This window comes from Staurois parvus, unplaced genomic scaffold, assembly GCF_062004578.1.
Source record: "Staurois parvus isolate SC_StPar_1 unplaced genomic scaffold, SC_StPar_1.0 ptg000389l, whole genome shotgun sequence".
In the NCBI taxonomy this organism is placed as follows: Eukaryota; Metazoa; Chordata; class Amphibia; order Anura; family Ranidae; genus Staurois; species Staurois parvus.
This window is the reverse complement of record NW_028318185.1, coordinates 9830021-9902109: the sequence shown is the minus strand read 5'-3', so window position 1 is coordinate 9902109 and position 72089 is coordinate 9830021.

Genomic DNA, 72089 nt, shown 5'->3' with positions numbered 1-72089 from the left:
TGGTGTCGGCCTGCTCCTATCACCGCTGAGCACCTTCCAGGTCCTCCCTAACCCCCCCTCCCTAACCTTCTCCTCCTTCGAGGCTCACTGCATCCGGCTCTTCTCACCCACCCCCCTAAGGATCGCAGTGATCTACAGGCCCCCCGGATCCATAGCCCGCTTCCTGGATGACTTCGCCGCCTGGCTTCCCTTCTTCCTCTCCTCTGAGCTACCGACCATCATCCTCGGGGACTTCAACATCCCCATCAATGACAACACCCCAGCTACCTCCCAACTCCTCCACCTAACCTCCTCCTTCACACTCACACAATACACTCAATCCTCCACCCACATCAATGGGAACACCCTGGACCTCGTCTTCTCCCACCTCTGTACCCTCAACCACTTCACTAACACCCCCTTCCCTCTCTCCGACCACCACCTCCTCACGTTCTCCACCTCCCCTTCCCCTAACTCCCCCCCCCCAGTGCGCCAAACCATCACCAGCCGCAACCTCCGCAACCTGCACCCGGCCCCCCTCCACTCGGCTGCCGACCGCTTACACGACAGCATCCTTCCACTGTCATGTCCTGACCTAGCCACCTCCACGTACAACGACTCACTATCAGCTACCCTAGACTCTTTGGCACCCCTAACCACACGCAACATCAAACCCAGACCGCTCCAACCATGGCAGAACGACCACACTAAATGCCTCAAACGTCGCAGTCGTGCGCTGGAGAGACTATGGCGCAAAACCAGGTCCCCTCACGCATTCTCCCTCTACAAATCTGCCTTCCTCACCTACACCTCCTCCCTCCACGCCGCCAAGCAGGCCTACTTTGTTAACCTGATTAACACCCTCTCCACCTGCCCTCGCCGACTCTTCTCCACCTTCAACTCCCTGCTCTCTCCCCCCCCTCCTCCACTAAGTACCTCACTTACCGCCCACGAGATTGCCACTCATCTCCACAACAAGATTGACGCAATCCGCAAGGACATAGTCAACTTGCAATCTACCTCCCCATCTAGCCTCCCCCCTTCCATCACCCCCTCATCTCTCCCCTCCTCTGACCTCGCAACGGCACTGCCCCCCACCACACCCAAGGCCCTGCCTACCGTAACCCCCCCATCACTGCACTCCTTCAGCCCTACTACCACTGAGGAAGTCAGCAGAGTCTTCTCAGAAGCCCGCCTCACTACCTGCCCCCTGGACCCTATCCCCTCTCAACTCCTCCGGTCACCCCCCTCTTCCCTCATCCGCTCCCTTACCCACATCTTTAATCTCTCCCTCTCTACTGGCGTCTTCCCCTCCCCCCTAAAACATGCGCACATCACCCCCATACTCAAAAAGCCCTCCCTGGACCCCACTGACCTCAACAACCTCAGACCAATTTCCCTGCTGCCACTCACTTCCAAGCTCCTTGAGCGCTTGGTCTTCGATCGCCTAAGTGCCCACCTGACTGACAGCAACCTCCTTGACCCACTACAGTCCAGCTTCCGTCCCCTTCACTCCACCGAAACTGCCCTCCTCAAAATCACCAACGATCTACTAACCGCCAAAGCCAAAGGCGACTACTCTGTCCTCCTCCTCCTAGACCTCTCCGCGGCCTTTGACACAGTCGACCACCCCCTCCTCCTTAATAAACTACTCTCCCTTGGCATCAGAGACACCGCTCTCTCCTGGTTCTCGTCCTATCTATCCCAACGCTCCTTCAGCGTTTCCTACAACGGTGCCACCTCCTCCTTACTCCCCCTCTCTGTTGGGGTCCCCCAGGGCTCTGTCCTTGGACCCCTTCTCTTCTCCATCTACACCTCCTCCCTTGGCAAACTCATACACTCCCACGGCTTCAATTACCACCTCTATGCTGATGATACTCAAATCTACCTATCCACCCCTCAACTCACCCCCACATTCTCCGCCCGCATCACTCACCTCCTAAACGACATCTCTGACTGGATGTCGCTCCATTTCCTCATACTCAACCTCTCCAAAACCGAGCTTCTCATCTTCCCCCCAGCCCGCGCCCCCCCCCCCATCCTTTCTATCACTACCAACAACACCACCATCAATCCCGCCCAGCAAGCCAAGGTCCTTGGCGTCATTCTGGACTCAAACCTTTCCTTTCAACCTCATATCAAATCTCTCACAAACACATGCAGGCTCCACCTCCGGAACATCTCCAAGATACGCTCCTTCCTTACCCCAGACACCACTAAACTACTAGTACACTCCCTGATTATCTCACGCCTGGACTACTGCAACTCCCTCCTCACCGGCCTACCCCAGTGCAGGCTCTCCCCGCTTCAGACCATCCTGAACTCAGCGGCCAGACTCATCCACCTCACCAGCCGCTCCACCTCTGCCACCCCCCTTTGCCTCTCCCTCCACTGGCTCCCCATTGCCCAACGCATTAAATTCAAATTGCTCACCCTGACCTATAAGGCCATTCACAACACTGCCCCTAACTACCTCACCGACCTGATTCCCAGGTACCACCCTACCCGTACCCTTCGCTCTTCACAGGACCTCCTTCTATCTTGCTCCCTGGTCTCCTCCTCCGACGCACGACTGCAAGACTTCTCCAGGTCCTCCCCCATCCTCTGGAACTCACTACCCCAATCCATCAGACTGTCACCTTCCCTCCTCACCTTCAGGCGCTCCCTGAAAACCCACCTCTTCAGGAAAGCCTACCCCACCCTCACCTAACAGCCGCTGCCCTTCCCTCCTCCTACCACTCCATCCCCCACAGCCGTTTCCTCCTGTGCCTCTACCCCCTCCCTCCTAGATTGTAAGCTCGAAAGAGTAGGGCCCTCTTACCCCTTGTGTACTGTTTGATGTTACTGTTCTGTTTCATGTATTGTCCCCCCTCTATTGTACAGCGCTGAGCAAACCCTTTGGCGCTATATAAACTCGATAAATAAATAATAATAAATAAATTTACAAAAGGCTAAATACAAAGTACTGTACAGTGTTTACCCAAAATAAATAGGGCAGGAAAATATCAAAGAATAAAACCTAGCCATGTCCTGGCTTTCACTACACAGTAATGCAGGTCCTAACTACCAGACTAATCAAGCCTACCGCTTGTCAGCCACAACATACACAGCTAGTAAGTTTCCACCAACCTTTCAGCTCTCCAGACAGGACTTGTCTGATCCCCAGGCCAAGAGCTCTGGCTACAGGTCCCAGGTGGATTTAATTGCCCATGGAGAGAGAGATAAACCCTACACTGGACCTCATGTCAGAGATCCCTACAGGTATAGGTAAGGAACCTGGGAGATCAATAAACCCTGAACAGGACTTTCCCAGGGTTCTTTTTTTGAAAAAGTGACGAGCTTGAATGTCTCTATGAGGCCAAACATGGGATAAGAAGTTAGGTTCTAAACCTGGAGGCAAGGCAGGATTAAGATGTAAAGAAGTTAAAGGGCCAGGATGGCTAGTTGTGGCATATGTTTTACACGCACTTCTGTATGCTTCTAAAGTGGGGCCAATCAGAAGGTGAGTGTTTGCTTCTGATGGCATATGTTGAAGGAGAAGCCAAAGTATGTTCCATAAAGGGAGTTGCACACTGACTTGTTCTAGAGAAATCCAGCTCTTTAAGTCACTGTGAATATTCCAATCCACCAAACGAGTTAATAGACAAGACGTAAGGTAATGGGTAGGATCAGGGGCGGACTGACAACCCATGGGGCCCCCGGGCAATAGGGGATCATGGGACCCCTGTGTCCTTGCCCAAACTCAAAAAAGCCTATGCAAAAGGTACCAGGGACATCTTATGGAGCCCCCTACTGACCCCGAGCCCTCGGGCAATGCCTGAGTTTCCAAATGGTCAGTCCGCCCTTGGGTAGGATCGAGAAGGTCTATGCCTCTCTTTACCTTTGGTAAAGTTAACAGGGCATATTTAATTCTCGGGGATTTGTTTTGCCAGAAAAATTTGAGCAACAACATTTGTAGGCAGCAGAATAGGAAGTAGGGAGGTGAATGGGTACTGCCTGCATCAGATAGAGAAATTTGGGGAGCATTATCATTTTGAGCAGGGATGCCCTTCCAAACCAAGACACTTGCAAATTAGCCCAATGTTTAAGACTCTTACATGTAGTGGTCAGTACCGGGAGATAATTTCTAATGTACAATTTGTATAAGTTAGATGGGATTTGTGCACCCAAATATGTAATGGCATCTTCTGACGATTGAAAGGGAAAGTTAGATTTACAAAGTGATATCTGCTCAGATGTTAGTGAGATATTAAGGGCCTTTGACTTAGAGTAATTAATTTTCAGATTCAGCTCAAGGTCTCTTAAAAAATTAGGGAGGGTAATGTGTGGTTCTGTCGGAAGAATAACATGTCATCAGCAAAAGCTGCTATTTTGTAAACCTGATCTTTGACCTGAATGCCCCTTATATTTGGATTGTGTCTTAATCTGCACAAAAATGGTTCCAGAGACAAGACAAATAAAAGGGGGGAAAGGGGGCAGCCCTGCCTAGTTACATAGTTACATAGTTAGTCTGGCTGAAAAAAGACAAAAGTCCATCCAGTTCAACCATAGAAAACAAAAAGTTATAATCCTATACCCACAGTTGATCCAGAGGAAGGCAAAAAAACCCAGCAAAGCATGTTCCAGTTTGCTCCTGCTGGGAAAAAAATTCCTTCCTGTTCCCCTGAGAGGAAATCGGATATTCCCAGGATCAACTTTACCTATAAATGTTATATCCAGTTATATTCTGTGTATCCAAGAAACAATCCAGGCCTTTTTTGAAGCAATCCACTGAGCTGGCCAGAACCAACTCTTGGGGGAGTCTATAACATATTTTTACAGCTGTCACTGTGAAGAAATCTTTCCATGTTTGGAGATTAAAATTATTTTCCTCCAGACGTAAAGCGTGCCCCCTTGTCCTCCGTGATGACCTCAGGGTGAATAGCTCTACACCGAGTTCACTATATGAACCACTGATGTATTTATACATGGAGATCATATCTCCACCTTATGTATTATACATGGAGATCATATCCCCCCTTAATCTCCTCTTCTCAAGAGAGAATAAATTCAGTTCCTCTAATCTTTCCTCATAGCTGATCTCCCCCATGCCTCTTATCAGTTTAGTTGCCCTTTTCTGTACTTTCCCAAGTTCTCCAATGCTAAGCTCAAAGGCACTCGATACAGGCCATTCACCTGTAACCTCGCACTTGATTTATGTTAAAGTGCACGGATGAAGGCACTGATTTGTGGTAAAAGCCCAATGGTGTGAAGGACCACATCTAAATAATCCCAGGTCACTATCAAATGCCTTCTCGGCATCCAATGATAAAAAAAATCCTTTTTGGGATTGTTTTGTTAGCAGGTGGTGCAAGTTCAGAGCTTTAAGAGTGTTGTCTCTGCCCTCTCCACCTGGGACAAACTCAACCTGATCTAAAGAAATTAGTTCCAGGAGCAAGGGAAGAAGCATATTGTCAACAATTTTAGCATATATTTTGATGTCCACATTGAGAAGGGAAATAGGCCTGTAATTAGAAACAGACGTCTCATCTTTGGCAAACATCTACAATCTTGGGGGCCTCCCATCTTGGAAGGTCCAGCTGGTGACCCGTTGCACTTGAACGGCCAAGGTTGCACCGAGGCATTTCCTGCTTGACTATAAAAATAATACCAGACACAGACATAGTATAACTTATAAATATACACAATACATAGTGGGAAAGCAACTGCAAAATGCCATACATACAAGGGATACATTCAATGCGGGTGGACCAGGGAAGGCCAGGAAGAGACCCCACTAGGACATAGGCCAAGGTATCCAAAGTGCACACTACCATGTAACCCACCACGTGCGGGGAGCAAAAAGACAGAGAGACTCCACAAGGGGAGGAAGGGAGCAGGACCGCGGAAGCTAAATGTCTATCTGAGGAGCATATAAACACCACAAGATCCTAAATGTGCCAAAGGTTTCCTTTAGATTAACTAAATCAAATAGATAGGTAGCCAATAAATTATATCAAAGCTCAGTAACACTGATACCTGCTAGATTGATGTAGTCAATCCATCCATTAGGGGTGATCACTACTAGAGATGAGCGAATTATTCAAAAATTCGATTCGGCTGATTCGCAGAATTTTCGGAATAAATTCGATTTGATGCGAATTTATTCGCCGCGAATTTAACTTATTAAAAGGGTTTCTAGGCTTCAGAGAGCCTTTATATTAGTGCAGAACACTGTACCTTTAATTTAAATGCCCTTGGAGTCTGCTGGGGAAGAGAAATAATACTGTCAGTCAGTATGACATGCAGATGAGTGCCGTCGATCTTAGAATCACCGCACACTTCACTCATTTGGGCAGTCACTGGGCACGACGAAGAAGATGAAGAAGAAGATGAAGAAGAAGAAGAATGAAAAGAAGAAGAAGAAGAATGAAAAGAAGAAGAAGAAGAAGAAGAATGAAAAGAAGAAGAAGAAGAATGAAAAGAAGAAGAAGAAGAATGAAAAGAAGAATGAAAAGAAGAAGAAGAAGAATGAAAAGAAGAATGAAAAGAAGAAGAATGAAAAGAAGAAGACGAAGAATGAAAAGAAGAAGAAGAATGAAAAGAAGAATGAAAAGAAGAAGAAGAAGAATGAAAAGAAGAAGAAGAAGAATGAAAAGAAGAAGAATGAAAAGAAGAAGAAGAAGAATGAAAAGAAGAAGAAGAAGAATGAAAAGAAGAATGAAAAGAAGAAGAAGAAGAAGAATGAAAAGAAGAAGAAGAAGAATGAAAAGAAGAATGAAAAGAAGAAGAAGAAGAATGAAAAGAAGAAGAAGAAGAATGAAAAGAAGAAGAAGAATGAAAAGAAGAATGAGAAGAAGAAGAAGAATGAAAAGAAGAATGAAAAGAATGAAAAGAAGAAGAAGAAGAATGAAAAGAAGAATGAAAAGAAGAAGAAGAAGAATGAAAAGAAGAAGAATGAAAAGAAGAATGAAAAGAAGAAGAAGAAGAATGAAAAGAAGAAGAATGAAAAGAAGAATGAAAAGAAGAAGAAGAAGAAGAATGAAAAGAAGAAGAAGAAGAATGAAAAGAAGAATGAAAAGAAGAAGAAGAAGAATGAAAAGAAGAAGAAGAATGAAAAGAAGAAGAAGAAGAAGAAGTAGGATGAGGATGAAGAAGAAGAAGAAGTAGAAGAAGGAGAAGAAGAAGAAGAAGAAGTAGGATGAGGATGAAGAAGAAGAAGAAGTAGGATGAGGATGAAGAAGAAGAAGAAGAAGTAGGATGAGGATGAAGAAGAAGAAGTAGGATGAGGATGAAGAAGAAGAAGAAGAATGAGGATGAAGAAGAAGAAGAAGAAGTAGGATGAGGATGAAGAAGAAGAAGAAGAAGAAGAAGAAGAAGAAGAAGTAGGATGAAGAAGAAGAAGAAGAAGAAGAAGAAGTAGGATGAGGATGATGAAGAAGAAGAAGAAGAAGTAGGATGAGGATGAAGAAGAAGAAGAAGGATGAGGATGAAGAAGAAGAAGACGAAGAAGAAGAAGAAGAAGTAGGATGAGGATGAAGAAGAAGAAGAAGAAGAAGAAGAAGAAGTAGGATGAGGATGAAGAAGAATTCCATTCCAGCAAAAAGTGTATCTGCAGAGAGCTCCGCTATTTCTGACAGTTCTCTGACAGTTCCTTCACATTTACAGTGGTTGAAACATTGTATCTATTTGTTTCCGAATAAAAACATCTGTATCCTAAATGGAAACAAATAGATACAATGTTTCAACCACTGTAAATGTGAAGGAACTGTCAGAGAACTGTCAGAAATAGCGGAGCTCTCTGCAGGGACACTTTTTGCCGGCTGTAGAAGGGATGAAAATCGGCGGATCGGGGAAAATTCGATTCGTGCATCCGAAGTTTGCTAATATTCGGATTCGACGCGAATCGAATTTTTCCTAATATTCGAAACGAATTCCACTTCGCCAGGTTCAATTCGCTCATCTCTAATCACTACGATTGTTCATCAGGTCTATGTACTAATAGTAGGCAGCCTTCCTCATAGTCTCCCACGCTAGAGAGCTAGGATAAACAGAGTACAAGGAAAGGGGGGGGGGCAATAAATGCAAATAAAAAAAACATGGGAAATGTAAGTGTCTATACCCTTCAAAAGGTCTAATCAAATAAAGTCAAATATTTTTTAAATCCAATGTCAGTCTTTTAGGAAGTGAATTTCACTTTAAGGTTTTGCAGCATTCAAAGTGTTACTTGCTACAAACTTCAACTTTCTTAACATAATAAGAAAAACATGCAATACAATTAACCCAGAAATTGGACTTCTGTGCTTGAAATTGCACAAATACAAAAACTGATTTCCTGCCGCTAATCTATCATCTCTGTTCCTAATTAAGCAATTACACATGCATCCGTCACTCACCTTTTTTTGAACTTCCTTAAGAATCTCATATTTGGTTTTTGATTTGTCATTTCATAAAACATGTGCTGTATAAACTACAGAGCCAAGAGAGCGCAGAGAGAGTTCATATAGGCAAAATGTTTTTTACACTGAGGAAAAAGAAAATATATGTATACAAGTATTTTATATATTTTATATAAAATACAATATATATTTTTTATAACATACTATACATACAAAAGCTATACTGAAGGTATTGCAAAAGGGTGCATAACTTTTCTATTAACTTACATAGGTTGTTCAGTTTTCACATTTTGGTAGAGTAACTCTTCCTCTATTATTATTGTTATACAGTATTTATAGAGCGCCAAAAAGTTTGCTCAGCGCTGTACAATATAGTGGGTGTCAGGAATGGACTTGCCAGTGGTGGTGGGACTCACCTGCCTTGTGGGCTGCAGTACCAGGGCTGGCCAGCGGGTGCTCTCAGCAACCAGAGGCTCACTCCTGCACCTGTTGTCATCACCTGAGGCTGATTACAGCAGGTGTATTTAAGGAATGGCCAGGCCTGTGATCAGGGCCTTGGTGTATGTTTCCCAAGAGCCCCTGTACCTGCATCCTGTCTGATCCTGCTTAATCCCTGACTCTGATTGAACTCCACCTGTCCTGACCTCTGCTATTCCTGACCACGCTCTGCCTGCTCCTTTGTACCTTGCCTGCCCGTTTGCTACCGACCCGGCCTGCCCGACTATGCTTAGTATTGTTCTTTGTTATCTGTTGGGGGTTTTGGTTTGGTTTGTTTGCTCTGTGTTTATGTTTAGTCTTGCACTGCGTTTATGTATTGTTTAGTCTTAAATAAATTATATTGTTTATACTATATCTGAGGCCTGCGTTTCCCTGTGTCAGTCCACACACTTCTGGTCATACCTAGAATCCTGACAGTGGGGGACAGTACATGAGACAATACAATAACAAAACAATATACGAAAGGTTCGAGGGCCCTGCTCTTTCGAGCTTACAATCTAGGTATACTCTATAGTAACTCTTCTATTTCTTCTTTTTCACTGATGCAAATAAGGAATTCCAAGCAAAAGCATCATGCTTTTATTGAGTTCTTGATCAAGGAGGGGTGCAGGCTTTCCAATATCCACAGAAGGCTACAGCATATTTACAGAAATGACACCATTGATAATAACAATGCACACAGATCGATGAAGATTTTTAAAGAAGCCTGCACTGAAAAGAAACTGAACAGTGGGGGACCATCAACTGTGATTGCTGACGCAAATCTTAAGCAAGTGGATGAATTACTTGGACAGAAAAGTCACAATCCGTGAGCTTGCTGCACCGACTGGACTGTGCAATACAGAAGATGATGGAAGACTTAGGGTGAAAAGTATGTGCAAAGTGGTTACCTTGGCAGTTGACACTAGATTTGAAGGTGAAAAGCATGAAAGTCTGCTCTGGTCTGCTGGAAGCATTTGAAGTCAATGAAGACCTGGGCGTATCTTTATGATCTAATAAAAAAGAATCAGTCCATGGAATAGCTTCACACCTTTTCCCCAAGGCCTACGAAGTTCAATAGCCAATGATCTGGACAAAGTCATGGTGACTGTTTTTTTGGGATGACAAGGGCTTCATTCCCCTTGATTTTCTTGATATTTCGATACTGTGACCATCAAGCAGTACACCGAGACACTTAAGAAGCTTAGAGAAGCCATGAAGAAGAATAGACTGAGCAAGAATCTGAGATCGATCCATGTTCACTATGACACAAATCAACAAATCAGGCGATTGTCAAATTCAGCTGGTCAGTGGTCCCCCATCCACAGTACAGACATGGTGCCCTCTAACTTCCACTTGGTTGGACAGTCTTCTGGGATGATGATTTGATGACATAGACATGGTGAAAGTGGTTCTGGAGAAGTGGGTACAACAGTTCACACATGAATTTTGAGAATTGGATTCAGCATGGCTCAAAGGCATCGCTTGTGGTGGAGACTATGTTGAGTAGTATCTTTGTATAGAAGAAGAGTTACTCTACCAATATGTGAAATCTGAACAATCTATTATAGCTGGGCATCACACCCCAGACTAGACAACACTAGCTTAGGTGCAAAAACTTTAACTATTTTATAGAAGAGAAATACAGGGTTTTATGCACTTCAAAAATAGAGGCAGTCCCCACATAAACAATAAAACAAATATTACACATTGGGATAAACATCTCACATTGATTAGGTAGGAGCTTGATCACATTGCCCTTCGGGGAGTGATTGGGGTCGATAAAAACCCAGTTTATCCATGGGGTTTTACCACCACTAGAGTGAAGAAACCCTTCCTGGGCCAGGGCTGAGTGTTAATGCCACCCCAGGGGTGGCTGGGCATTTTTTTTATTTTTTATGGTGTACTGCTTTAAAAGAAAAATCATTTGCTATAAACATTTTTCATTGCTGTACAGGCATAGACATCAGAACTGCAGCTACACCAAGCAGGAAAGTTAATGTCACAATCTTGTTTTTCTAAAAGAACAAATATGTCATTATAATGACAGACTTCTGCTAAAATGGAGACAGACCGTCAGAGAAATTCACAGATGTGGACTGAGACATCAAGCTAGGCTTGTTACATTAATTTCTATCACTCTTGGACAGCATCGGTGGATAGATGTGGCAGTTAATGCAGAATATATGGATGGTGCTCTCTGCATAGTATGGGAACGTCATACGTATGAGTAAGTATGAGAAGACACATGTTCAGCGGGAACTTTACTACTCAGTATGTGTTCAGTATAAAGACATAGAAATCAATTTTCTTTCCTGTGCCCCTATTCCTCCCCTCGCTGTTTCCTTTTTAAAAATAAACCTAAAAGCCTTAGCGTTCTCTCTCTGAGTCCCACTAGGCAGTTGCTTCCAGCCGTGGTAAGGCACTTTCTGTAAGAAACAGAGACATTCCTTTTTAAGGTTGAACTCCAGCTTGTGACCCCCTTCGGAGCAGCACCATGCTGTTGAAATGGTGTACGAGTAGAGGGAAGGCTGAATTTCAGTTTTAAAAATTAACTCCAGGCATAAAAAAGACAAATTATTGCAATGACGTGTTGATTAATGTGTTGTTATTATTATTCAAATAAATGAGTGTAAATTAAAGTAATACATTATTAGAGTAATAATAATAATATTAATAATTATACAAATAATACAAAAATAAAATGATTATTATTAATCTTATTATATTTTTCTAATAAACACAAATTTGCATTAATATGTTATTTTGTCTTTTATAAGTGCCTGGAGTAAATTTTTAAAAATGGACTCCAGGCTTTGTCTCCAGCCTTGAACCATTACAACGGTGCAAGACTGAATGTACATTTATCATGAGTAGAAAAAATAACTTACATAGGCTGAGGCTGCAGTCACTCTAAGGCAGGGGTGGGCAAACTTTTTGACTTGAGGGCCGCAATGGGTTCATATATTGGACCCGGGGGCCGGACCAAGAGTAGATGAATGATGTGTATGTGTCATCCATAGTAAGTATAGTAATATTCCCCCATAGTAAGCATAGTAATTAATCCCCCATATAGTAATTCATCCCCCATAATAATTCATCCCCCATATAGTAATTCATCCCCCATATAGAAATTCATCCCCCATAGTAATTCATCCCCCATATAGTAATTCATCCCCCATAGTAATTCATCCCCCATATAGTAATTCATCCCCCCTATAGTAATTCATTCCCCATATTAATTCATCCCCCATATTAAGTCCCCAAGTCCCCCTGTGTCAATTCACTTACCTTTGCTCCGCGCGTTCCTCTCGCCGAGTTCCCGCTCCGTTCCGGTCTTCAGGGCGGACTGTGAGAGGAGCCTAGCTCCCCTCCCCTCACGTTCCTCACGCTGCCCCGCCTACGCACATTCTGACAGCCGATGTTTGCCACGCTCCGCGGGCCTGATTAAAAGGTCCGCCGGGCCGTAGTTTGCCCATTGCTGCTCTAAGGGGTGGAGATATGCAACCTTCTGTGTGCATAGGTGGAGAAAACCCTATCTCCACAATGTATAATTATGGTTGCTCTAAATACCACTGGGGTCCCAATCCTGGACCCTCTACAGCAGGAGTGTCAAACTGAGGGTCCTCCAGTTATTGTAAAACTACAAGTTCCATCATGCGTCTGTCTTTGGGAGTCATGCTTGTAACTGTCAATCTTACAATGCCTTATGGGACTTGTAGTTTGGCAACAGCTGGAGGGCCGCCAGTTTGACGTCAATGCTCTACAGGGTTCTCAAGATGGTGTATGTTTTATCCTTTAGACCTTTCACTATTTTTGTTGCTGTCCCTGAACTTGTTCTATCATATCAGTATCTTTTTGTAAGTGAGGTCTCTAAATTGGACATTTTATTCTAAATGAGGTCTAACTAAAGATCTGTATAGAGGAATCAGGACCTCCTTCCTTTTGAAATCATCTAAAGTAAGTACTCCCATATCTTTTTCTGCTGAAGTGCTGCTAACACTGTACCCCCCATATTTTACTCTGTCAAGTGATGATGTTTTCCCTAGGTGCCTTATCTTATATTTAGAAACACTGAACTGTAGTTTTCACTGGCAATGCCAATTTATGTTGCATATTACAGAAACCTCCAGGGATGGCAGTCCTATTGAACACCTTTGTGTCATTTGCAAAAAGACATACAGTATATTGCCAAAAGTATCAGGACACCCCTCCAAATCAATGGATTCAGGTGTTCCAATTACCTCCATGGTCAAAGGTGTATAAAATCAGGCCCCTAGGCATCCAGACTGCTTCTATAAACATTTGTGAAAGAATGGGTCGCTCTCAGGAGCTCAGTGACTCCAAGCGTGGTCCCGTGATAGGTTGCCACCTGTGCAATAAGTCCATCCGTGACATTTCCTGGCTACTAAATATTCCACGCTCAACTGTTAGTGAGATTATAACAAAGTGGAAACAACTGGGAACAACAGCAACTCAGCCACCAAGTGGTAGGCTGCGTAAAATGACAAAGCGGGGTCAGCACATGCTGAAGCGCACAGTGCGCAGAAGTCACCAACTGTCTGCAGAGACAATAGCTAAAGACCTCCAAACGTCATGTGGCCTTCAGATTAGCACAACAGTGCATAGAGAGCTTCATGGAATGAGTTTCCATGGTCGAGCAGCTGCATCCAAGCCTTACATCACCAAGTGCAATGCAAAGCATCGGAGGCAGTGGTGTAAAGCACACCGCCACTGGACTCTAGAGCAATAGAGACATGTTCTCTGGAGTGATGAATCATGCTTCTCTGTCTGGCAAGCCCATGAATGTATCTGGGTTTGGCGGTTGCCAGGAGAACAGTATTTGCCTGACTGCATTGTGCCAAGTGTAAAGTTTGGTGGAGGGGGGATTATGGTGTGGGGTTGTTTTTTAGGGGTTGGGTTTGGCTCCTTAGTTCCGGTGAAGGGAAATCTTAAGGTATCAGCATACCAAGACATTTTGGACAATTTCATGCTCCCAACTTTGTGGGAAGAGTTTGGGGATTGCCCCTTCCTGTTCCAACATGACTGTGCACCAGTGCACAGATCAAGGTCCATAAAGACATGGATGAGAGAGTTTGGGGTGGAGGAACTTGATTGGCCTGCACAGAGTCCTGACCTCAACCTCATAGAACACCTTTGGGATGAATTAGAGCGTAGACTGCTAGCTAAACCTTCGCGTCTGACATCAGTGCCTGACCTCACAAATGCACTTCTGGAAGAATGGTCCAACCTTCCCATAGACACCCTCCTAAAGCTTGTGGACGGCCTTCCCAGAAGAGTTGAAGCTGTTATAGCTGCAAAGGGCGGGGCCAACTCAATATTGAACCCTACGGACTAAGACTGGGATGCCATTAAAGTTCATGTGCGTGTAAAGGCAGGCTGACCAATACTTTTAGCAATATAGTGTACTTTACCATTCAGCTATATTATTATTATTATTAAATCGAGTATAGCGCCAAAGGGTTTGCTCAGCGCTGTACAATAGAGGGGGGGACAATACATGAAACAGTACAACAACAACAAACAGCACACAAGGGGTTAGAGGGCCCTACTCTTTCGAGCTTACAATCTATCACTGGCATATATGCTCATTTGAATAATGAACTTTGAAAAGCTGACTTTGTCCTATTCTTAGACATGTTACAACAGGTACCTCAATGAATCAGGCCGCTTCCGGGGTTTTTTAACCTCTTTCAACTCATCGGGCCAATATTGTATTAAATATTTTATAACTAAACTCCTAAATTGTTAATTCCAGATTCCTTTTTTTTCATGCACTGCTTTCCTTTAAGCTGAGAATTTTAACACTCATAGCTGAAAAAAAAGAGATTAAAATTTCATGTTAAATTCACTTTTTTGTTTTTGTTTTTGCATTTGTGATGGAAGTCATGATATATATACACCAGCTGTTTTAGAAAGTCGGTTCTGTACAGCGGTCATAAAATAAAACCTGCAATGCAACCGAAATACACTCTTTCCTTCAAATAATAAAAGAAATCATTAAAATTCTGGCTATAAGTGCCCACCGTCTCCCATCCCCCCTTCTCCTATGTGTTCAATTACATTTTTGTTAGAGTGCAACACTGTGCTGCTTTTATTGGTTATTAACCTGTGTCAACCATTGGAAAGACAATAAATTTAATAAGCCAAAATAAAAATAGGCCGTTTCTTTTTCCCTGATGGTAGCTGTAATTTATCGGGCTCGAAGCCCTCATGCTCATTTGAATAATTGACATCATTATCTGTCAGGTCTCTTGGCGTAGACGGGCAGTCATTATGAGATCATTAGACAGAGGGTTGTAATAAGGTTAAAAGGGCAAGTGGGGCTGCATTTTAATCACTGGAGAAGAGACTAGCGATACGGGCCTCGGGGAGAAACTATTGAGGCAGCTAGAGGATTTTTTAATGACCAAATCAAGTTAGGAATATCACCACCTGTGCCTGGATGAACAGTGTAATTTCAGTCTAGAATGAGAAGTAGCTTGGAACAGTGGCGTAATCAGTCTTTCTATTTTGGCTATAGAGAGAGAGAGAGCAGAAAATGGACGAGGAACAGTTCAATTTCATTTCAAGGAAATTAAAAGAAAAGTAATTATTTAAAAAAAAAATATATATATATATATGTGTGTATATATACTATTTCTGTATATATACTGTATATTACTTAATTGTACATACTTGCGCTGAATATTTATTTTTAACCACTTCCAGACCGGACACTTTTACCCCCTTCCTGACCAGGGCAATTTTCAGCTTTCAGCGCTATCACACTTTAAATGACACTTGCGCGGTCAGGCAACACTGTACCCAAATGAATTTTTTACCATTTTTTTGAGACAGATAAAGCTTTATTTTGGTGGTATTTATTCACTGCTGGGATATTTATTTTTTTTGCTATGTAAATGGGAAGTCCCAAAATTTTGAAAAAAAGTGTTTTTTTATAACATTTTGCAAATAAATAATATTTCATCATAAATCTTGGCCAAAATGTATTCCGTTATCTTTTTAGTAAAAAAAAAAAATCCAAATTAGTTTATAACCAAAAATTATAATTTTTAAACATTTTTTTTTACATTTTTATTTTATTTTTTTATATTATTATTTTTTATTTATTTATTTATTTTTTTACATACTGTCACCCTAGCAGTACAGTGTCACCATGGTGACACTGTACTACCTGTGGGGGGTGATGAAGATTTTTTTTTTCTTTTTTTTACACTGATTGCTTTTACACCCATATAGGATGTAAAAGCAATCATTTCTCTTTCTCTCTGTGTGCATTCTTGCACTCATTGAGAAGTACTGAGTGAGCTGTGATTGGTCACAGCTTGTCACATGGTACAAGGCTGTTGTGAATAGCCTTGTACCATGTGACCTCTGTGATCATTCACAGATTTCACACATAGTAAGCAATGATGTCAGAAGTGACATCTTGCTTACTACTTTGCATGTGATCACTGATTGGCCAATCAGTGATCACATGATCAGGACGTCGTACAGAGGTTCCATCCGACGATTGGTGTTTCACTGTGTCCGGAGGACACAGCGGGCACCGGATGGCGGTGCTGCGCGCTCCCAGGGAGCGCGCACAAGCAGGGTGCAGGGAGGCAGTTTATAAATGGCCACCCGCCCCTGCACTGCCACCTTCCGGCCGTTTATATGCAACGGCCGGTCGGGAAGTGGTTAAAACTAGAGTTTGGTATATCTAATGAAAAAGAAAGAAACGTTATTATAAAAGAACTAAAGTACCCCATCAAGACTATATATATTGTTCCCTCAGGTGTCCCCTTTATGTGTTCGGGCCTGTGGTCTCACAGGTACTTTGGTTCATATATTCTGGGATTGCCCGACCATATCTTGGATTTGGCGTAAGATATCTGAGGTTGCTGCCTCACTGGCGATTATCCATGCAGGCCTGCCTATTGGGGGCTCATGTCCCGGGGATCCCTGTTGCCATTATGAGACTGATACATACTATTTGTGTTGCTATTGCCTTACACTGGAAGTCCAATACTGTACCATTGGCCTCCGTTTTACACAGGGTTGATGCCGTGATGCTCATGGAACAAATTCATTATACTTTACTGGATGGGATGCACTTATTTGATAAAAAATGGGAATCATGGAGGGATTGTAGACATTTATTGCATGATTAACAACATTCCAAGTGAAGGTTGACTGGCATATACTGTTGACAGGTGTATCATTCAGCCTACTTTATTGTCTACATATTTCATATATTTGCAATCTATTCTTTTCTATTTCCTCTTTTTTTTATGTTAATATACTTTTCTACATTGTATCTTTCAAAAGTGCTTTGTTTTTGCTGTGAGAATCATTTGAAAATGTACCGTTGTTTTACAGTTTACTTTTGCAAAATAGAACCGTTTGTAAACAAAAAAAAAAGAACTAAAGTGACACTAAACTCTGGTTTTAAACAAATATTCTATTAAAGTATGTATTCTTAACCCAAAAAAGTACCTTTTATTGCAGGGGTGGGCAACTGTGGCCCTCCATCTGTTGGATAACTACAAGTCCCATCATGCTTCTGCCTTTGGGAACCATGCTTGTAACTTTCAGTTTTACAATGCCTCATGGGAGTTGTAGTTCTACAACAGCTGGAGGGCCACAGTGGCCCACCCCTGTTCTATTGCCCTCAGCCTCCAAAAATTTCCAAATTCCTCTTTTGTTGTGATCCGATATCCTTTTAAAGGATGGCTACGTTCATTCCCCAATGTGTGTAGGAACATAGCCTCCAGTGATGAGCTCAGGAGTTTTTAGACATACAGTCAGGTCCATAAATATTGGGACCTGAGGCCTTGCAAGACTCTGACACCACAGGCAAGATTCCCAGAGGAAGATGCATAATGGGACTTGTAGTACTTCAACAGCTGGAGGGCCATAGTTTGGAGTCCCCTGACTTAGGAGAGAGCAAGAGAGGTTGGCTACTAGCGATGAGCTCAGGTGTGTTCAGACACAAGTCCAAACCCCCCTGAGCTATTCTGTCAGGGAGCTGTCAAAGCCAACAGCCAACCATATGAGGAATTCCCCACCCCACAGCCGCACATATGCAAGTGACAGGTATATGTGTGGCTGAAGGGTGGGAAATACTGTCCCTGCCGTTGACTAGATGTCTACTTTGACATCTTCCCAACAGGATAGCCCAGGGAGTTCAGACTTGTATCTGAACATGCCTGAGCTCATCCCAAGTAGTCACCTTCTCTTGCTCGCTCCCAAGCAAAAGAGTCAGATTTCCACTTGGATAGCTCGGGATGGGGGGGGGGGTAGGTTCAGACCTACAGTCAGGTCCATAAATATTGGGACATCGACACAATTCTAACATTTTTGGATCTATACACCACCACAATGGATTTGAAATGAAACAAACAAGATGTGCTTTAACTGCAGACTGTCAGCTTTAGTTTGAGGGTATTTACATCCAAATCAGGTGAACGGTGTAGGAATTACAACAATTTGCATATGTGCCTCCCACTTGTTAAGGGACCAAAAGTAATGGGACAATTGGCTTCTCAGCTGTTCCATGGCCAGGTGTGTGTTACTCCCTCATTATCCCAATTAAAATGAGCAGATAAAAGGGCCAGAGTTCATTTCAAGTGTGCTATTTGCATTTGGAATCTGTTGCTGTCAACTCTCAAGATCCGATCCAAAGAGCTGTCACTGTCAGTGAAGCAAGCCATCATTAGGCTGAAAAAACAAAACAAACCCATCAAAGAGATAGCAAAAGCATTAGCGTGGCCAAAACAACTGTTTGGAACATTCTTAAAAAGAAGGAACGCACCGGTGAGCTCAGCAACACCAAAAGACCCGGAAGACCACGGAAAACAACTGTGGTGGATGACTGAAGAATTCTTTCCCTGGTGAAGAAAACACCCTTCACAACAGTTGGCCAGATCAAGAACACTCTCCAGGAGGTAGGTGTATGTGTGTCAAAGTCAACAATCAAGAGAAGACTTCACCAGAGTGAATACAGAGGGTTCAACACAAGATGTAAACCATTGGTGAGCCTCAAAAACAGGAAGGCCAGATTAGAGTTTGCCAAACGACATCTAAAAAAGCCTTCACAGTTCTGGAACAACATCCTATGGACAGATGAGACCAAGATCAACTTGTACCAGAGTGATGGGAAGAAAAGAGTATGGAGAAGGAAAGGAACTGCTCATGATCCTAAGCATACCACCTCATCAGTGAAGCATGGTGGTGGTAGTGTCATGGCGTGGGCATGTATGGCTGCCAATGGAACTGGTTCTCTTGTATTTATTGATGATGTGACTGCTGACAAAGCAGCAGGATGAATTCTGAAGTGTTTCGGGAATATTATCTGCTCATATTCAGCCAAATGCTTCACAACTCATTGGACGCCGCTTCACAGTGCAGATGGACAATGACCCAAAGCATACTGCAAAAGCAACCAAAGAGTTTTTTAAGGGAAAGAAGTGGAATGTTATGCAATGGCCAAGTCAATCACCTGACCTGAATCCGATTGAGCATGCATTTCACTTGCTGAAGACAAAACTCAAGGGAAAATGCTCCAAGAACAAGCAGGAACTGAAGACAGTTGCAGTAGAGGCCTGGCAGAGCATTAGCAGGGATGAATCCCAGCGTCTGGTGATGTCTATGCGTTTCAGACTTCAGGCTGTAATTGACTGCAAAGGATTTGCAACCAAGTATTAAAAAGTGAAAGTTTGATTTATCATTATTATTCTGTCCCATTAACAAGTGGGAGGCAGATATGCAAACTGTTGTAATTCCTACACTGTTCACCTGATTTGGACATAAATACCCTCAAATTAAAGCTGACAGTCAGCAGTTAAAGCACATCTTGTTCGTTTCATTTCAAATCCATTGTGGTGGTGTATAGAGACAAAAATGTTAGAATTGTGTCGATGTCCCAATATTTATGGACCTGACTGTAGGTCTGAACCTACCTCCCCCCCATCCCAAACTATCCCAGTGGAAATCTGACTCTTTTGCTTGGGAGCGAGCAAGAGAAGGGGACTACGTGGGATGAGCTCAGGCATGTTCAGATACAAGTCTGAACTCCCTGGGCTATCCTGTTGGGAAGATGTCAAAGTGGACATCTAGTCAAGGGCAGGGACAGTATATCTCACCCTTCAGCCACACATATACCTGTCACTTGCATATGTGCGGCTGCGGGATGGGGAATGCCTCATATGGTTGGCTGTTGGCTTTGACAGCTCCCTGGCAGGATAGCTCAGGGGGGTTTGGACTTGTGTCTGAACACACCTGAGCTCATCGCTAGTAGCTAACCTCTCTTGCTCTCTCCTAAGTCAGGGGTTTCCAAACTATGGCCCTCCAGCTGTTGAAGTACTACAAGTCCCATTATGCATCTTCCTCTGGGAATCTTGCCTGTGGTGTCAGAGTCTTGCAAGGCCTCATGGAACTTGCAGTTCCTCAACACCTTGAGGGCCATAGTTTGAAGATCCCTGTCCTAAGCCACTGACTATGGGCTATGAAATTGTTAGAAATGTGTTAGTTTGCTGAACCCTGTCCAAACTGAACCCAGGGCAGTTTGATTCATCTCTAGTTTTGAATGGAGTGGTGAACGGTGTTCCTATCAAGTTTTTGTCACTTATACTGCAGCAGACTGATAAGATGAGCACAAACAGAGTCAGAAGGAAGATGGAGAAACAGAAGACTGACCTATGTTCAGAGTTAACCTATGTTCTCGGGTTCTCTTGTGTTGAATGAGTTACATCTGAAAGGAGGTTTGTGGTGTTCTCAGTTATTGTCTTATGTTAATTACTATGTTGGCTTAAACCATACTTGGCTACTATACAAGGACAAATTAATCTCTAGGTGCCAAGGTTGGTAGACAATGTTATCTAAGATAGTCAGGAATTTCCCTGTGCTTGGAGTTGTGCCCAAGATATGGATTTATGCTGAAGATGATGTACAAAATCCCCCTGCTCTTCTTTGTATTTATCTCATCACCATTATCCAGCTTTGTGATCCAATGCACAGTGTTATTCAGTAAACCAAACATAGACGATTGAAACTATCCTGGTTGATGTCCTTCCTTTCAAGACTCTACTTCCCAATACACTTGAAGGGGATTCCTTTCTTACATTGACACAAATAATCTCATGAGTTTAATTTATGAATTTAATTAATTTAATTTAAGGGTGTATGAAAGTTTATTGAGTGTGCTCTGTGAAGCCTTTTTGCTGGCACCAGTTATTGATTGATGTCCCCCAACAACTCTCTGGAAGGCTGGAAGGGACGTGGTAGAAAATTTTGTCTCACCACACTGCCATTGATATCTAAAGAAGTTGAGACACAGCAGGCAATTAGCTCTGATGAAGAGGGGTAGCCTCGAAATGCTTTAGAGTCTGCTACACATCATCAGGTGTCATATATGTCTAGGGGCACAGGCTGTGGCTACAGTTGAAGTTTCTTCTGTTCCATATTAAGAGTCTAACAGTTATCTGCATTTGTGAGTTTAATTATTTGTTACTTTCATTTTAATAAATGGTGCCATTGATAATGCCCTAGGCTAGTGCACCCTTTTTGTTTTTCCTAATATATAATTCTTACATTTTATTGAAATCGGTGTAGAGCAGTGGTTCTCAACCTTTCTAATGCCGCGACCCTTTAATACAGTTCCTCATGTTGTGGTGACCCCCAACCAGGGGGCAATAGGGGATCATGGGGCCCCTGTGTCTTTGCCCAAACTCAAAAAAGCCTATGAAAAAGGTATCAGGGGCATCTCATGGGGCCCCCCACTGACCCCGGGCCCTCGGGCAGTGCCCGAGTTTCCAAATGGTCAGTCCGCCCCTGCCTCCAACCATAAAATTATTTACCCAGTAATTATAATTCATGAAGTGTCGTTTTACCTCCAATACTACTGCTTTCTACACAGTAGCTGCTTTCTACACAGTAGCTGCTTTTAACAGAGTAGCTGCTTTCAACACAGCAGCTGCTTTCTACACAGTAGCTGCTCTTACACATTGGAAATATGTGTTTTCCGATGGTCTTAGGTGACCCCTGTGAAAGGGTTGTTCGACCCCCAAAGGGGTCGCAACCCACAGGTTGAGAACCACTGGTGTAGAGCTATTCACCCTGAGGTCATCACAGAGGACAAGGGGGCACTCTTTATGTCTGGAGGAAAAGAAATTTAATCTCCAAACATGAAAAGGTTTCTTCATAGTGAGAGCTGTGAAAATGTGGAATAGACTCCCTCAAGAGTTGGTTCTGGCCAGCTCAGTGGATTGCTTTAACCACTTCTAGACCGGACACTTTTATCCCCTTCCTGACCAGGGCAATTTTCAGCTTTTAGCGCTATCACACTTTGAATGACAATTGCGCGGTCATGCAACATTGTACCCAAATGAATTTTTTACCATTTTGTTGAGACAGATAAAGGTTTATTTTGGTGGTATTTATTCACCACTGGGATTTTTATTTTTTTTGCTATGTAAATGAAATGTCCAAATATTTTGAAAAAAAGTGTTTTTTTTATAAAATTTTGCAAATAAATAATATTTCATCATAAATCTTAGGCAAAATTTATTCTGTTATCTTTTTTTGTAAAAAAAATTAGTTTATAACCAAAAATTATAATTTTTTTTTTTTTTTTTTTTTACATACTGTCACCCTAGCAGTACAGTGTCACCATGGTGACAGTGGGGGGTGATGAAGATTTTTTTTTACACTGATGGCTTTTACACCCATATAGGATGTAAAAGCAATCATTTCTCTTTCTCTCTGTCTGCATTCTTGCACTCATTGAGAAGTACTGAGTGAGCTGTGATTGGTCACACCTTGTCACATGGTACAAGGCTGTTGTGAATAGCCTTGTACCATGTGACCTCTGTGATCATTCACAGATTTCACACGTAGTAAGCAATGATGTCACAAGTGACATCTTGCTTACTACTTTGCATGTGATCACTGATTGGCCAATCAGTGATCACATGATCAGGACCTCGTACAGAGGTCCCGTCTGACGATCGGTGTTTCACTGTGTCCGGAGGACACAGCGGGCACCGGATCGCGGTGCTGCGCGCTCCCAGGGAGCCCGCACAAGCAGGGTGCCGGGAGGCCGTTTATAAACAGCCACCCGACCCTGCAGTGCCACCGTCCGGCCGTTTATATGCAACGGCCGGTCGGGAAGTGGTTAAAAAAGGCCTGGATTATTTCTTGGATACACAGAATATAACTGGATACTAACATTTATAGGTAAAGTTGATCCAGGGAATATCCGATTGCCTCTTGGAGAGTAAAGAAGGATTTTTTTTCTCCTGCAGGAGCATATTGGATAATGCTTTGCTAGTTTTGTTTGCCTTCCTCTGGATCAACTGTGGGTGTAGGATTATAACTTTTTTTTTTTAATGGTTGAACTGGATGGACTTTTGTCTTTTTTCAGCCAGACTAACAATGTAACTATGTATTGACCACATTCCACTTAAATCAACACCCCTAATGAAACATTTTCAAAGCATACCAGCAGGGCATTGCAAAACTCTTTTGCAGTGTGTTATGTTAATCTTATCTAGTAATGTGTGTGGGCGGGGAACATTCCCATTTCCAGTTGGGGAAGCTGAATGTAGAGAATGAACTCTAATGCCAAAACTATAGGCTGAGGCTGCCAGTCATACTGGTACAGCATTAAAGCAGCGCTCCCTCTTAGAAGTGACTCTGGCTCAACATGTTGATTTAAATCTTTAGACTCTGCCAATTTCTGTGTGCACTAGAAGGAACCTGCTGCATGTGCACAGATGCTCCGCCAGTCTCTGCCAGGTCCTTGAAGACACCAGTGGTGCATATGTGCCTGTGCCAGAGTTTGTAAAAAAACTGACATGGAAGAGGGACTGATAGGGGGGCATTCATTCAGCAGTTTAGTTCCGCTTTAAAACTGGTAATGTATGGATCACATGACCGCTGTGATTGATTTTCACAGTGGTCACACGATCGGGAGCCCATCCCACTGGCTCCAGACCACATTTAGAGACTGAGAGCTATCGATGACTGGAGGCATGCAATAAGCACACTTTCAGCACACAACATTGGACCCCCATGGACACATATGTTCTGCACCTGGAAGCTAAGGTGAACCTGCCTTGCCACCACATACATTATATTGCCAAAAGTATTGGGATGCCTGCCTTTACACGCACATTAACTTTTATGACATCCCAGTCTTAGTCCGCAGGGTTCAATATTGAGTTGGCCCACCCATTGCAGCTATAACAGCTTCAACTCTTCTGGAAAGGCTGTCCACAAGGTTTAGGAGTGTTTGACCATCCTTCCAGAAGCACATTTGTGAGGTCAAGCACTGATGTCGGACAAGACGGCTTGGCTTGTAGTCTCCACTCAAATTCATCCCAAAGGTCTTCTATCAGTGTGAGGTCAGGACTCTGTGCAGGCCATTCAAGTTCCTCCACCCCAAAAGCGCTCATCCATGTCTTTATGAACCTTGCTTTGTGCACCGGTGAGTAGCCATAATGGAACAGAAAGGGGCCATCCCCAAACTGTTCCCACAAAGTTGGGAGCATGAAATTGTCCAAAATATCTTGGGATGCTGACGCCTTAAGAGTTCCCTTCAGTGGAACTAGGGGGCCAAGCCCAACCCCTGAAAAACAACTCAACACCATAATCTTCCCTCCACCAAACTTTATACTTGGCACAATGCAGTCAGGCAAGTACCATTCTCCTGGCAACTGCCAAAACCAGACACATCCATTGGATTGCCAGACAGAAAAGCATGTTTCATCACTCCAGAGAACACATCCCCACTGCTCTAGAGTCCAGTGGCAGCATGCTTTACACCAATACATCCGATACTTTGCATTGCACTTGGTGATGTAAGGCTTGGTTGCAGCTGCTCGGCCATGGAAACCCATTCCATGAAGCTCTCTACGCACTGTTGTTTTGTTAATCTGAAGGTCACATGAAGTTTGGAGGTCTTTAGCTATTGACTCTGCAGACAGTTGGTGACTTCTTCACACTGTGCGCTTCAGCATGCACTGACCCCGCTCTGTAATTTTACATGGCCTACCACTTTGTGGCTGAGTTGCTGTTGTTCCCAGTTGCTTCTATTTTGTTTTAATACCACTAACAGATGACTGTGGAATATTTAGTAGCCAGGAAATTTCTCAAATGGACTTATTACACAGGTTACAACCTATCACGGGACCACGCTTGAATTCACTGAGCTCCGTAGACCAATTCTTTCACAAATGTTTGCAGAAGCAGTCTGCATGCCTAGGGGCTTTATTTTATACACCTGTGTCTATGGAGGTGATTGGAACACCTGAATTCAATGGTTTGGAGAGGCGTCCCAATACTTTTGGGAATATAGGAATATAGTGTATATGTATTACAGCAGTGGGAAGAGGTTAGTATTTGATCAATTAGACCTGTGGTTGTCAACATATGAGCTAAAGGGGGCCTCAAATGCAGCTGTGAATAATGTTCAATATATGTAATGCTCGAGAGAACTGTCAGAAACTGCATATCTAATAGAGAAAATAAGGGTCAAAGAGTGTGGACATGCTACATTGATAGCTGCATAAGAAGATATGAAGCTGGGAACATGTTACATGAGGCTAGTAGAGATCAATGCTATTACCCTAATCAATGTTCTCACTACAGATTGCTGAGGTCCATGGGGTTCATATCCTATACCAAGGGCCCCATATAGCCCTTGGGCGGAAGGTTGAGCACATGGGAATTAGGGGCACTACAAGCCATCTTTGTAGCCTTCCTTTTTATAGGTTTTTATTGCTGTCTTTGTCCCCACTGGGAAGATCCAACCCTATATTTCCCTAGCTGACCATTGTCACCAAAACAAAAAAGTTATGGGAAATCTAAAATTTTACAGTTGTCACTGAGAAACAAAGTAAAAGAAAAATCTCACATCGCAACGTTTGCAACCTCTTATGTTAATGATCATTGCCTCATAGGAATATCCAATATACCGTATTTTCCGGCGTATAAGACAACTGGGCGTATAAGACGACCCCCTACTTTTCCTGTTAAAATGTAGTGTTTGGGCTATACTTGCTGTATAAGACTACCCCTCTTCCAATGCACACCAGTGGGAGGAATAGTGCCCCATCATTGGTGTCAGTGGGAGGAATAGTGCCCCATCATTGGTATTAGTGGGAGGAATATTGCCCCATCATTGGTATCAGTGGGAGGAATAGTGCCCCATCATTGGTATCAATAGGAGGAATAGTGCCCCATCATTGGTATCAGTGGGAGGAATAGTGCCTCATCATTGGTATCAGTGGGAGGAATAGTGTCCCATCATTGGTATTAGTGGGAGGAATAGTGCCTCATCATTGGTGTCAATAGGGGAATAGTGCCCCATCATTGGTGTCATTGGGGGAATAGTGCCCCATCATTGGTATCAGTGGGAGGAATAGTGCCCCATCATTGGTTTTAGTGGGAGGAATAGTGCCCCATCATTGGTATTAGTGGGAGGAATAGTGCCCCATCATTGGTTTTAGTGGGAGGAATAGTGCCCCATCATTGGTGTCAGAGCGACGAATCGTTCCCCATCATTGGTGTCAGTGGGAGGAATAGCACCCCATCATTGGTGTCAATGGGAGAAATAGTGTCTCATCATTGGTATTAGTAGGAGGAATAGTGCCCCATCATTGGTTTTAGTGGGAGGAATAGTGCCCCATCATTGGTGTCAGAGCGACAAATCATGCCCCATCATTGGTGTCAGTGGGAGGAATAGCACTCCATCATTGGTGTCAGTGGGAGGAATAGCACCCCATCATTGGTGTCAGTGGGAGGAATAGCACCCCATCATTAGTATCAGTGGGAGGAATCGTGCCCCATCATTAGTATCAGTGGGAGGAATCGTGCCCCATCATTAGTATCAGTGGGAGGAATCGTGCCCCATCATTGGTGTCAGTGGGAGGAATAGTGTCCCAACTTTGTTGTCAGTGGGAGGAATAGTGTCCCAACATTGGTGTCAGTGGGGGGTGGAATAGTGCCCCATCATTGGTGTCAGTGGGGGGAGGAATAGTGCCCCATCGTTGGTGTCAGTGGGGGGAGGAATAGTGCCCCATCGTTGGTGTCAGTGGGAGGAATAATGCCCCATCATTGGTATCAGTGACACCAATGATGGGGCACTATTCCTCCCACTGACACCAATGACACTTGCTGACCCCTGTTCCAGTATGGTGCTGCTGCAGCCAGCATATGTGGTTGCAGCAGCACCTCTGCACAGCACACTTACCGGCCGCTCCTTCACTCGATTTTCGCGGGGCCGCTCAGCTCCGCTTCCTCGCCGGTGATTGGCCACCTGTGTGCCTTTCCTGAGCTACAGTTCTGGCGGCCAATCACCGGTGAGGAAGCGGAGCCAAGCAGCCGTGCGAACATCCAGTGGCCGAACTGAATGAAGGAGCAGCCGCGCTTCCTTGACCGGATCGTCGTGGGACCGGAGCCAGGTAAGAAACAGCAGCCCCTGCCCACCCCTGTACTTAGTGTCCCTTCCGTTGGAAGGGGGGGGCGGCGGCAGCACCACGTCACCCCCCTAAAAAGTGTCAGTATGCCGTATACCAGCGTATAAGATGACCCCCGACTTTTGAGAAGATTTTCAAGGGGTAAAAAGTCGTCTTACACGCCGGAAAATCCGGTACTGTATGAAGATCCTTGAGACTGTAGCGAATAATGAGTAAAAGTGACCACAAGCAGGCTCTGTCATTTAATTCTGTTGAAATGCAAAATGTTCACATTTGATTAGAGTACTTTAAATGCACAAATGAGCAAAATAAGAATTTCTTCTTTATATCAGAAATGTATGATAGACGCAAATATTAACAGATCTTTAGTATATTGCATCCTGCTACTCAAATATGTTTTAACATGGCACTTCCAGAAAGAATGCTATTACCATAACCTAATGTGATTGTGTCATTTATAAGGTGACAAGTATTGCTATTAATAAGATGAGCATTTAAATGATAGCCAGAGTTAGATCTGTTATACAGTAATGCCCATTTAAAGATTATCCAAAAACTTGAGTAGGGTTGGCATAACACTGAGTGTCATCCATGTCTACCTAATAATCACTGAATTACTAGAACAGGAGACATCGTAGACATGAGCTCAATGTTCTTTATTTAATTAGCAGTAATACAGAATTTGATGATGAGCAATTTTCTGCCAAAAGTCAGCAGATACTTTTTTGTAAGGCTAAACTTTTCTTTTCTGCAGTTAATCCACAAACTTTTAGATGAATTAGTATTTGTAATATGTGAAGGGAGAGCCTGTCCAGTTTTCAAGTTTTTCTTTTGCCTTTCTGTCCCATTTAGTCTTCCTTCCTTTCCTTTCTTTTCTTCCTACCTTTCCTCTTCCTTCCTTCCTACCTTTCCTCTTCCTTCCTTCCTTTCCTCTTCCTTCCTTCCTTCCTTCCTTCCTTCCTTCCTTCCTTCCTTCCTTCCTTCCTTCCCCCTCTCTTTCTTCCTTCCTTTCCCTCTGCCTTTCCTCTCCCTTCCTTCCTTTTTCCTCATTCTATTCCCACTCCCTCCCTCCCTCCCTCCCTTCCTTTCGCATTTCCTCTTTCCATGCTCTTTCTTTCTTTCTTTCCATTCTCTCTCTCTCTCTCTCTCTCTCTCTCTCTCTCTCCCTTCCTTCCTTCCTTCCTCATTTCCTCTTTCTTTTCCCTCTTCCTTCCTTCCTTCCTTCCTTCCGTTCTCATTTTCTCTTTCCTTTACCTCTCTTTTTCTTCCTTCCTTTCTCATTTCCTCTTACTTTTCCCTCTTCCTTCCTTCCTTCCTTCCTTCCTTCCTTCCTTCCTTTCTTCTTTCCCTCCTCATTTCCTCTTCCTTTCCTTCTCATTTTCTCTTTCCTTTACCTCTCTTTTTCTTCCTTCCCTTCTCATTTCCTCTTTTCTTTCCCTCTCTCTTTCTTCCTTCCCTTCTCATTTTTTTAGATTCATTAGCATTTGTAAGACACTAAGTTCCGGTGAGGGCCCACCAAGCTTTTCATTTTTTTTTTTAATACTCTATCCCATTTAGTCTTCTTTCCTTCCTTGCTTCCTCCTCTCTTTCCTACTCATCCCTGTTTTCCTTCCCCCTCCATTTGTTCCTTCCGTCTTTTTTTCCTTCTTTCATTCTTTCTTCCTTCCTTCCTTTCTTCCTTCCTTTCTCATTTCCTCTCTCTTTTCCCTCTTCCTTCCTTCCCATTTCCTCTTCCTTCCGTTCTCATTTTCTCTTTCCTTTACCTCTCTTTTTCTTCCTTCCTTTCTCATTTCCTCTTCTTTTCCCTCTCCCTTTCTTTTTTCCTTCCTTTCTCATTTCCTCTTTCTTTTCCCTCTCCCTTCCTTCCTTCCTTTCTTTCTCATTTCCTCTTACTTTCCTTCTCATTTTCTCTTTCCTTTACCTCTCTTTTTCTTCCTTCCCATCTCATTTCCTCTTTTCTTTCCCTCTCTCTTTCTTCCTTCCCTTCTCATTTTTTTAGATTCATTAGCATTTGTAAGACACTAAGCTCCGGTGAGGGCCCACCAAGCTTTTCATTTTTTTTTTAATACTCTATCCCATTTAGTCTTCTTTCCTTCTTTCCTTTCTTGCTTCCTCCTCTCTTTCCTTTTTCCTACTCATCCCTGTTTTCCTTCCCCCTCCATTTGTTCCCTCCGTCTTTTTTTCCTTCTTTCATTCATTCTTCTTTCCTATCCCCTCCTTTAAACTCATGAATGCTCTATGAAATCTGAAGATGCAAAAAGTTGAGCTTTTTTCCAAATGTTACTTATATCAAATAACATTATACTGTAAATACCAGAGATTTTGTTTTATCACTGTTGTTAAGTAACACAAACATGTAAGTTTCTAAGTTTCTAAGTTTGGTCACTGTGGTGCAGAGTGAGAATATAGGGAGTTTGAGTAGAGACTTGGGCCAGAAAGGAGGCAGTGTATGGTGTTAGCCCCCTTGGACTTAGTTGGGGCTCTATTTTGAGTTATGTAGCCCTGGAAGCTTGAGATGTTTCCTAGCCATGTAATGCCTGGAGAGGTCCTAGTACCCTAGTTGAGAGCAACAATAGCAGCAGGACAAATATGCTTGCCCTGGGAAATATACTAACACTTGCTGCATTAATTATGAGAACTCGTAAGCCATACCATTCCTAGAGTAACGCACTGAACACTTTTTGGACATGTTTCCTTGTGTTTGACCAATTCTGAACTCAAACCCTCAGCTGGGGAGGATGTGGGGGTGAAGTGTCATAATAAGATACTGTGCTGGTTATATGAAACTGAATATGTATTGCTCCCTCTGGAAGTGGAGCCTAACATGAAAATAGGCAAGAGGACTGTTAGTGGTACTCAAGGGTGCAGCATTGTTCCAACATTTACTTGGCCCTGCCTACAAACAGATCTTGCCCCTCCTCCAACTTGTGAATGGAAAAACAGAAAACTGATCATCTCTGCTCTTTCGTCCTATCAGCATGTCCCTTGTTAGCACATGAGCACTTCAGAACAACTGATTGGCTCTTTGTGTTGCTTTTCCCTCTGCCACTCTGAGCTCTTTTGTCCAGCAGGTTAGAAGGTACTAAAATCAAGTCAAATTGAGGTACTTCCATTAAAAAAAAACATCTAATGATGTATTAACACAAAGTGGCAATCATTTATGTCTTTATATCTGCCTGGAGTTCAACTTTAACAACCTCTACTGGAAGTTGAACCAGAAGCTTCTGATCTAAATTTAGTTAAAAAGTACACTAGAAATGTTTTTAGAGGGACCTTATGAAGCATTTTGATCCTTGTACCATCTTTCTTTCTATAAAACTTGAGAAAGACAAAAAAATAAAAGGAGTAAATAGAATAAGATAGGTTCTGATCCCTTCCATTATTTGCTATGGTCCGTTGTTCACATACACCGCCATCTGGTATTTCTTCCTTCCTTTGCTCACCCAATTTTTTTCACCCAGGTAGAGGAAAAGATGAAATGAATAACAGGTGTATCCTTCTCTAATGAACAACAACCAGCTCCATGATTCACAGAACGTTCAGCTGAAGAGTCTTGAGGTTGCTAAAGTGAGCTCATTACTTCTTCGGCTCCTGGTTGAGTTGACCTTGCCTTTCTCTATGAAGCGCAAATACAACAGAATGTTAGTTGCTTTAATATGCAATGTTTTCATCTGTTAACACCTTTGTACGTTGGGTAAAGTCTAGAAATATAGACTGTCAAGGAAACTATAAATAGTCATGTTTTATATTGGAACTTCGGATGTGTAGTAAATGTAAAACTACGCTAACCATTTGTCCTCTCATCCCTGCACACCCCTTATGGAACAGAGCAGTTTTTACATTTCTGCTATGGACCTGTTTATTCAAAAATGACAAACATGTCAAAACGCGTTGCTATAAAGACAAGTAACACAATGTGGCAAAAAGCTACGTGAGCTATGTAGCCCATCAATAAGTAATAAATGGAAAGGCTTTTCTGCAGGACTTATTTTCTACTGGAATAGGTGCAGAAACTCGCCCCGCCCCTTCCGAGTCATCCTTTGTCTCCACCCCCTGCTCATTTCCTTGCACCGTTCTTTGCTTCCAACCCCCCTACCCACCTCCCAGTGCCACCCATTTTATAGAAAACAGAATCAAGTATCATTTTGTGATGCCAAATAATTTGTATGGAATTTGTTAATGATAACAAGAAAAGCAGTAAAATAGATCCCCTGCAGCCAGCAATAATAGCCCTCTCCAGCAACAATAAATCCCCCAGCAGCAATATATCCCCCTATCAACAATAGATCTCCCTAGCCACAGTGGATCTCCAAGCAACAATAGATCATCCAGCAATAATAGATGCCCCTAGCAACAACAGATCCCCCCAGCAACAGTAGACAGCATGCACCACAATACCCACAGCAACAATATTCCCACCACAGGAGCAATAGACCCCCACCAGCAACAATAGCATCTCCAGTACTCCAAAAACAGTAGATCCCACCCAGCAACAATTGACCCCCAACAGCACAAGCCTTGCCCCCAGCAACAATACACCTCTCTGACAATGATAGATCCCTCCCAGCAACAATTGACCCTCCAGCAACATAAGAACCTCCCCCAGTAACAATAGAACCTTCCCTCAACAACATCAATGAACCCTCCAGCTCACCCCAGGACCCATAGCCATTATATACATTCAGTGCTGGAGGTGATAGAGGTGCCAAATCCGCCCCCCCCCTTTCCCGTTCCTATGGAAAAAAAAGACCTGCTTCTCTGTGCCTATTACAAACGTTACCAATGTCAATCAAATGTATAGGAATGGTCAAAACTTCTACCTTGTCTAGTAGTTGTAAAGGCCCAATCTTCTGTGGGAAGCAGCCCCCTAATACTTACCTGGCCCTTTCTCAATCCAGTGATGTGCACAAGAGTACCTGCTATCCAGGGACTCTTCAAACTCATTGGCTGAGGCAGCTGCAGGAGCCATTGGCTATCGCTACTGAGAGTGAGCCAAAGAGTAGAGAGCAGGTTGTGGGACCAAGTCACTCTAGTGTGTGAATGGACACACAAAGTAATGGCTCAGGAGCATACCTACTCGAGTGCCCCCAGAGCAAACTGCTTGCTATGCGGGCACTGAGGAGCCTGGAGCACCAGTGGGGGACCAGAGGAGAGAAGGATCGGGGCTGCTCTGTGCAAAACCATTGCACAGAGTAGGTAAGTATAACGTTGTTCTAAAAAAAAAAATCTGCGTTTAACCTCCCTGGCGGTATTCCCGAGTGTAGCTCGGGGTAAAGTTTCAGTACCAAAAGCGGTAACTCCGAGCTACACTCAGGCTTACCATGCGGCGTTGCTCAGGGATTCCCTGCAGCGCTTACCTTGCCCTTCGCTCCCATGATGCATCCCCTGCAGCATCCCCGGCCATCTCCTCCGGCCAATGCCGGCATCTGGCTTCCGTGTTCCGGTCCCTGCGAGCGTCGGGACGTACGGGGGCCGGAACCGGCGGCAAATTTAAAAATTTTTAGAAACTGTCATTTTCTTAGAAATGAATTTGACATAGTAAAACTTTCCTGTATCAAACCATTTCACATACATTTTGTCCCGAGTGCTTTGTCCTGCGCCCTGCCTGCATTTTGACTGTTCTGTCTGTCTGGAAACTGAGAAACGTCCATGGCGTCCAAAAAGCATCCCTTTTGGTCAAAAGCGGTTTTAGACCGGCTAGAGAACAGCGATAGTAAATCAGAACCACTTGCAGAATTGAGTGATAATGATTCGTGGGGGAAATTCGTCATCAGACACTGAAAACGATTCTGCGACTTTGCTCAGTGATGTGCGAACTTGGCGCTCTATTTCAAATTTCAGTGTTTTTGGTTTGATTATATTATTGAATTAAATGTATTATTATTATATTAATATTTTTTATGATTAATATTAAATTATAATTTATGATTTCATGTTTCACGTTTTATCATACCCGGGATGTTTACTAGACTCTTGTTCGGACAGATTTCAGTGAGTTATTCCTAAAAATTACAGGCCTACAATAAATAAAAACATATTTCCATGCAAAAAAAATTTACTGCTTTCAGCACAGAAATATGGACATAATCAGACCGCTAGGGAGGTTAATATGACTCTAATCTGTCTCCAAGTGATCTTACTTCCACAGTCACGCGGTCAGTTCCAGCATATTAAAATCCTCCAGTGTTGTCACGGGTTTATGGCACTTTTATGTTTACTTCACATGGGCATTCAGGACTTTTAAAAACATATGGCTGAGTCCAGGGGCGGACTGACCATTTGGAAACTCGGGCACTGCCCGAGGGCCCGGGGTCAGTAGGGGGTCCCATGAGATGTCCCTGGTACCTTTTTCATAGGCTTTTTGAGTTTGGGCAAGGACACAGGGGCCCTATGATCCCCTATTGTCCGGGGGCCCCATGACTTGTCAGTCTGCCCTTGGCTGAGTCAAAGGTTTAACACTTCCCACCTGAAAGCTAATTAACAAGCTGTTCACATGCTGTGGCTGCGATACCTCAGAAAGACAGAATGGTTGGCCGCACAAACAGCAATGTGGTGGATGAAATCTTTTATTGGAGTCCTTTACATGCAATATGATAAGAACATGACAGCTCCAAGACAGGACAGAGGAGCAGTAGATGCGTTTCACATGAACACGTGCTTAGTCTTTACTGATTTTCACTTGTCAGAGGAAGTTTTAAACAGAATATAACAGCTGATGACAATTGGCAATTAACCTTGAATCAGGAATAACATAGTATACAAATCACATGACACAACTTTAAAAACATGACACATATACTGACAGAAATGAAAACGCACCTCTGATATGCGTCGTACTTAGAACAAATCACAGATATATAAACTTTGGAACTGGCATAATAAGCAGGGATACATAAAACCCTTATTGTGTGCAGGGAGAAAAAAAAACAACCCTAAATATAATAATGAAAATGATATGTAATAAAGAAAAATAAAATCGACCGTACTCATAAAAATTAGTAACATCCCTGTCAGGGTCCTGTCCACGGCAGAAGTTCTGGAAGATCTGGCATTTCTGCCAGTACTCTGCATGGCTGCAGAAGGACACATCAGCCTCAGTTTGGTACCAGACGGCCTTTATAAGGAGGCTCATCACTTCCTCAAGTTGTTGGATGATCTCTAGCTCCCCGTGCCCTGTTCCCTGTGACTTTGACCCGTGATTTCCTGTTACTGACTCGGCTTGCTCCTGGACCTGTCTACTCTGCTTTACCCCTGATCTGACCTCGGCTTGGCTAACAGATACTCTCTGTCTCTCTTGCTCCTCTGTGTATGACCTTGGCTGTCCCATCTGACTACGACCGCTCTGATTCCCACCTGGTACCTGACCTTGGCTTGAACCAACTACCCTGTAAACATCTAAATCTCAGAAGGGCTTGCATACCACGCACAGGTGCCTCCTGTCTGCAGACCTATCTCCGTGCACCAGCTGTGCTTCTGAGTGGATCACCAACCAGCACTCCTACAGGCGACCTGTGCAACTTTGGGCCTGACTCCCACTATCCCACTCTCAAGGGAGTCCGGAACTTAGCATCAAGGGAATCCCTCTCTCCATTGGCCTCCATCACCAGGTATGTGATAATCCCATTCGGCATTCAGCCCTTGAGGGATGCTTGTCTGCAAATGAAAAATCCAAAAAAACTCCCGTTTGCACAGAACACGAAAGGTGTCACTCCCGCTAGCAGGAGTCTTAACCCGTTCTATCACTTGGATGGCAACTATGGAACAATCACCACCATGTAAAGAGTTTAAATGTCTAGATACATTAGTGGAACGATTGTTTCTCACATCACCCTGATGTTCATGAAACCTATCCTTCAGCTTTCTGCTCGTTCGTCCTACATATTGTGTGTGACAAGCAAGGCAGGTGATGAGATAAATTACATATTTGGTGTTACAAGTAAAAATGTTTTTAATGTGAAAAACCTTTCCATTACTGGTAGAACAAAAACCATTCCCTGTAATCATGTAGGAACAGGACAAGCAATCTAATTCACCACATTTAAAATTGCCCTGAAAGTGGAGCCAAGAAGTAGATGAAATAGATGTTGGATTGAAAAAACTTGGGCTTAAGGTCCTGCCCAGAGAGAGTATCCTTCTGGAAATAATGTTAATACACTTGTTCAGGATTTTGGAACAAATATTGTCATTGTATAAAATCGGTAAATATTTATTGACGATATTGTTTATTTGTCCAAATTCTGAACTATAAGACAAAACCAAAGAAGGACAACTAAATGTATTTGATTGTTTTTTCCTAGTACCTCTAAGTATCTCTGATCTATCTTTTTGCAATACCATAGGCTCTACCAAGAGCCCACTTAGGATATCCTCGCTTTATAAACCGATGAAACAAAGATTGTGATTCCCATTCAAAATCTGAAGTGTCACTACATATACGTCATAGGCGCAAAAACTGTCCCACTGGTATTCCTTTAATGGTATGTCTGGGGTGGCTTGATTGTGCTAAAAGGAGATTGTTACCTGTCAAAGGTTTCCTATATAATTTGGTACTGATTTGTCAATCTTTTGCAAACAGACATCAAGGAATGCAATTGTATCTTTATGAGGTTGACCAGTAAAGATCAAATTACAATTGTTCTGTTTCAAATATTCCAAGAACATATCTGGCTGCATCTCCCTACCATTGCAGATCAACAACATATCATCAATATTTCTATAATATGTCATGATCTGACCCCTGAATGGGTTACAACTGGCAAAAATGTGGGACTGCTCCCACCAACCTATGTTTAAGTTGGCGAGTGAGGGCGAAAACGTAGTCCACATTGCTGCCCCACACCTCTGTAGATAGAAAACATGATCCAAAACAAAATAATTATGCTGTAACAAATTTTCCAAAACCTCCACATTAAATCTGCAATGCTCAGGAGAGAGATCAGTATAGTTCTGCAGATAGAACATAACCGATACATAGGCTAAATTATGTGGGATTGAAGTGTATGAACTGACTACATCACATGTAAGCCAGATGTAACTCTCATCCCAAATTACATCCTGCATGACCTGTAATAAATGGTTAGTATTTCTAAGATATCCTGGCAACCTATTCACTAAAGGCTGTTATTGTCCATCCATACACTGACTAAGCCTCTCATTCAAAGAACTGATGCCAGTCACTATGGGGCGATCTAAGAGGGGGTCAAGTCCCTTATGAGGTTTAGGAAGATGGTAAAACGTAGGTCGAATAGGATAGTCAGGAACAATAGATTGTGCTTCCTTGGAGCTAAAAACTCCAAAATAGACTCCCTTGGCTACTCAATTGGCCAAAGTCATCTTGAATGTTTTAGTTGGATCACTTTTCAGTATCCTATATGTCTTTTCATCTGACAATTGTCTCAAAGCTTTTTTTTTTTATAGGACTCAGTATCCATTATTACTACCATCCCACCTTTATCAGCATTACGGATCACTATAGATGGATCTGACATTCTGACATCAAACTATGTAAAGCAGACCTTTCACCTACAGTGAGATTATCTTTATCTGTATGAGATTTAGAGGGATCTTTGTGGCTAGTCTCACAACATCTTGTTTCACTATTTTTTTAAATTTATCCATCTGTGCACAAAGGGAACCAACAGGATAAAAATTTGTGCTAGGAGAGGGGATTGGGAGAACATAAGTGCTAGGAGAGGGGAATGGGGGTATTTGTGTTAGGAGGGGGACTGGTAGAGGAGAATTGTGCTAGGAAGTGGCACTGGGTAGGATAGGAGACTTGTGTGGGGAGGAAGGTTTTGTCCTGGGAAGGTGTCAGGGCAGGGCTGTGGAATGGACAGGTAGCCCTAGTGGCCGGGTAACGCACTGACTGACGACAACCACCACCAACAGACCGAAGTCCCTCAGGGCGTGGAGTCTAAGTCCCAGGCTGCCCTTCACCAGAGCCCCTGATGGTGGGGATGGACATGATGCAGCCAGAAACCAGGTCACGGCCCCCGAGACACCCCGGCTGCGGTAATGGCCGCCGCCAATGGCGTGTAGCTGGTAGGAATGCAATAGCGTAGTCAGGCAGGCCGGGTCGACAACAACGAGACAAAATGGTACAGAACAGTAGACAAGAATCACAGGTCACGGGCCGGGTTCAGCAACGGAAGATCAGATCAAAGGAAAACACAGAGAATGGTCTAGTCACAAGCCGAGTCAGATACCAGAAGAGTCACGAGAGTATACACAGAGCTGTAGCAACACAAAGACACAAGACAAGTGCAAAGAGCATGTGCGGATCACAGGCTTATATGTACTCAGCCACACCCCTCTGGGGGATGGACCTCAGAGACCTGAAGGCATAAAAGACTCCCACCATGCTCTGCAGAAACCCAAGATGGACGCCAGTACATGAAGCCGCACAGTCTCTGGGAAGAGGTAGGACCTTTACAGAAGGGTAATTTGAAGGGAGTTTGTACCAGGAGGTGGAATTGGGGATATTGATGCTAGGAGGAGGAATTTGGGGGAGAGAATTTATGCTAGGGTGAAAAATTTGAGGAAAAAGAGGATGTATACTAGGGGGGTGAAGAAGAACTATAGGTGAAGGTTTTTTTTTTATTGGGGGTGCAAGGTGCAGGTCTTGCCTAGGGTGCAAAATAGTCTAGCACTGGCCCTGCACCCACCTAATAATAGATTCTCCTTTTGCCACCAGAAGAGCCCTGACCTATCAAGGCATGGACTCCACTAGATCTCTGAAGGTATACTATAGTATCTGGCACCAAGGCGTCAGTAGCAGATCCTTTAGGTCCTATATGTTGCAAAGTTGAGTCTCCATGGATTGGACTTGTTTTTCCAGCACATCCCACAGATGCTTGATTGGATTGAGATCTGGAGAACATAGGAGCCAAGTTAACACCTCAAACAACTATTGCTCTGCTGTCCAGCTCTGATGCTCATTGTACCCATTGTAGGTGCTTTTGGTTGTGAACATAGGCACCCTGACTGGCACACAGCCCCATACCCAACAAGCCCCAATGCACTGTGTGTTCTGACACCTTTCAATGCACTGCCGTTATGGAACAAGTATTAACTTTCCCAGAAATATGAGCCATAGTAGCTTTTATATTGGACTGGACTATACAAACCAGTCATCACTCCCATCAGGGAGCTTTGGCCCCCCATGACCCTGTCACTGGTTTGTTGGTTTTCCTTCCTTGACCCTTTTTTGATAGGTCCTGACCACTGCAAACCGGGGACATCCCACAAGAGCTGCAGTTTTGGAGTTGCTCTGACCCAGTTGTCTAGTGATTACAATCTGATGTTAGTCAAAGTCGCTAAAAATCTTAAGCTTGCCTATTTTTTCTACTTTCAACACATCAACTTCAGGGACAACCAGGGGCGGACTGACAACTCATGGGGCCCCCGGGCAATAGGGGATCATGGGGCCCCTGTGAACTTGTCCAAACTCAAAAAAGCCTATGAAAAAGGTACCAGGGGCATCTCATGGGGCCCCCTACTGACCCCCTGGGCAATAGGGGATTATGGGGCCCCTGTGTCCTTGCCCAAACCCAAAAAGCCTATAAAAAAGGTTCCAGGGGCATCTCATGGGGCCCCCTACTGACCCCGGGCCCTCAGGCAGTGCCCGAGTTTTCAAATGGTTAGTCCGCCCCTGGGGACAACATATTCACTTTCTACCTACTGTATCCTACCCAACTGCAAATGCAATTGTCATGAGCAGGGCTTTTTTTTCAGAGAATAGGTATAGAAACTCCCCCAAACACAAATGCTCCTGCGCTTGGGGATGGACTCGATGCTGCAACCACATTAAGAATGTCCTGGAACATGCACACCTTGCTGCCCTCAAATGGACCGGGGGAATCCAAATATACTGAATGGGGAAAGAACAAAAAGAGGGTGCACAGGCCTAGTGCATTACCATAAAAAATGTTTAATAAAAAATAATAAAGTAGGTGTTGTACTCACAAACGACAATATAGTCAAGGCACATCATAAAAGAACAGCTGGATCAACACCGCGCTGAGTAACAGTCCGCAATAGGGAGTTTAGACATCCAAAAGGCTGACGCGTTTCGAGGACTTGCCTCTTCCTCAGAGCCCTCTGAGGAAGAGGCAAGTCCTCGAAACGCGTCAGCATTTTGGATGTCTAAACTCCCTATTGCGGACTGTTACTCAGCGCGGTGTTGATCCAGCTGTTCTTTTATGATGTGCCTTGACTATATTGTCGTTTGTGAGTACAACACCTACTTTATTATTTTTTATTAAACATTTTTTATGGTAATGCACTAGGCCTGTGCCCCCTCTTTTTGTTCTTTCCCCATATAGAAACTCCCCCACCCCAAGTTGAGCTGAGTAGCAATGTAATACATTGTGCATGTCATGTTATATGGTGGGTGTGTCCAAATTGCATAGTGGGAGTGTATTAAATGGGCATTGAAAAATAAAATTAGGAATGCATAACACACAAGAGCAGGGTCCAGGAATGTGTAAAATACAGAGTGCAGGGTTCAGAATTGCTTAACACACAAAGTGCAGACTTCAGGAGTGTGCTATGTATAGAGTGCAGACTTCTGGAGTACATAACATACAAAGTGCAGAGTTCATGAGTACGCTATGTACAAAGTTTAGCGTTCAGGAGTGTGTAACACGCAGAGTTCAGGATTGAGCTCAATACAGAGTGCAGGGATCAGGATTGTGTACCACACAGAGTACAGCATTCAGTTGTGTACTACGTACAAAATAAAGGGTTCAAAAGTTTGAAGTGTTCAGAGCGCAGAGTTCATAAGTGCGCTATGTACAGAGTGTAGGGATCAGGAATGTGTAACACACAGAGTACAGCATTCAAGAGTGCACTACGTACAGAGTGCAGGGTTCAAGAGCTCACAATGTACAGAGTGCAGAGTTCAGGAGTGTACTACCTGTAGAGTTCAGGGTTCAGGAGTATGTGTTGTACAGAGTACAGGGTTCAAGAGTGCTCTACATACAGAGTGCACACTTTAGGCATGCGCTACGTACAGAGTGCAGGGTTTATGATTGCACTATAAACAGAACGAAGGGTACAGGAGTGTGTTACGCTCAGAATGCAGGGTTCAGGAATATGCTATGCAAAGAGTGCACCTCTGAACCTACATCTAAAGCTCTCCTCAGCACCCTTTTTTCACATCTTATCTCTGCAACCTTTCTCCTTAACAGCTAAGCTCCACAGCCATCTTCTTCAACTCTAACCTTTGCATCCCCACAGTCCACAACTTTGCACACACAACCTCCCTGCCCCTCCACTGTCCTCATCTGTTCACCTCTCAGCAGCTGCCCCATCTTATTTGCAGCTCCACCTATTCCCCAGTGGTCACTAGCTGCAGCGACAGCAAGAACATCCAGCAGGGGGTGTCAACATCCGAGATGGGCACCAAATTGCAGCTCAGCATGGGATGCCTGGAATATTAGGGATGCCCTCCTCCCAACCCGAGAGCCCAAACATACTGTGGCCCAACCAGTGTCCCTCCCTTGTCCCCACACTAAGTGCAGAACAGGGAGCATTCTGTGGGAGCTGCTGGGAGAGTTGCACTGTCTTTTACAGCACAGAAGCCAGGCTTCTGTGTTTTTAAGTTACAATAACTATCAGTGCACACAGGGCCTGTAAGAAACCGCCCAGCGGTACCTCTAGCAGCCCACAGGTCAGGTTTCCCCAGAGCACAGAGTCTAAGTCCCGGTCCGCTTGTTCACCAGGGCCCCTGATGGTGGGGATGGACTTGGAGCGAACCGAGACCAGGTCGCGGCTCCTGAGTACACCTACCCGTGGTAGAGGAATCCGCCAGAGGTTCCTGCAGGGTGAGAGCCTGATGTGAAGAGGCGGATATGCCAGGGCAAGGTGGATGGATGGATGAGCAAGAGCATGGTCAGACAAGCCGAGTCGGTAGCCGTGGGAGCAATGCTGTACAAAGCAGCGGGCAGAGAATGGTCGGGTCACACGCCAGGTCAGCAACAGAAGATCAGATCCACAAGGGGGCATCCAGGAGGGAGGTCAGGCAAGCCAGGGATCAGTGCAGGAGAGAACAGCAAGGTCAAGAACAATCCGAGTCAGCAAGAATCACGGTAACAGGATCAGGAACACAGGGAGACCAAACGGCATTACCTGTCAGCCCAGGACAATTTAAATATCCCGCCCTGCGCTGTCATTGGTGCCACGCGTGCACCCGCGGCTCTGAGTGCGCATGCGTGGGTTCCGTCTCCGCCGCAGCTGGCCAGAACCTAGTGCCCGTACACTAGCGTGAACGGGCACAGTGCCCCTGCGCCGAGCCGCGAATCGTGGCGGCTCCTGACATTGCCACTTCAAGAGGTGGCAGAACAGAGTTCCACCACAATTTTATTCACTGTACCTGTTATTAGTCTTAATGTTATAGCTGATCATTGTATGCTAGATTAACTTTTTTAAATGTGGAGTTTCTATGGGTGCAAGATATGAAATGCACATATTTATCAGTCCTATTCTTAGATTGTTATACATAACTGATGTTTTAGGTTTACCAATATTTTGTATTATAATAGAGCCAGCTGAAGATACCGCAGACGCTAGCGGTTAATACTCTGATTATTTTCTTACATTTATCTCTATCCCGGACTCTGGCTGTTGGATGAAAAGAAAAATACCTTTCACAAAATGATGCATAAGGGCATTTGGGATATTGTAGCAAAGGTAATCTATGTACAATAGAGTTAAGATGTCCTGCCAAAAATACTTGATATATGCCCTTGACTGTCCAGCTGGCTCTCCCTCAAGATCAGTGCATGCCAGCTCGTCAACTCTGGCTGGATGGCATTGTTGTCAGACTCTTGTGTATAAGTGAATGACAGAAGAGCTTCTGTGGCACAGAAACTTTATATCTGCTGTGGCCACTAAAGGAATGATTGATCTATGGTACTTATACATCTCTGAGAACAATGACCTTGTTAGGCATGTTTTATGGACAGTTTTGTATCGGACAACATAACAAAGAATATTTATCAATCTTACGGGATAAGCAAGGCTTTGAAAGAAATTTGTTGGAGATACGTTGCGGAATCAGATCATATAAAGTGTACCTGTACTGAATGCATTATAACAAAAAAAGCTGTTTTAGAGCAATCCTATGTGAGAAGTGAAACCATTCCATAATCTATCAATACTGGCTAGTAAACCCAGCAGCTATGCACAAGTAGGTTCATTCATTTGACCTCTGTGTTTAACCCATCGAAGCACACAGCTACCTGCAGGGTAAGTAATAGGACAGTGGAAGCATATTTTTTGAAACTATCTTGCAAACCCTGCAAACATGCCATAGTTAGAAAGTACCTTTAGTTCACCATAAAATCAATTATTTGTAATTTACTTCACTCGGGTGAAGCCTGAATCCAGGCAGTGACATTTGTAAATCACCCTAAGCTGAGGAAGTGGTGAGTATTCACTACGAAACATGTATTTTTGATAAAATAAATCTATGGGATGTCTGCAAAGTATGATGACTCCAATCCATCCGTAGACACACCAATATCATTTCACACAACCTAATGGGTGCCTCTAACATTTGAATCACCAACGAGTTCTTGACCAAATCCAATCCAACAAGTATGTCCCCTGCCTGAAAGCATTCCAGATGATCCAGGTTGGGACCCCTGAGGCATCAAGAGTGACCAATCTCACCATGTGTGGAGACGGGATTGCTCCACCTACATCCATGGAAGGTTGTGTGCCTTATACTATCGACTGACTGCAACCTCACCAACTGTGAGTTATTGTGCTTGTCTCTTTCTACCTAAAACAGTAGTCTTTTTTGAGCTAATGACTATATTACAGATGCATGCTACTCTTCCACCTCTCCTCTTATTACTCTAGCTGGCTCAGAATCATTCTATGGACACTCTAGTGTGCTACTGGAATAGCATGGGCAGATCTGGTGTGTGTGGTTCATGGTGGCTGAGTAAGTCTGTGATTAAGGTCAGGTTACTGCAGGCCAAGCTGGATGGCTTGACAAGTTGGGACTCTGTCGCCTCCACCTGGCTCTGGAGGACCACGGGAGCCTTCCAGAAGCCAGTGGGCATAAGAGGTGGAGACCTGGTTTGCATGTTTGTTGGAGTCTGGCCAGGGGCGGACTGACAAAACATGGGGCCCCCTGGCAATAGGGGATCATGGGGCCCCTGTGTCCTTGCCCAAACTCAAAAAAGCCTATGAAAAAGGTACCAGGGGCATCTCATGGGGCCCCCTACTGACCTCGGGCCCTTGGGCAGTGCTGAGTTTTCAAATGGTCAGTCCGCCCCTGAGTCTGGCCTGTCCCATGTTTAGAGACCTTGGTGGAGTGGTGGAAACGTGACAGATATGGGATAGTCAGGCCAGCTGGGAAGTCAGGTGGAAGATGGAGTGCTGAGGAAACTGCCGGTGGCCAGGGAGGGGTCCCCTAGGTTTATGGGTGGCTGGCCTCAAGGTTGGGCTCAGGTTGGCTCAGTAAGATTAATTCAGCAGTACAGCATGAACAGAATCAAGGCCTGGGAACAGTGAGAGCAAGGAGAACAAAGTAAGTACATCAGCTCAACCAGGGATTCACAAGGGAAGAGACTGCCTCATGTACTGTACCAAGCTTTCAAAGAACAGCACTGTGCTTAATCCTTTATCCTTGTCCTGGGAGATCTTCAGACCAGCCAGAAGGGCTGGTAATGTCTGTAGACTGAGGAACTGGGAACAGATCTACAGGGGAGAGGAGAAATCTCTGCATTTAGTTTAAGTCAAGCTGATTTTCAGAGGGGGGGCTGTGAGTCCCTCACCGATAAGGGGCTGTTGGTACTGATCAGCAAAAACTGACTGCTTTCAAGGAAACGAACAGACCAGAGTGTACTTATGTAAATAGGAGGAAATTGTCTCTGGGCATTGATTCAGTGAAGTAGGGCACCCCATAATCTCTATTACCTTATCCAAGTTACTTTTCCCTAAAAGAATAACAAAAAAACAAGCTCATGGACTGTTCACTGACTGTGGATGAAAGTGTGGAAAATAAGTTTTGCCTGGTTTTGCAGAGCTTAGAGGTACCTAGAAACGCAGGGCCCTCACGAGGGCAATATTACAGACCCTTATTTTGCCTTTGCAGTTTGACCTCTCTGACTCCTGAGGATAACCAGCACTTGAATCTCAACATCCAAAGAGTACTTCAGAGAGTCATTGGAAGTGTACTTCCTGAACAGACCTCGTGCAAGGTCATTGGAGTTGACTTCCTAAATCCTGTGCAACTTTTCCTACTCTCTTCTTCCAATATCATTGGTCATTTCAACCTTTCAAAGCAGGTTTCTATTTTTTAATGCATGCTTTCTGTGTGTGGGAGTCAGCAAAGAGGGTGTTCCAGCATCATCAGAGGGTGTGCTCCAGTATTTTGGTAACCTTTCCTACCACTGTAGTGTTTATTTGAGGTCCTATACATTGAGAGGAGTAGATGTTCCTCCAATCTAGAGAAAGAACAGTCATTTTTGGGTAAAATAATTCTGCAAGGGCAGTAAAGGAGACAAAGGCAGTGTATAATTCTATTATTATCCCTAGAAGAAGCCAATAAGGCAAAGGTAAGGCTGGATTTTATCTGCAATGCTGCTTGCTGTAACTTAAATGTGAGTAAAATAATAATTTTGAAATATACACCAGTATCCATCATTGTGTAAAGAGGATAATTTACTGCTGCAGGCTTCACCTTTCTCTCCAGCCCCCTAGCATCAGGAGTAGGCTCCCCAAGGTCATGAACCACTCCATATCCAACAATTAATTTCTACGAAGAAAGTGGGGAATTGTAAATGCCAAGGGTACATTTATTGAAGCAAATCGATGCACAGACAAGTCCACCATGTGCAACCAACCCTAACATGTTTCACTCCTAATTTGAGTTTTATTGTAGGAGTGAAACACCTTAGGGTTGCTTGCACCTGGGGGACTTGTCTATGCATTGATTTTCTTCAATAAACTTAACCTTGCTTTTACAGTGAGTGGTTTTCCCCCCTTTCTTCTCAGGACATCTATGCTTTTGGGACCTTTTCACTCGTTTACTGTATAGTGTTTCCATATGGGGTACTTGGAAGAGTGCATCATGGGAAGAATGGAAGGGAATGCGTAACCATAAGGGACATTTGTGTTTGAAGCAACAAAAAAACACTGAACTTATGAAAGGGCCTACAATAACCATGAGTTTAAATACTTAACTACATCAAATGCTAAAGGAAAAAGCTATTTTACCTAAAACATTGTAAGTGAAAGAATTCTTTAGGGGATGATTGAAAATACCATGCATGCCACCATTGTATAGTATAAGTATAACAAGAAATACTATATGCTATTTACAAAACATAACCTTGGATTGCTTTTTGTTGCTAGAATTACATTCGTTTTGAAGTGTAGGAAGCATTATGGGGAAATTTGTTTCAATTTATGTAGTGTAGTGGAAATGAGTTGTGGGCAGGGTGCAGTGTGGTGTGCCAGCAGCAGAGATCACACAGAGGCTGAGTAATGTGAACTGTATATTCTAAAATGTTCCAACATGGTACAACCAGGCCCAGCAGGTGTGCACAGCCATCTGGAGCCACTTATGGGATACCCAGCAGCAATTCTGTAGCTTGAAATTATGCCGACAGCTTCTGCGCCCACCGAGGGGCAGAAATGCAGCCTGGCAGGTTCAACCTAACTGGGAGGCTTCCTAAGTGGAGATAGCTTAGTCCCTACACTTTCCCTACTCCTCTGAAACCTTTCCATAATGCAAGGTGCTGTCCCTACACTAACCAATTGCACAATGCATGACAACTCAGGGGGTCAGAGGCTTAAATAAGCTCTGCCCTCATCTAAGAGGGCTGTGGAGGTCACAAGGGGCCTCAGCGCTCAATAAGACAGCTGTTCTCCTCTGCAGACCGCAGGAAGTTCCCTCCAACTTCCTTCCCCTACTGTATTGCTGCTTTGGTCAGGCACCACCTACAGTGGGGAGTTTGGACTTCACCTGTCTACAAAGCAGTGAAACACCATAAGCACTCTGAGAGATGTTGTAGAGCAGTGTACCTGGTGATAAGTCAGAGAATGAGGAATTGTTCTCTGCAATTGGGAGACAACTCAGCCTCCTGTGTGAGCAGGACGTGTGCCTCCAGCATGACCCACTACATAGCATTCAAAATAATTTTGGTATTAAAATTTCTGTCATTGAGAAAGTACAGCATTGTGTGTCTTGTGAACTATAAACTGGAGGTCTTGCAGAGGGGGGTTATCCAAAACTGGATCTGCTTAGCAGAGAAACTCTCCAGAACAACATTGTGAGATAGTTGGATTTTGCATGCTTCTCCAATATGTTCTCCTATGGCAGTCTTACCATAGTTCAAGTCTGCCTATTATAGCCATTAGAACTGTAGATTAAGTTTACCTCCAAGAATGCCTTCAAGGTGCAGAGATCCTGCCCATCCATAGCCAGTTCAGTGCTTACAGCTTCAACCCTTCTGCATGCAGGGTAGTACAGGAATGAAATGAGAGAACCATCCTAAAACATACCCTACTTCTGGCTCTCTGCCACACTATGTAGCGAACCCCACTCTACCTAAAACAAAAATGATGTATTATTTAGGAGAGCTTCATTTTGCTATAGGAAGCTCACCTCCTAAGTGACCTCTGGTCATCCAACAGGATTCAATAAAGATCATATTTTTAAGATAGATAGGACTTATGTGGTGGGAATTCTGTCACCTGTAGTATAAGTGATCTAAAAAGTGGTACATTTTTTTATTAGTTACTCTTTGTTGGCCTTCCTATAATTGTTTGCACTGTCTTACAGTAAAAGCCCAATAAAACCTTGCACCACAAGATAACTGATCTCCAAATATGAAATAAGAAATATCATATCACAGCTCCTGGAATACAAGTAATCATTTCCAAAAATGACAAAACTAAAGACATTAAGACAGAAAGAGAAAGCGAGAGGAATTCCAAGCATTGATATAAACTGGTTATATAGACTTGTAGATGTATCTAATTGGAATCCACTCTTTATGGTTTCTTCTTGTTTGACATTTGTAGTTTGTGTTACTTTAGTTCATCATTAGTCATCCAGCAGTCAGCTGGGAATTACTCACTGCTGTTGTTATCCTAATAAAATGTATGTGTATTGTTCGGTGACAATGTAAAATCTTTCTCTGTGACCTGCATATTGCTAGTAAACAAGGTTTATTGGCAATATAGACTGCAATGGCTGACTGCATGGTTGCATATTTCATTAGAAAATACAGAGAAAGGCATACATGAGTTGTTTTTAATCATGCAGAATACTTTTTAGGTAGATGAGAGCAAGTGTTGTGTCTGGCCTGTTTGAAAGTTCTTTTGTTTTTTCTTTTTCTTTTTTAAATAAATTTTTATTGACTTTTACAATGAATAACAAAGAACACAGAGGCTATAAATTGAGTTGCAAAGGCCTCGAGTGAGAGGCATAACAGACTTCACAAGAAGAAGAAAAATCAAGTACAAGGTACCATGAGCAGGCATATAAAGTGAACTCTAATAATAGACGTAATGCAAGGCTGGATACAAACACCAAGAGCAAGTCACACACACTGCACAGGTACGATCAACCAGCACTCATACCATAGTTTCTAAGCTTGTGAGGGACACACTACCAAGTGTAAAGCTGCCCTGGCACATCATGCAGCATTCATTCAGCACCCCAAGTAATAACAGAATCCAACTGCAGTGTTAATGCACTGTCAAAACCTCCACTTTTATTGTCACACAGCACACAGGAGGATATATCTTATGGTCATCACAATCTGCATAATAACACACACTAATAGTATTGTGAGTATCACAGCATGAAATAAACACATCTTTTGACAGCGTCACATCATAGAACTAATACATTACCAAAGCTACGGGAAGAAGGGAAGGAAGAGATCTCATTGAAACCACAGTGCACAGGAGATCGTGGAGAAGCCTGGAGTATGACCGACCAATGAGTCCATGCATCTTTGGTAAAAAATCCAGCGTCAGGGTGTTCCCTCATGCATGGATTGGCTTCTGATCTCATCGTCTCCAGGCTTCTCTTAAATATCCTGGATCAGTGCCTCTCACCACAATTGCCTCACCCGCTCCAATATGCTATTTTTCAGATAACACTGGAAGGTTCTGTGAGGTAGCAGAGTCACACCCAATCACTTATCATTATCATGCCATCTAGCAGGCCTAATAAAAACATGATCAAACTCTTATCTACATACTGCCATCTAAGTTTTCTCTAAGTTCAAGATGTTTAAACCTTTCGGCAATAAGCCTGCCAGCCGGCGGGGGGGGGGCTATATAAAGTAATAAATATTTCTAACTGCACAAACAAGTCTTATCTAATACAAGCAGCCTAATTCTAGCTATAATTTGTGACTCTGTAAGTTCCCTTAGCCTAGGGAAGGACGTTACGTCATTCCCTGTGCTTCTGGCATATGGGCAGCAATGCTTTACTGTAAAAATCCACAAGGCAACCAAGAGCCCAAGGCCAGCACATTTCATAGGCATCACAATAGAATATAACAATGTAGTACAAAATGAACTCTAAGAAAAAAAGTACCCCATTGCAGTACAAAATGGCAATAATCAGCTAAAATTGTTCTAATAAGTTACACGCAGGAGTGAGAGCAGTAGGTCAATAAATATTTCTTATGGTTACAGTAGCTTATACAAGACCTTACAATAGTGAGGAGAAATAAGGCTGAGTTAAGAGTCTGCCCATTGAGGTAGATCAGGGGATTGGTGAGCTTCTATGATTTTTAATTTGCCCAAAGAATTGGAAAGCTCTGCCTTTAGATACCAATCTATGTATCTGAAGGCCTGCATGTTTTGCAGAAAGCTCCATTTGAGAGAGGGAATATTTCATGAAACTGCACCATCTGGACTGGATCCAGGTTGCAAAGATAGCTCTGCTGGCCACTAACAGGCATAAATGGGCCCACAGAGGTAGTCACGGGTTAGAGGAGGACTATGGCTGAGTCAGCAGGTCTTTGTGGCCAAAAAGACAAATCAGAGGGTCCTTGGGTGGAGAGGCATTGCAGACTTTTGCGATATATGTCAGAACATTGTCCCAGAAGTTAAAGACATACTTACACTCGCAGAAACGGTTGGACAAAATAGGCCTTGAGAGGGTGCACAATGGGCACAGCACTTGCATTGGATTATCCTTATGGGTGCAGAAAGGATAAAAATCACTATGCATAATTTTAAATTGAGTTTCACGCCACTTTTCACAGATGGTTATACCACAGGTTCTTCGGTAAATGGATAGAAGCAGTTCTGGGGCTTGGTCAGTAGCAAGGATAGGGATCCATGCTTTGAAAGGAGTATTTGGTATTTGGATGTCTGGTGTAGAAGTAGATATTTATATATTTAAGTCAGAGATAGAGTAGCTGTTGCAGCAAAGCACTACCTCAATGAAGGAGCTGCAAACAGGATCTTGTCCAGGTTTGACGCAAGACATGAGGTAACTGAGACATTGGTAGTAGTAGAATACATGGTGTAATGGTATTGAACATTTAGCAGAGTTCAGGGAACTTTTTATAGGTTCCTGGGAGGGCCCTGACAACCATAACAGCTTTGGTTAGGCCAAATCTTTCCATTGGCAAATGCCTCATGTATAATAGAAGGGAGGGACATAGGGTTCCCCTGTGTGGGTATAAGGCTAATGATAGTTGGGGGCAGGTCCAGGAGCCTCTGGACTTCCCTCCATGTTACCACAGTGTCTCTAATCAAGATATTTGTTTTAATGGTAGTAGTTAATAGCTTAGGTTTAGACTAGAGTGAAGAATGGCAGGAAGGTTGAACGAAGACACCAGGGCGCTTTCAAGCACATAATTAGTGTCAATACCCTGTCTGAGCATACATGCAAGATTATAAAATCTCAGGTTGGGTAAGCCTGCACCATCGCTCTTGGGAAGACAGAGCTTTTGGATGGCTTTACATGGTTTCTTTCATTGCCACAAAAAGGACAGCAAAGCTGAGTGTATTCTCTGTATGTCAGAGTGTTTCATCAGTGTGAGTATGGTTTGCATAGGATAAAGTAGTCTGACAAAATATACCATTTTAAATAAATGACATCTCCCAAAAAGTGAGATGGGAAGACTTGTCCATGCTTCTAACTCCTGAACAATCTTGGCAATTAAAGGATAGTTAAGGTGATACAGAGAAGATGGCTCCCGGCCTATTCGTATGCCTAAATATGTAATACGTTGCCTTGCAATGGCAAATAGCGATGATGGGAACCATTACCTGGCTTTGGGTGGATTTAGGGCCAAGAATTCACTTTCTCTAGGTTAATCTGCAAACCAGAGCAAGTACGGTAACGAGCATGGTCCCATGGCCATATTAAAGAGAAGGGGGGACAGGGAGCACCCCTGGTGCGTACTCTTGGTGAGGGGAATTAAGTCAGATTTGAATTCTCAGGTGACTAGACAGTCTGAGGGAGAGGTATTCAGCTGCTGAAGTATGTGAAGTATGAGGTCCGAAAAGCCAAATGCCTTTATCACCAGACAAAGCCACAAAAAGCTAATGTCAAAAGCCTTCTCGGCATCTAGAGATATAATAGCAATGTCCTGGTCAAGATGGGATTTGGTGTGTTCGAGTGCCATGAGTACCTTGAGGATATTTAAAGTTGCTGAATGCCCCAGAACAAACCCAGACTGGGCTGGGTGTAAGATAAAAGGGAGCAGCTTCGCTAATCGAGAAGCAACAATCTTAGAGAAAATTTTTGGATCAACAATAATTAAGGAAATTGGCCTGTAGGAGCCTGGGTGCAGGGGGTCTTTTCCTTTTTTGCCTATTAACTTGATATGGGCCTGGGTGCCTGTGGGAAGATATGGGCCACCAGTCCACCTTCCCATGTAGACATGGGTGAGGGGGTCAGGAATAAACTTGGACTTTAGTTTGAGAATTCGGCAGTACCCAGAGCCTTGGCCGTAGGCATGCCTGGTGCTACCACAAGGCAAACTAGGCAACTGTCTAGGGCACACTGCCTTCTAGGGGCGCAGCCACAGCTGCTGGTTTCCCTACTCTTTGCCATAGCTGGATCTAGGGGGGAGGTTCAGATTTCAGTTGTGACAAGGAGAGAGCAGCCTGGAGACGTGAAGCCTACAAAGGAGAAATGATAGGAGAGAGCCGGGGCTGTGCTCTCCTTTCCTGTCAGTGGAGTGATCCTCCATAAAGCAGATGACACAGGATCACTCTTACATTGTCATGTCCAGTGTTTGATTCATTCCATGGATCCCTGCTGCCGAGAAATGAGCGATCACTAGATAGATTGGTCTGTACACAGTTTGATTACCCTGCCCCTTATAAGAATGATCCTGTGTCATCTGCTGTATGTAGGATCACTCCACTGACAGGAGGGAGAGCATAGCACAACCCACACTGCTACCTGGTTTACCCCCTGTAAGTTTGGGGGGGGGGGCTTACAGATTTGGGGAACTGTACAAAATGAAAGGAGTGGGGAAAGGGTAACAGTCCTTTGTGCTGAGGTGAAAGGCCTGTGCTAGGAAAGGAGAGTGAGGGGACATTTGTGCTGAGAGAGGAGGATTAGGAAGGGATTTGTGTTAGGAGGGGGGATTGGGGGTGGGGGATTGTGCTAGGAAGGGGGAATGGGAGTGGGCGTGCTAGGAGTGGGGATTTGTGCTAAGATAGGGATTTAGGTGGTGTCAGGAATGGACTTGCCAGTAATGGTGGGACTCACCTGCCTTGTGGGCTGCAGTACCAGGGCTGGCCAGCGGGTGCTCTCAGCAATCAGAGACTCAACTCTGCAGTCAGCCAAACACCTGAAGCTGATTACGGAGGTGTATTTAAGGGATGGCCAGACCTGCAGTCTGTGCCTTGGTGTGTGTTTTTCCATGGGCCCCTGTATCTTGTTACCTGCATTCCTGTTCCTGTTCCTGCCTGACTGACTTGTTGCCGACCCTGCTTGATCCTGACCTCTGCTGACTTCTCCTGTTTGATCCCTGGCTTGTGACCCCGACCATTCTCTGCCTGACCCCCTGTACCTACCTGCCCATTAGTTGCTGTACCCGGCTCGTGACCTGACTACTCTCTGCCTGCTCCTCCTGTTCCTACCTGCCCGATTTTTATTGACCTGGCCTGCTTCACTACGCGTGCATTGTATGTATTGTTATCTGTGGGTGGTTTGGTTTGGTTCGTTTGCACTGTGTTTATGTTTTAGTATTGCACTGCGTTTTGTATTGTTAGTATTAATAAATTATATTGTTTATAACATATCTGAAGCCTGCGTTTCCCTGCGTCAGTTCACATACCTCTGGTCATACCCGGAGCCCTGACATTTGGGGAGGAAGGATTTGTGCTGGGAAGGATCATTTGGAGGGGGTTGTGCTAGGAGGAGGGATTTAGGTGGATTTTTTGCTAAGGGGCAGGATTGGGGGGATTTATGATAGGAGGGAAGATTTGGGGGAGAGCATTTGTCCCTCCTCTCCTACTCCCCTACTCTCTCCCATCATCTTTCCCTTTTTCATCCCTCCCTTCCTCTTCTCCTCTCTTCTCATACTTTCCAATCCCTCCTCCCCTCTCATCCCCTCTCCTCCTTTCCAATCCCTCTCTTCTCCTTTCCTCTCTTCCTTTCCAATCTCTTCCTCTCCTCTCCCCTCTTTACTTCTCTCCTTGCCTACTGTCCTCTCTTCTTTCACCAAGTATGTGGTAAATGGGGAGCCATACCCTGTACATATTTCTCTCCCGATGTCCTAATGGTAAAAGAATATACATTTTTATTAATCACTACAGAGTTACATAAAGGAAAAGGTGAATTTCAAGAGCTATTTACTGAAGTAGAGAGCGGTAATATTGCAATGAAGGAAATAGCCAAAGGCTAAATTAATGGTAGATCACACTCATATTCCATTAATGAAATTGGTTGTGAAGTTAATGTATCCCATACTGATTTCTCATATAAAAGGTCATGAACTGAAAGTGCATTTTTGATTTTCTTCAGTAATTGCCTTAATATCATATTAATGTTGCAGCTAAAGTTGCAATTTAAAGAAAAGCCTTGACCTAAGTGCAGTTTTATCTCATATAATTTTTATAACAATCTGTAACTATAACTCCTTACTTGGATTGATCTTTTTTTCTTTGTTCATTAGAATCTCTTCCTTGTACTGAATTCACAAGTAAATATAAATTTAATACATACAAGTCAACTGCTAAAACATTGATGAATTTCGTTTTCCCAGTTTAGTGGTTACTGATTTTATATATTAATCAGCTACATCAAGTTTTTAAGATTAAATAGATGATTTATATATGACTGAAATAAAAATTGAAGGCCTGTTTAAAAAATAACTAACACCACTGATTGTGCAGGAGGTGATGGGAACTCACATAATTTCACACCACAAAATGTCAGATCATTATAGCAAAATTATACATTTTATTAAATACAAAAAAAGATAAAATTCAACATACATAGTTGGGACACAGAGAGATGAGGAAATCAAAAAGGTATATACTTTAAAAGTGCACTGCAATAATATTCCAAAAAACAATATGTTACATACTTCGATTTAAATTTTACATATGCGCGTTTCATCACTACGTCACATGACTTCCTCAAGGGGATCACAAAAAGTGAGCACAAACAAGGTTCAAAACACCTAAAAGCCAGCCTAAATTCCATTACCATCAGTGCATAATAGGCTCAAATATACCAGTTCACTGGGAAATTCCAATGGAGTCCCAAAATGTGATATTATTAAGGTCATATATTTGGTATGAATCAATAAATCAGTAATGTCAATGGATTATGCATATGAAGAGCCTTATGTTAAAACTACAAACTAGTGGATGAATAACCTGACTCCACCAGCCCAGCTCTACACATCATATTATCCAGACAGGCACCACTCTTCTTCTGTTGTTCAAGTTATTTCAACATCCAGGGCACTTCATATACATGATTCACTTGCATTACTGATGCCTAACATACAGTATATTACCTGATATTAAAATTATGGATTCATGAAAGACAGAAGTTGTTAACCAAATCTAACTTCTTTTTATGAGGAGGTGAGCAAAACCTTTGACAAAGGGGTGGTGGTGGACATGGTATACTTGGACAGAGGGGTGGCTGTGGACTTGCTTTACTTGGACAGAGGGGTGGCTGTGGATGTGGTATACTTGGACAGAGGGGTGGCTGTGGAGATGGTATGCTTGGACAGAGGGGTGGCAGTGGATGTGGTATACTTGGACAGAGGGTTGGCTGTGGACATGGTATACTTAAACAGAGGGGTGGCAGTAGATGTGGTATACTTGGACAGAGGGGTGGAGGTGGACATGGTATACTTGGACAGAGGGATGGCTGTGGACGTGGTATATTTGGACAGATGGGTGGCTGTGGATGTGGTATACTTGGACAGAGGGGTGGCTGTGGACATGGTATACTTGGAGAGAGGGGTGGTAGTAGATGTGGTATACTTGGACAGAGGGGTGGAGGTGGACGTGGTATACTTGGACAGAGGAGTGGCTGTGGGCGTGGTATATTTGGACAGAGGGGTGGCTGTGGACCTGGTATACTTGGACAGAGGGGTGGCTGTGGACGTGGTATACTTGGACAGAGGGGTGGCTGTGGACGTGGTATACTTGGACAGAGGGGTGGTAGTAGATGTGGTATACTTGGACAGAGGGGTGGCGGTGGACGTGGTATACTTGGACAGAGGGGTGGCTGTGGGCGTGGTATATTTGGACAGAGGGGTGGCTGTGGACATGGTATACTTAGACAGATGGGTGGCTGTGGACGTGGTATACTTGGATTTTTCAAAAGCGTTTGACACAGTTCCCCACACACGGCTAATGTGTAAGATAAAGTCTACGGGCTTGGAAAACTCTGTATGTAAATGGGTAGAAAACTGGCTAAAAGATCATATTCAAAGAATAGTGGTTAATGATTCATAATCTGAATGGTCTAGGGTTATCAGTGGTGTACCCCAAGGTTCAGTGTTGGGACCCTTACTTTTTAATATATTTATAAATGATATAGGGTCTGGGATTACAAACACCAAGCTGTGCCGTGGAATAACGTCCTTACAGGATGTCTCCAACTTACAAGCTGACCTCAATGCTCTGTGTAATTGGGCAACTATGTGGCAAGTGAGGTTTAATGTTGATAAATGTAAGGTTCTGCACTTGGGGGCTAAGAATATACATGCTTCATACATACTAGGGGGAGTACAACTGGGGGAATCAATGGTGGAGAAGGATCTGGGAGTTCTGGTAGATCACAAGCTTAATAATAGCATGCAATGCCAAGCTGCAGTTTCTAAAGTGTACAAAATCCTCTCTTGTATTAAAATAGGTATAGACTCCAGAGAGAGAGATATCATTAGTAACACCTCATCTGGAATATGCAGTTCAGTTTTGGGCACCAATTCACAAAAAAAACATTGGGGAACTGGAGAAAGTACAGAGAAGGGCAACCAAACTGATAATCCTGGAGGAGCTCAGCTATGAGGAAAGATTAGAGGGACTGAATTTATTGTCTCTTGAGAAAAGGAGATTAAGGGGAGATCTCATGTATAATACATAAGGGGGGATATGATCATAATTTATAAATACATCAGTGGTTCATATAGTGAACTCGGTGTAGAGTTATTTACAGCCTAAATGTTTTGATAATATTGGATAGAGTATGGAAGGATATCAGGTTTTTTTTATGCTCTAATCCAGACTTTCTCAACCTTTTTAAAGCAGAAGAACCCTTGACATAACTTTCCGGTCTCAGGGAACCCCTGCTAAAAATGACTATATCTACAATTCATGATACATTAGTGTGATGGTCATTGGGAAGAATGCTCCTCAAACTTGTGGTCATTGGGAAGAATGACCGCCTTACAAATAGCTAAAAAGATCCGGTGTCAGTGGGAACTTACCTGAGAGGCAAAAATTGCTCATTGCTCAAGGAACCCTTGGCAACCTCTAGAGGAACCCTGGTTGAGAAACCCTGCTCAAGACAGAAAAAATAGGAAAATATAACATTTTACAGTTGTCACCAGAACCAGCTGTGAAATGAAATCTTCAAAGGGAGAAATATATTCAGTTGGCAGCTGTCTATGGTGATTAAGTTGTGGTGAAGTCACTGGGAAGAACTCGCTAGTCGCAGGATCTCTATAGAGGATGCAGCAGGACAGTGAAGCCCTCACCTGCTTGTATGTATCACATGCTCACTGGTTGGATGAACAAAGCATGGCTCACTTGCTGATGACTTAGGACGTGACCCATACAATCAGGTGAGTGTTCTCCCTGCAATTTTTAATGATCTGTCACAAGTTCTCCCAAACATGGGGACCGCTAATCCTAGGCTATAGGGCTGTGTATTTCTATTGATGCAAACAGTGTAGGGAGACACAAATCCAACCCCCCTATACAAGGGAGGCTCCATTTAATGCTGTAAGGTCCGGTTCACATTATAGAAACGCAGTCCAGATGCATTCCAGATGCGTTATTGCATGCGCATTTTTGACGCGTTTGTGGCACGTTCTGGTTCGTTTTTGATGCTTTTTTACACGGTCCAGTGTGTTTTTTATTCAATCCAGTCTTTTTCTTCATTTTAAATAGGGACATGTACGTTCCAGTGAATTGTTGGTGTGTTTTGGTGTATTCCGGTGTGTTTTACCGCGTTCCAGTACAGTTCTGTGCAAAAAAAAACGCAGCATGTTCTACTTTTTTCCTGTAACCAGAATGCACTGGAACTGCAAGCACTGATGAAAACTATGACATTGACAACTGCATCACTTACTTTCTGTGCATTTTGGATGCAGAGAAAAAGCTACTGAAATGCATGTAGTGTGAACTGACCCTAAAAGAAAAGAGTTTCAGGATCTGGATCTGAATCTGTGAGCTCTGCATTGTGTGACTGTGACTATTATCGCTGAGCCTCCGGGAATGCTGGATAGTTCTCTGATTAATTGATTAATTGGACAACCTTGTTTTGTATCTTGTTTCTGATGAACCCTTTGCAAACATGTGGACCTCTACTGTGACATGGGCCTAAGAGTGAAATTTCCTTTTCTTAAAGATTTCCCTAACTTCCTTTTCTGTCAATGGGATGGGAGTTAAAGGGAAATCTCTGCAATAGGATGCAAAATAAAGAGAACATCTTAAGCATACCATTTGCTAGCCAACTCTACTATTCCCTATTCTGTCTGAAAATGTTAACATTTTGGACCATAGAGGCACATTAACCACTTGAAAATCTTGTGCACAGTTTTTGGAATGCATCTCTTATGTCTAACTTCTGCTCACCTGCCACTACTCCCCCTTACTGCTATCATAGGTAATTGCAGGCTGTCAAAATGACAGCCGGTAATTGATTTGAAATAGCAGCTGCCAAAATGACAGTCGGTAATTGATTTGAAATAGCAGCTGCCAAAATGACAGTCGGTAATTGTTGTGTATTAAACAGTGGAAACAGCTGTCAAAATGCAGCTGCTCATTTTTATAATGATACTTGCAGATGGTCTGCAAGTGTCATTGAGTAAATATGATGAATCAATGTATTGTTTAATTGTGTTTACTATTTCATTTATTTTCAGAAATGGCGTGACCTTTGTTCTGTTAATGACATTGACAAAAACCTTACAAGTTTTTTTTTTCCTTTTTAACCCCTCATTAACCCTTTTATATAACAAAAAAGTGTAGCACTCCACTTCGTATGTTAATAAAATCAAGATGTGAGTATATTTTGAACCCTCCTTATGGCTTCATCAGGGCATGTACTGTACCCCTTTTTTATTGTAGCTTTCGAACGCTTCTCAGGTTTTTTTCTTTATTTTCCATCTCTTTCCGTTCCCTGTCCTGATTTTCATTGCAGAATTATATAAAAGGGTCTGTTACCTTTCACACTGATCTAATTTATTACACTATTTCGCCAAAAGTATTGGGCCAACCCTCCTCCAAATTATTGGATTCAGGTGTTCCAAGCACCTCCATGGCCACAGGTGTATACAATCAAGCCCCTAAGCATGCAGACTGCTTCTACAAACATTGGTGAAAGAATGGGTCGCTCTCAGAAGCTCAGCGAATTCAAGCGTGGTCCCGTGATAGGTTGTCACCTGTGCAATAAGTCCATCCGTGACATTTCCTGGCTACTGAATATTCCACGGTCAACTGATAGTGGTATTATAACAAAGTGGAAGCAACTGGGAACAACAGCAATGAAGTGGTAGGCCACGTAAAATGACAGAGTGGGGTCAGGGACAGAGCAGTTGGCAACAGAGAAGTCGCCAACTGTCTGCAGAGTCAATAGCTCAAGACCTCCAAACTTCATGTGGCCTTCAGATTAGCACAACAGTGCGTAGAGAGCTTCATGGAATGGGTTTCCATGGCGGAGCAGCTGCATCCAAGCCTTACATCACCAAGTGCAATGCAAAGCGTCAGATGCAGTGGTGTAAAGCACACTGCCACTGGACTCTAGAGCAGTGGAGACAAGTTATCTCGATTGACCAATCATGCTTCTTTGTCTGGCCATCTGATGGACATGTCTGGGTTTGGCGGTTGTCAGGAGAACGGAACTTGCCTGACTGCATTGTGCCAAGTGTAAAGTTTGGTGCGGGGGGGGGGGATTATGGTGTGGGAGGTTGTTTTTCAGGGGTTAGGCTTGGCCCCTTAGTTCCAGTGAAGGGAACTTTGAAGGTGTCAGCATACCAAGACATTTTGGACAATTTCATGCTCCCAACTTTGTGGGAACAGTTTGGGGATGACCCCTTCCCTTTCCAACATGACTGCACAACAGTGCACAAAGTAAGGTCCATAAAGACATGGATGAGTAAGTATGGGGTGGAGGAACCTAACTGACCTGCACAGAGTCCTGACCTCAACCCCATAGAACACCTTTAGGATTATTTAGAGCAAAGACTACGAGCCAGACCTTCTCTTCCGACATCAGTGCCTGACCTCACAATAGTTCTTCTAGAGGAATGGTCAAACCATTCCATATGGCCATAGACACCCTCCTAAACCTTGTGGACACCCTTCCCAGAAGAGCTGAAGTTGTTATAGCTGCAACTCAATATTGAACCCTACGGACTAAGACTGGAATGCCATTAACGGTCATGTGTGTGTTAAGGCAGGCATCCCAATACTTTTGGCAATATAGTGTATTTTGTACTGTGTTTTGGGTATTGTATAATTTCTTTTCATTGCACTACTTTAATCTCCTTTTCTTATATGGTCCTCACTGACTGTATGACATATTATGGAAAGTCTCTCATATCTATGTCCTTATGAATGTTTGTACCCCAATATATGTTTGTTTGAATAAAACGTTATTCGACTCAAAATGTGAATATATACAGTATTCACCCAAAAAAAAAAAAAAAAAATCAGAAGAATAATAGCTAAGGAGAAAAGGGGAGAAAGGAGGTAATTAGGACCAATTCAGGTTAACTAAGGCTCATTGGGGTAATATATATAAAATATTTCTCTGTACATCCACCCAACACTACCAATAACCTAGAGCTAGCTAATACCAAAAGCATATCACTTATACCTTAAGACCAAATTATATAATAAAAAAATAAAAAAGTATAGAGCTCCACTTCTTATAGTGATAAAATTAAAATGTCAACATATATGCACCAAAAACAAAATTAATTTCTCAAAATAACAAATCTCTAAAAACATTTACAGTAAATACATTTCTATAGCATTTGTGACTTGAAATTTAGAGAACAAAAAAGTAAAAGTGTTTTGGCACTCAACCCAAAAGTGTCACAAACTTATGTGCTCCAATAACATGTGACTATAAGCACTAAAAAAGTCACTAACCCCTTCAAGCCTAAGCGTAAAACAAATCAGTAAAATTTTGCAACTTTGAGATGTGTTAGTAAAACCGTACATATCATCACAACTTCTTTGTACATCCAGGTTGATTATAGCTTTTTTTTTCAGGACAAATTGGGCTTTCATTTGGTGGTAAAATAAAATAAAAAATCCTGACCTTTGGCCTTTGACTTTTAGCCCTGACCCTTGACCCAAATACTAACCCTGGCACTGACCTAGATCAAACCTGGATCTAGGTATTTTTTCTTTATTTTTCATTTTATTTTTTAATATTTATGTTTTTTTTTTTTTTTAATCTGTTGTATTTTTTTTTACCATTACTATTTTCTTCTTCATTTTCACACGAGTCACATGACAAGAAAATGTACATTACTGAAAAAAATGCCTTTTGTCATTTGCAAATTAACTTCATCACAACTTCTTTGTACATCCAGGTTGATTATACCTTTTTATTCAGGACAAATTGGGCTTTCATTGGTGGTAAAATAAAATAAAAAATCCTGACCTTTGGCCTTTGACTTTTATCCCTGACCCTTGACCCAAATACTAACCCTGGCACTGACCTAGATCAAACCTGGATCTAGGTATTTTTTCTTTATTTTTCATTTTATTTTTTAATATTTTTGTTTTTTTGTTTTTTTTTTCACTCTGTTGTATTTTTTTTAACCATTTCTATTTTTTTCTTCATTTTCACACAAGTCACATGACAAGAAAATGTACACCACTGAAAAAAATGCCTTTTGTCATTTGCAAATAACTTTGCCATGCTTTGTACCAATCAAAGCAGAAAAAAAATGTTTCTTTTGATTTTTTACATTTTTTTGTCATAGCAAATACAAAAAATAGCAAAAAACAATATTGCCCCCCCCAAAAAAAAGCCTAGTTTTGCTACACCTCCTCACTGGTTTAGTAAAAAGATATATCCACATTTATAAGCCTTAGATTTTTAGTTTCTATCCCTCAAACAAGCTTAATAACATAGTACCTGCAGTGTACTCAAAGATCATAAATGGATATCAGTTATTTGAATGGTTTTATGAAGTTTTGTGTTCAGCCTTTAAATGTTTCTGAAACACTTTTATCTCCATTGTTGATGTTTTTTTCTAACTATCGACTTTTTGAAAGCTCTTTGTCAGTGTGTGGACACCACTTTGATCGTACTATACAAAAACGGGAGACTTTACATTCAAACCTACCTACATATAGAAAATAAAGCTGAAAAACATGCTTTTTTTAGCCGGATATCACTGATAAAGCATCTCCAGGTGGCAAACACTTTGTAAATAAAGGCATAAAATCCCAGCACAGGCTACTTTGACTTTTCAGTGTAGGTTAGCAAAATTGGCAATTTTGTTACTTATTACAATTTCACACAATATCTTTGCAGCTTTGTTGCGGTTAAATACTGTACACTCTGACCATCACATGCCTGACAAAGGCGTTCTATGTGGCTTCCAAACTTGTGCTTGCACTGACTGTAATGCGATTGCTTTAACCTCCCTGGCAGTATGATTATTTCAGATTTTTGGTGCTGAAAGCGGTACCATTTTTTTGCATGGAAATATGTATTTTTTTTATTGTAGGCTGTAATTTAGGAATAACTCACTGAAATCTGTCCGAACAAGAGTCTAGTAAACATCCCGGGTATGATAAAACTTGAAACACGAAATCATAAATTATAATTTAATAAATACTCATAAAAAATAATAATAATATAATAATAATAAATTTAATTCAATAATATAATCAAACCAAAAACACTGAAATTTGAAATAGATCATTCATATAAATAAATAATTTACAGGTCTCAGGGAACCCTAGCATAAAATTATCTGCAGCTCACTATATATTACATTGATGAATTGGAGACAGAATAATCCAATAATTATTGCCCGTGATATTTTGAGTAGTGATTGATATGTTAATTTTGTTCTGCTTATTTGGACTGGCTTATTAACCTCCCTGGCGGTATGATTATGTCAGTATTTCTGTGCTCAAAGCGGTACATTGTTTGCATGGAAATATGTCGTTTTTTTTTATTGTAGGCTGTAATTTTTAGGAATAACTCACTGAAATCTGTCCAAACAAGAGTCTAGTAAACATCCCGGGTAGGATAAAACTTGAAACACGAAATAATAAATTATAATTTAATAAATACTCATATAAAATAATAATAAATTTAATTCAATAATATAATCAAACCAAAAACACTGAAATTTGAAATAGAGCGCCAAGTTCGTACATCGCTGAGCAAAGCGCAGAATCGTTTTCAGTGTCTGATGAGGAATTTCCCCCACGAATCATTATCACTCAATTCTGCAAGTGGTTCTGATTTACTATCGCTGTTCTCTCGCCGGTCTAAAACAGATTTTGACCTAAAGGGACGCTTTTTGGACGTTGTGGACTTTTCTAAGTTTCCAGGCAGAAAGAACAGTCAAAATGCAGGCAGGGCGCCGGACAAAGCACTCGGGACACAATGTATGTGAAATGCTTTGATACAGGAATGTTTTGCTATGAAATTAAAAAAAAAATGTCATTGTTTTTAAATTTTCAAATTTGCCGCCGGTTTTGGTCCCGACGTCACAGGGACCGGAACACGGAAGCCAGATGCCGGCATCGGCCGGAGGAGATGGCCGGGGACGCTGCAGGGGACACATCGTGGGAGCAAAGGACAAGGTAAGCGCTGTAGGGAATCCCTGTGCAACGCCGCATGGTAAGCCCGAGTGTAGCTCGGGGTTACCGCTTTTGGTACTGAAACTTTACCCCGAGCTACACTCGGGAATACCGCCAAGGAGGTTAATCAATGTTTGGAACGATTTACTGTTTCATGGATCTATGGCAGTCTTTCTCAACCTCCCCTTGAAATAACTTCACAGTCTCAAAGAAACCCTGCTAATGATTATTATATGTATCTACAGCTCACAGTCCATTAGCGTAATGGTCAGTGAGAAGAATGCTCAATACATTTGTGGTTATTGGAAAGGATTCTCCCACACAGATAAAAAGATTACTGGTGTCTCCTAACTTACCTGAGAGTCACAAAGTGCTCATTGTTCAAGGAACCCCTAGCAACCTTTGAAGGAACCCTAGGGTTGCACGGAAAGCTGGTTGAGAAAGGCTGACCTATGGTGTGCTGGAAGCATAAATTCTTCTGCATACTGACACCAGTTAATTGACTAACTGGTTGTTGCCACAGCGTCTAGCTACTGCAGGCTTTTTTCAGGAGGTAGTATAATGGGAAACTAATGTGTGGGCCTCCGATATAGAGTAATCTCTTGTTCAGGGGCGGACTGACCATTTAGAAACTCGGGCACTGCCCGAGGGCCCGGGGTTAGTAGGGGGCCCCATGAGATGCCCCTGGTACCTTTTTCATAGGCTTTTTTGAGTTTGGGCAAGGACACAGGGGACCCATGATCCCCTATTGCCCGGGGGCCCCATGAGTTGTCAGTCCGCCCCTGCTCTTGTTTTTATATCATTTATAAGATAAAAAAAACTGGTTGGGCTTTAACAGTACTCAGAACCTTGATTGTGTAAGGACATTTTACCAAGAAACATAGAAGAGTGATGGCAGAAAATAACAAAGTGTTCCACCGAGTCTCGCCCGATTTAACCTTTTTGCTGCCTGGCCCTGCACGCCACTTTTAAACCCAGCTGGCCAGACCATTTTTGCTAATTTTTCATTGCTTTTTTATTTTTATCTTGCAGCTTTCAGAGTTTGTAAAATACCCCCTACACCACAGGTGTCAAACTGGAAGCCCTCCAGCTGTTGCCAAACTACAAGCCCCATGAGGCATTGCAAGATTGACAGTTACAAGCATGACTCCCGAAGGCAGAGGCATGATGGGACTTGTAGTTTTGAAACAGCTGGAGGGCCACCAGTTTGACACCCCTGATCTACACCATATATTTTCTGAAAGCACATGATCAGTAGAATAAAAAGAAGGTGCTACTGATTTTTAAGGCTTTGCAATATTTGCTCAGATGTTTATCAAAGCAATATTTTTGCTAAAAGTACACTAAAATCATTATTAGCAGATAAAAACATAGCAAACTTTATAAAACTCCTGCTAAATATAAACCTTAACCTGTACTGAGTTAATAAATAACAAATATTTGTCAATTTAAAATTACGCCTGTCACAGCTGCCCCCCCCCCCTCTCAGCCCCTTGCTCTGTCCCTGCTCTCTCTGCCATCTCTCATCTGTGCCCCTCCCCCCCTGCAAAGATCAAAGGCATTCTTAAAGGCGAGCTGGAGTCACTCTACCTCTCCCCCTGGTTGCCTAGGTGACTAGGGGGATCCGACCAGTTTTAAGAAGCTGATGTCAGGCTCCCGAGGTATTCACCGCTGTGTAGCTGATGGAAGGAGCCTGGGCTGCGGCCGGGACCTTTTCGTGGCCAGGTTCGGCAGAGAACCAAAGCTGCCTAGGACTCCCCTTCTCCCAGAGCTGGGAAAGACTGTCTGCTAGACTCCAGAGATCCATGAGTACATGCTCTCTGCCTGCTTCACTTGAACTGTTCTTGTGCTGACCTCACACCAACCCCCCCGTTGGATTACTTGCTACAGAGACTCTCCCTTGGCTCTCGGTGTTGGACTTTAAGTGTGTTGGTCCTTCCGTGTCGCCCTGGACTAGCGTATTCACCCTCCCTGAGAACTGCCCTATTCGGTGACTGTCATCTGTTTGCCTCAATAAAGCTTTGTGCGTTTGCCATCTATTCTGTGTGTTCTGTCCTGCCTACACTCCGTCACACTGGTGGCACCGGTGGGATCAGGACACTGAGGAGATGGCAGACAGGGAAAGCCAGCAGATGGGGGAACAGGCCCGGCCCAGCGAATACAGGAAGTGGACTGTGGAATATCTGCAGGAGAGGGCTGAGCAGCAGCCACTGAGAAAGCTGATCCCCAGGATGCCCCAGCAAGGGAGGAGAGCAGGCCAACCCCAGCCTCCCCAGCACGTCATGACCCAGGGCCCAAGAGCCCCTGGCTTACTCGGGTGGAGGAAGAAATGGCCCTCCTGGGGTCAGATGCCACGGCAGAGGACAAGCAAGAGGCTATCCAGAGGGTGCATGAAAGAGAGAGCAGGAACAGAAAAAGGTGCTGAGAGGGGGGGGGGGGCAGCAGGGACTGTCCTCAGCCAAGTCAATGAGGCTGGGGAGGAACATCCCATCACTTTCCTCAGCCGCAAACTACTGGACTGGGAAGTTGCCTATGCTATGGTGGAGAAGGAATGTCTGGCCATAGTCTGGGCCCTAAAGAAACTACAGCCCTACCTGTACGGCCGGAAGTTCACCATCATCACCAATCACAACCCCCTCACATGGCTGAACCGGGTGTCCGGGGAAAACGGGCGCCTCCTTAGGTGGAGCCTCGCCCTCCAGCCTTATAATTTCACCATTCGATAAAGACTGGGAAGCCAGCACCAAAATGCAGGCGGCCTTTTCCGCCAACAAGATCCACAGTAGCTAAGTCAGGGCCCACAAGTGCCTTCAAGGGAACCCGGTTGGGTCCCCCTTGCCGGCACTTGTGAATGGAAGGGGGAGGAGTGTCACAGCTGCCCCCCCTCTCAGCCCCTTGCTGTGTCCCTGCTCTCACTGCCGTCTCTCATCCGTGCCCCTCCCCCCCCCTGCAAAGATCAAAGGCATTCTTAAAGGTGAGCTGGAGCCACACTACCTCCAGCCCCCCCCCCAGTTGCCTAGGTGACTAGGGCGGTCCGACCAGTTTTAAGAAGCTGATGTCAGGCTCCCAAGGTATTCACCGCTGTGTAGCTGATGGAAGGAACCTGGGCTGCGGCCGGGACCTTTTCGTGGCCGGGCTTGGCAGAGACCCAAGGCTGCCTAGGACCCCCCTTCTCCCAGAGCTGGGGAAGACTGTCTGCTAGACTCCAGAGATCCGTGAGTACATGCTCTCTGCCTGCTTCACTTGAACTGTTCTTGTGCTGACCTCACACCAACCCCCCCGTTGGATTACTGGCTACAGAGACTCACACCAAACTCCCTGTTGGATTACTTGCTACAGAGACTCTCCCTTGGCTCTCGGTGTTGGACTTTAAGTGTGTTGGTCCTTCCGTGTCGCCCTGGACTGGCGTATTCACCCTCCCTGTGAACTCCCCCATTCGGTCACTGTCATCTGTTTGCCTCAATAAAGCTTTGTGCGTTTGCCATCTACTCTGTGTGTTCTGTGCTGCCTATGCTCCGTCAAAACGCCTTTTTGCAAAATGGTGAAAATGTAACATACTCAAAACTTTAAATAACCAAATCTCTCTAAAAATCTGAAGGTTTTCATTTTAAACTTACAGCTTTCAGAGTTTGTAAAAGGCGCCCTACACCATGTATTTTCTGAAAGCAAATGACTGGTAGACTAAAAAAAGGTGCTATTGATTTTAAGGCCCCGCAATATTTGCGCAAATGTTTATTAAAACAATATTTTCGCTAAAAATACACTAAAATCATTATTAGCAGATAGAAATACAGCACATTTAAAAATGCATGCTAAATTCCTACTAAATATAATAGCTTAACCTGTATTGAGTTAAAAATAACAAATACTTGTCAATTTTAAAACAGCGCCTTTTTTGCGAAATAATGAAAATCGAACGTACACAAAAATGTAAATAATCAAATTTCTCTAAAAATCTGGAGATTTACATTTTTCACTTACATCTTTCAGAGTTTGTAAAAGAGCCCCCATACCATATATTTTCTAAAAGCGCATGACCAGTAGAATAAAAAGAAGGCACCACAATAGTGCAAATGTTTATCAAATCACCATTTTTACTAAAATAGCACTAAAATCCTTATTTGTATACAAAACCTCAACACAACTTACAACATTTCTGCTAAATTCCTACTAAGGCCTCGTTCAATGAGGTTTACTAAAGTGAATGCCCATGAAGGGCCCTTTTTTACCTGCACAGGGGTGCACAGGTGTTCTGTGGATTCCTGTGCAGGCAGTCCTATTCACGTCAACTGGGACACAGCAGCTGCAAAGACAGATCTGATATGCATAGTCCATGTAGGTCTACGGCTCCAAACACAGACTGTGTGTGTCCAGGGACGTACACCCACATAGATGCCAAGTTGGGAGCAGTGGCTGTCTTGATGTAGCAGCTGCGTCCCAATTGATATGAATTTTACTTTGCAAAACCACCACAGGAATCACAAAAATGTTGCCAACATCCCAAATTAGTACAAACAGAAGTTTTTTACCCCTTTGTAGAACTGGTGGGACTTTAAAGGCAACTCGACTCAACATAAAAGATATATACAAAAAGGATTTTATTACAAAAGTTCATAAAACTTTTGAAAGGATTAAATGGAATATAACTGAATCCATTTTATATACACTAATACAAGATGCTAGTTTAACATATATATGAAATTTGTACACACTAAACAAAACTGTCTATGCCAGATTCATGTAGAAATTAGTGTTTTTGCAAACTGTACAAAAAAGCAGATAAGGTTTACTCTCATTTCTGAAACGTTGTAACCACAACTTGGGCGTTGGGTCAGATTACAGCCATGGTCTGGGCGTAAGACCAGATATGGCGTGACAGATAAAGCAGAAGAGTGAAAATGCAAACCTCATACAAATAATTGTTGAGTTAAGGTAAAAAAATTACCTTAAGCTGGTCCAGGTTGGTATCTTGAGGGGGCCCCCAAGCAACAGGAAAAAGACCACCTACCTACTTTCAACTTTACTACACAAGGCGAAAGAGTAATAAAAAACACACAAATGGCAGTAAAATACATATTGTACAGTTGTGCATTCGATGTAAGTTTGAGTCCTCCTTCAAGGAATAATGGAGCTGAACAGATATGGTATCTTCAGTAAAATATCCAACGCGTTTCAGAAAACATATTTCATCAGGGGTGGACTGAAGAAAAAGATGGTACAATAGAACGGAAGTCTACAATGCAATAAACAACAGAAAGACAAACAAACGAAACCAGCGCTCCGATCCTCATGCAAACTTGAAAGATAACTGGATGCCAACCGAAGAGGTGCTGCCTTGAAAGATAACTGGTTTGTGAGTATACATCCATTTGTTCATTCATTAAAACACGTGGTGTACCACGGTAATACACGATGAGAGTGCGCCCTTGTCTGTTCTTTTTTAAACAACAGAAAGAATACATAGAGCAAGGGTTATAAAAATATCATAATGAATAGGAAGTGCATTACATACCATCCAGTATTCATATTGTTATTCAAATACCACCATGTAAGATTAAAGGACTTCTCCTGTTAGTCACTGAAATTGTCACCAGCGCAGTCATTCACAAGCTGGCACTTAGTAGCACAGTTTACTATCTGTCAGTGATTATCTTTATCTATAATTCATGAAACATTAACCTCCCTAGCGGTATGATTCTTTCCGATTTTTTGTGCTGAAAGCGGTACCATTTTTTTGCAAGGAAATATGTAGTTTTTTATTGTAGGCTGTAATTTTTAGGAATAACTCACTGAAATCTGTCCGAACAAGAGTCTAGTAAACATCCCGGGTATGATAAAATTTGAAACACGAAATCATAAATTATAATTTAATAAATAATCATAAAAAAAATAATATAATAATAATACATTTAATTAAATAATATAATCAAACCAAAAACACTGAAATTTGAAATACAGAGGCAAATTCGCACATCGCTGAGCAAAGTCGCAAAATCGTTTTCAGTGTCTGATGACGAATTTCCCCACAAATCATTATCACTCAATTCTGCAAGTGGTTCTGATTTACTATCGCTGCTCTAAAACCGCTTTTGACGTGAAGGGATGCTTTTTGGACGCCATGGACTTTTCTAAGTTTCCAGGCAGAAAGAACAGTCAAAATGCAGGCAGGGCGCCGGACAAAGCACTCGGGACAAAATATATGTGAAATGCATTGAAACAGCAATGATAGAAAAAATGACATTTTTTAAAAATTTCAAATTTCCCGCCGGTTCCGGCGCCCGTACGTCCCAACGTCACAGGGACCGGAACACAGAAGCCGGATGCCGGCATCGGCCAGAGTAGATGGCATGGTAAGCCCGAGTGTAGCTCGGGGTTACCGCTTTTGGTATAGAAATTTTACCCCGAGCTACACTCGGGATTACCGCTAAGGAGGTTAATGTGATAGTCAGAGGTAAAAATGTTCCTTACACTTGTGATCATTGAGAAGAATTACCCCCTTACAGATAGCTAGAAAGATCAATAGTGTCAGTGGAAACTTACCTGAGAAGCAAACATAGCTCATTGCTCAAGGAACCCCTGGCAACCTCTGGGGGAACCCTGCTTGAGAAACCCTGGCCCAGAGTGTCAGAGAGGAGAAAAGAGCACCAGATGTCTGGGGATCGAGGAATACAGTAAGAATATTTGCTTTTTATATCCCCATGGAGATAACAAGCATTTCACCCTAGTAGTGTTGGAGGAGCCCCATTGCAAGGGTTTTTTTTCTGGAGTTCGGCTTCATATGTTTCCAGCCTCTCTGCCAATTCTCCAAAAAGACATCACTAAGAGGTGCTGGGAATTCAATACTTATTAGTTCAAAAGGGTAAGGTGAACATAATCACTTGATGAGTACACTAACTCAGGTGAGACTGCTCATGTAAAGTAGGAATACCTTGTTTATATTTATCATTTTACAAAACGCGAACAGAATAAAAATCTACATCAAAACAATAGTTGATGTGGCTACCCTTTGGCTTCAAACCAATAGTTGATGTGGCTACCCTTTGGCTTCAAACCAGCATCAATTCTTACACTTACACAAAGTCAGAAGTAGATGTGTAGGAGGTTTAAAACTGGGTGAGGAACAGCCTAACTCTGCTTCCAATGTGTGGTTGTGGAGCCTGGTTGTGACATTTCTCTTCCATGTGGTGCCATTGCTGACAGCATGAAAAGGGAAGGAGTTTTCTTTGTTAAGTAACACCCTTTTATAATCAATTGTCTGCTGGACACCTGTTTAATGAACAATTAACTTAACCTGGAGTTGAATTCTTGTTAATTAGGATTTGTTGTCTAAAATTTAGCTTTGCTCCTAAGACTTTCACTGGGGTGTCTTCACTTTTGCAACATTATCTTGAATGAATTTGTTATGAAAAATACTGTTTTGCGTGTGCAAATGAACAAATCTTGTTTGCAATCAATGGCCCACATTTGTGGGAGTGTTTTGTAGTATAGTGTCCCATAGAAAATGTTGATTCTGAAAGGAAAGGAAAGGTTTTCTGAAAAATATATATAATATAAATATCATTTTTAATAACATTTTTTACATATATGCCATTTTCCTTGCCATTTACGAAAATCCTCCTAATCATAAATGTAATTATATACCTTTTAAACAATGAAAACATATACTGCCCCTGGACAGGAATAATGTAAGTATTTCATCAAGATGTATACTGTAGATATACAATATTTAAACATGAAATACATTAAGCTTCATTTTTTTACCCAAGAAAAAAAAAAACATGACAATGATGAATTTACAGGAGTCCTTAACCTTATTCACACTGTTTGATCCAATATATGACATAAAGTTATGGGAATACCGATCATTAATCTGCAGGCCGAATAAAATGCTGATCCAAAGCACCAGAGCCCTTTTCTAACAAATGAATTCATAAACCAGTGACACAGTAGTTTGTCTTCCAGGTAAAAAGGCCATAAATCACCACTGATCAACATTTTGTCAGCATTCTGATGTTGTTATTCTATAACATGTGATTTATTTATTTATTTATTTAATTATTTTCTATATTAGTTTGATATTGTTTAGCCAATGTACTGAAATAAGGGTTGAAGGGTGGGCATCCATAGGTCCAATAGCTGTCACATTTGTTTGCCTAATTAGTGCAATGGCAATGCAAAAGAACCACGCATCAAAGAGCTGTTTGTTCCACATAATGCACTGATAAGGAGCCGTCATCTGGTTCAATTTGGAAAAAAGAATCCGTGAATGTGAAGTATGTCTAAGGCCAAATTTTTTGCCTTAGCAGGAGGAAGTAGGGGAAAGTTAAATCCTCTTTTAGATCATCTTGGCAAAAAGACGTGTCTTGAAGCCGGTCACCGCCCATTTCCAGCAGCACCGCATCGCTTACCGGTGGGGATTTCCTTTTAAGCTAGTTGTCTCCAAAGATAATACCCAAGTCTTACTTCGTGACCTACATGAAGCGGACTCCTTTAAACAGTTGGGAGTCCCTCCCCTGCTGGAAGAGGCCTTTCTGCAACCTCCTACTCCATCCAGGTCCTCTGCTACTCCATGCAAGATCTGGACACCCGCTATACCTGAGAAAAAGAGGTTTCCTCACACTCCTCAATATCCCCGACTTCCTGGTTTGGTGGGCCCCACCACCTGACTCTTTTTATGTATCAGGTATCTCACCCTGCTAATAGAGCTCCTGTACCCCATGTGTGCCTTAGCAATTTTCTTAATTTTTGTGTCCTGATTACAGCTACTATGTGGACTACTGAGGTAGGCACCTGCCATTTTGAATCAGCTGCCGTGTTGCCCTCTTGTCTGTCTGGCTTTCAGCCCTGATGACTCGGGATATTTCCAATATCCCAGGTACATATCTCTGATGATATTTTTGTTTCTAGCCGTAATCCCTACGGCCTCTGTTCTGAGTGATACATTTGTTTGTACTAGGCCTGTTGCCATGCTAATCACCTGGTTCTTTATTTCTATTGTTTTCTGCTTTGCCTCATCGATGATAATTTTTCTGTATGCTCAGGTTATACAGCTGCTACACTCATTACTGCTTCATGATGGCTTTAAGGCTGTTGTCATACAATGTCAAAGGACTTAATTTAGTCCAAAAATGGTGGATGTCTCTGAACGAGTTTAGATCCTTGGGAGCAGATATTATTTTTGTTCAGGAAACCCATGTCAAACAGGATGGCTCTTTTCGCTTTGCCTCCAAGAGCTTTCCGCAGTCCTATTCGGCTTTTGATCCCTCCGGGA